The following is a 72,089-nucleotide window of genomic DNA, read 5'->3' as shown; positions in this document are numbered from 1 at the left end:
CACCTTCATGCCAGTTCCCCACCCCATAGTTCCTATCAACAAGCATTCACTGTTAGGAGGCTGTGTCTGCACTTCTGTCAGTGGCACTTGCCATGTGATTTGCTCTTCTGTGCTGCTAGACTACAGTAAGACACATCTTATCGGATCCCTACGGAAGGCGCCCCTCTCCCCTTACTTTTTTTGTGTGCATACAGTAGTAGCAGTCCTTCAAATTTTAGCTGACACTGCATTACATCCAAACGTGTTGTAGGTTAGCAACACAGGGATAGAAACCTTGAATACACGATTAGCTGATCTGTGTCAGTTGCTGATCACCAGAACCTAGTAACAATCTCCAACTCCTGTACCCACCCCTAAACCCCCCCTGGCTCTGTTTGTACATCCACCTCCTTTGTACAGCAGTTCACTGCATCCCAGCCAAGTCACTGCTATGGGAAACCCCATGCATATCTGCAACCATGCTTTCATACAACCATAAATACTGCATAGAACGCTGTATGATCCCAGACATAGAAATGAAACATGAGGCAGTCTAGTGATGCTGTGACGCGGTGGCTTGCTGTGTTTGTGTGATGTGTGGAGTGCCAATGTCCCTTATGGTTTTTGGCACAGCAGTACAACACATGTAATATTCGCCTCACACATGGCTTACATGTTAATTTTTTATTGCAGCTTTCACATTTGGAATATCTGATTGTTTCCAATTCATAATTGGATATGTGTACAGGCTATTGCTGGTATGGCATTGGGGATTCTCCCTGCGCGGAATTGGCTATGGTTGTATTGACTATGATGACATCGATGGGGAACATAAAATGGATGAGTCAAAAGCTGCTGAAAAACCTCTTTCCAAGAGCCATCATGCATTTGACAAAAACACACAGACATGTCAGATGCATGTATGACTAGCATTTGTAGTATGGCTATTCCATTGGGGATTGTTTTGCCCAAATCCTCTTTGATGTCCATGATGATAGACAGTCCAAATCTGTATGGCAGATATTGCTGCAAAAAATTCAGATTTCTTATGAGCACAGATTTTCGAAACTCTCTGCTGATTCAAGACATCTCCTGCACAATTTGAAATGTTTGGACAGATCCCGCTGATTTCCTCTCTGTAATTATGGAATGTCCGACTCTGCTAAAGTGTGGGTAATATTTCTGCAGATGCTCATAATGTTCTCCATAGGTTTCGACGGTCTCTGTCCATGAGTAGTGCAGCATTGTGACTGCTCAGTGCTGATTCCTCCCACATCTGGGGCAAGATTGACCTGTGTCTCAGGAGTATGTTACCCCCTGACCCCCACCCAACTCGTGATCCTTTTGGTGCCTTCGCAAACTCCCGGGGAATGCTTGCGTTGATGATAGTGTTGTTCACAGTTGTCACCATGAGCTGTGTGTGCCGAAGAGTCGATTGTCAATAATGTTGCCTCCTCTGTGGTGTAGGACGGCATGCATTTAGGCGGTGCCTTTCTTATAACCTTCATTCAAATCTGTCACTTTCTGCATCTGGATCAAGAAACATTTAGGGTAATGTCTTTTTCTTGCTTGGATAGTTTTCATTTTCTCTCAAATAAAGTTACATTAGAACAAATGTTTGTTCCTCACAAAATAGAGGTTCCTCTTGGAGGAAGCATCATGTGTATGCCTCAGCACCACACTCTAAGTAAAACAGTAGCTCTCTGGCTCACACATTCTAATGCAAGATAACCACATCACTGCTAATAGTCTGAACTGGGATGCTATATATCCATGATTGCATGACTTACTTTGAGACCAAAACCTGCTTTCAGGAGTGATAGCAGGGACATGGGAAGTGGTGTCGTCTTTTATCATGACAGATCTTTGCAAAAGGATTTTAACGCAGATCGTACAGCACGTTTTGTTTTTGCTTCTTTTAGTGTCATTGTTGTCCCAATGTGTGAAGTTCTTGGTTGGATTGTTTCCCCTAGTTTGGTTGTTGCTCAACCGAGTTTTGCTCCTTGGTGTCCGGGATTGGTTGTTCCCTGCTGTGTAGATTGTTGCCCTGCGTTCACGGTTGTCTGCTGCGCTTTGCTCCTTGGCACTGTATGGGTTGCTTGCGGTGGTTGAGTTTTGACCTAGTTCGGTTGTTGTTCCACTGTGTGTTGCTCCCTAGCATTCTAAATACATTGTTTGCACATGGTATGAAATGTGTGTCCAAAAGGAGCAAGCTCTTTCTTCATGTCCAAACACACTCTAAACAGACCAACTCTGCCTCTCGTGCACAGCAATTGACACACAAGCCTTCCCTACTCTACACCTCTGCTAACAACTTCCATATCAGTGCCCAAGCCATAGCACCCTAGGACCACGAAAACACGGACCTTCTATCCGGACATTAACGCCTCTATGCACTCAACACAGATCTCCAAGGAACGGACCCACACACAGTATCCGGTCACTCCAAACTGCATGCATGAATAAGACAGCAACGCTCTCTTGCATTGCCCCTCTCTGTACACTCCCCACTAACCCACACCACCCCCTCTCTTGCAGAACCGCCAAGGTGCCTGTAGATTATGCCAATGGTAGTGGTGTGCCAGTAACATGAAAGCCCGTGCAATGCATAGAGAGTGCATGTGGTGCCCGCCGTGCATGTGCTTTCAGCATGGGCATTGGGCAACAGAATGTTTTGCTGGCACCGAAATATACCGCACATGTGTGTCGTGCTTGTGTGGATATGCATTGCAAAAACCTATCCCGATTGTTATTCCCATGCTTAGTATGCCCGAGCACCAGATGGCCACTCTTTCTATTGCGCATGCGCAGTGCGTTTATTCACATGCAAAGGGAAAGAGCACGAGTTCCCTGTGGGCTGTGCCGCTCACAACACGCACTGTAACGAGAGGTTTTTTCGGCGAACCATGAGCAACTGTTTCAATTTCATGTGGCAACATAATTCTTCCAACTGAAAATCCAAATCAGAGAAGAGGCTATCAAAAAACAAACTGGCTTTAAAACCTTCTTGGTGGAAGAAGAGCTGGTGGAACATTTCGATAGCCCCTCCCGCCAGCAGCACCTGTACAGAACTGACCAAAGTGTTGAAATCTGTGAAGGCTTCCGCAGAGCATTGCCACCCATACCACCCTCCACCATCAAAGATCACAGATCTATGCAATTGCTCAAGATGAACAGGAAACAGACCACATGCTCCCAGCCCAGACAGAAAGGCCATAGTGCCCCGACCCCTGCCAAAAGAAAAAAAAACAAGTGCTGATCCCGTCAACAACCGTCCAATTTCCAAAATCCCACACGTAGCTTGATCCAGCCAACAACCGTATATTTTCCAAAATCGAGCAAGCAGCTTGATCCAGCCAACAACCGTCCAATTTCCAAAATCCCACACGTAGCTTGATCCAGCCAACAACCATCCAATTTTCAAAATCCCACACATAGCTTGATCCCACCAACAAGCGTCCAATTTCCAAAATCCCACATGTAACTTGATCCAGCCAACAACCGTCCAATTTCCAAAATCACATTTGTAGCTGAAATTCAGGATACAATGATCATAAAGCAAATAAAACAACTCCAGGACTACTCTGATGCGCTCTCTTCTTCATTGAAACCAATCGGAATTCCTGCCGGGAAAAAAAGCAACGGAACCCAACTGTACCAGGGAACCAATTCTGAAAAATGTAAACAAAATCACATACTCAAATCTGGTACTTCTTGAATCACCAGTGGCCGAGAGTATCGTGATCGCAACCCAACAGACTGTGATAGTAGAATGAAGTATCTTGAGAACTAGCCTTATCCCGGATAGACTATTGCACTAGTATTTACCTCGACCTGGGGTCTGAAACCTGCAGCTCTACATCCAAAGGTGTCAGACTACGACTCCCATGATGCTTCACCATTGATTATGCGGTCTAGGGCCGATGGGAGCCAAAGGTTGCAGACCCTGGAGTCCTTGAAGCATACAGTCACCGATTAGAAAATTCCATTGAGAATCCAGCCGATTCAATACACCATTGAGAGAAAGGATGTTGGCAAAGGTGATACATGCTACAACTGGAATCGTGATTAAAAAAGTGAATACAATGGTGGAAAAAGGGGGAAGGGTTTATAAGTGGAAAAAAGGGCACAAACATAATTTTCCAAAAAAGGAAAAGGAAAAGAAGAAAACATATATCCCATCCTCATTAAAGGGACCTTCTAACACATGCCATAACTGTGCTAGGCCTCCCAAAGAACTCAGTCTTCCAACTAAAATGGATCTAAAATAGAGTCTCTAGATCGAGATGACTCTAAAATAAGAGGCTTTATAAGATGTAGACTTAAGTCAGTGCACTGGTTACTGGCCCTGCACTGGTTACTGGTGCTGCACTGGTTAGTGGTGCGGCACTGCACTGGTTACTGGTGCTGCACTGGTTACGGGTGCTGCACTGGTAGCTGGTGCTGCACTGGTTACTGGCTCTGCACTGGTTACTGGTGCTGCAATGGTTACTGGTGCGGCACTGCACTGGTTACTGGTGCTGCACTGGTTACTGGCCCTACACCGGTTACTGGCCCTGCACTGGTTACTGGTCCTGCACTGGTTGCTGGTGCTGCACTGGTAGCTGGTGCTGCACTGGTTACTGGCCCTGCACTGGTTACTGGCCCTGCACTGGTTACTGGCCCTGCACTGGTAGCTGGTGCTGCACTGGTTACTGGCCCTGCACTGGTTGCTGGCGCTGCACTGGTAGCTGGTGCTGCACTGGTTACTGGCCCTGCACTGGTTGCTGGTGCTGCACTGGCTACTGGGGCTGCACTGGTTACTGGGGATCCACTGGTTACTGGTGCGGCACTGCACTGGTTACTGGTGCTGCACTGGTAACTGGTGCTGCACTGGTTACTGGCACTGCACTGGTTGCTGGCACTGCACTGGTTACTGTCCCTGCACTGGTTGCTGGCGCTGCACTGGTTACTGGGGCTGCACTGGTTACTGCCCTGCACTGGTTACGGGCGCTGCACTGGTTACTAGTGCGGCACTGCTCTGGTTATTGGCACTGTACTGGTTACTGGTGCTGCACTGGTTACTGGTGCGGCACTGCAATGGTTACTGGCGCTGCACTGGTTACTGGTGCTGCACTGGTTACTGGCCCTGCACTGGTTTCTGGCGCTGCACTGGTAGCTGGTGCTGCACTGGTTACTGGCGCTGCAATGGTTACTGGTGCAGCACTGCACTGGTTCCTGGCGCTGCACTGATTACTGGTGCTGCACTGGTTACTGCCACTGCACTGTTTACTAGCGCTGCACTGGTGCCGGGCGCTGCACTGCACTGGTTACTGGCGCTGCACTGGTTATCACCGCTGCATTGGTTAACAGCGCTGCAAAGGGTACTGGTAGAAAACAAAATGAGCTTCAAAACACTGCATCACTCAATAGAGTTTTGTGGGACATGGAATACAAGTACCAGGCCCAAGGACACGCGGAAAGAGTTTACCGTTCAATTTCAGGAAAACGTAAACACACCTCAAATTCAGGAATGCACTGAAGACTCAACTATTCTACAGAGGGGGTGCTGGACTTCATTATCCCCAAGAGCAGAAAGGTTCAGATTATCGGCGGAGGAGGCACGGGACCGGAAACGGAGCATTGCTACGTGAAATGGCTATGAACTATCCTTCCTATATAGCGCCCTTTACCATTTGCATGACAATATATAATACTCCTCCCATTTCCCTCAAACAATGCCCCGCCCCCTTTCTCAGTGTAGCACCTCCAATTGGCGAGCAGGTGGTATGCACTTAAAAAATCATACAATCAAATCTAATTAAAATACACAACAAGCACAGCAAATCACCACCCATCCACCCCCTCACACACACACTGTATGTGCAAACAAACTACCCACAGCAGCGGATGGATATCAGAGAGAAGTATATACTCATATGTGTGCATGCATACCACAAACACACACACACGTTCACACAAACCGACACTGCACCTACACAGGCATACCACCATCAGTGGTGCATGTGTGCCCAACCCCTCGCCCCCCACACACAGACACACACACGCAACCATAACCAAAGTAGACCTCATCAACCTACGTATAGATAACAATCACACACACCACAAACACGCGAATTCGCATAATCGACGCACATCACATCTGTGCATGGATAATAGAAATATGACGTTTCATCGAAATTGTGCTTCATCGGTAAACACCAGGCACCCTTCAAATTTGTGGAAGGTCCCAAGAACAGTATGGATGAGAGAGGAAAGGGATACATTAATGTAGTTGGTGTGACAAGGGCGATGTGGGGGAATCCCTCCATAAGGGATATGGGAAGAAAAAGGGAGTGGGGTGGAAATGCACGACGATTCAGTGAAATAACATGGATCACAAGCCATTCAAAGTTAGGCTGCAAAGAGGTGTTTCTGATTTCCAATGGGCGAGTCCAGCATGTATTCAAGTGCAATCCCTCACGCAGGCCAGGCTCCAGCAAAGGCAGCTCTCATTCCCCTCCCAATGACTCTTGCACTGAGGGGCGGAGGGGCCTCTTAACGTTACACGGATCTACGCTCGCGCAAAGAGGCCCTGAACTGCTCCCTGTATGAGAAGCGGGGGAGCAGGCTTAAAATATTCAGTGCAACCAGCGAAGAAGAATGGGGTGAACTCTGAGAAAAAAAAGCCTTTACGACGAGACTGCTGTCAAGATAATTAAAACACATTCAAAACAAATGGCAGATGTATAAACCGGTCTTTATCTGGAATTAACGGCTCTAAAAATAGCTCAGCAACAAAACAGCACAAACCGAGAGATGAACTCTGAATCTCGGTGTCAGCTGTAAGAAATCGTGATGATTTTTTGAAAAGAAAACATGTTTCGACATTGTCTCTCTTGAGGTTGGAAGAACAAATCCACAGAAAAGCACAGTGTTCATCAGAATACGGTAACGTACACTCACTGAGTGTGCACTCAATGTGTGTGATGTGGGTGCAGTCCAATACAGTGCATTGTTCTGGTTTGGGAGTACATGCACATGTGACTCTCACGACTGTAAAAGCCCCGTCCTGGAGACCGCTAGGGGGCGCAGACCGTAATGCTCGCATAAGATGCAGTTACTGCTTCCGCCTGAGTTACAGGAAGTTAGAGAGCAGTTCCACTCTGCCAGCGGCAAAAGAATATTCAGGGAGGATCAGAAGCTATGGAGTAGAGGACCAGAGGCTGTATACCCATGAGAAGATGCTGTGGCGACTCAGGCCCACTAGAGGAAAGGACCTAGTTGGAGCCAAGAACTGGAGTGAGGGACGTGACCCGGTTTACAGACTGGTATGCGGTTTCGCTGGAGTGAAAAAACGCCAATGCCAGGGCCATGGTCAGGAGCTGCTGCTGTGCATAGAACGGAGATACCGGGGTGCACCCCTACGGAGCAAGTTGAGCCCTGAAGTATGGGGATGGACACAGGGAGGGGCTAATTGGATACGGTGCCTCCTTCCAGAGCTCTTCATACAGGAGACCATGCAGCATTGCACCAAGGGTGCGGTGATTGGAGGTTTAGAATCGGCCAGTGGCACCAGTGAAGGGGACTTGAGAGATGGTTCTGCTGATGCCGTGTTGCTAGTTCCATGAAATAGGAAGGTGCTGCTTGGGAGGGGTCCAGACTGCTGGTGGGGGAGAGTCCATAGATCCACATTCCAGAAGGTGGGCAAAAGGAGTTAAGAACTGATTCATATTACAAAAGTACAGGACTCATTGTCTCCTGTGACTTGGCCTGGTCTTAGGCTGTGAGGTGAAAGGCATTCATACAGATCTGGAGGAATTAGAAGGAGGAAACGTGCGGGTACGGCGTCAAGTCATGGGAGTGCCATGGTAGCCCTCCAAAAGTATAGGAGAGGCCAAGGGATGGCAGAGGAAGGACCTCGTTGGTGCAGCCCAATCTGGCCACAAAGGATGACATAGCGGGTATTTGTCCCTGTGCAGTGACATCCAGTCCTCTCTAGCGGACCTACGCGGTAGAGTGCAGATTATAGAGAATAAAATGGAAGGGCTTGAAAATAATAAGCTGAATGCACACTTGGCCAAAATGTGACTTGAAGCCCGATTGGTGGTATTGAATCTATAGAGGAAGAAGTGTTCCTTAAGCTTGATGGCCTGGAAAACCGAGAACCCAGAAACAATATCAGGATCCCGGGAGAGAAGGAACGGAAAGCTTGATGGCCTGGAAAACCGAGAACACAGAAACAATATCAGGATCCCGGGAGAGAAGGAACGGAACAGAGAATCACCTCTTGAGGTGGAGAGAAAGGTACAGGACATTGTCAACCTGCTGTTTGAGTAAGAAGGTGGGAAAGTTGTGTGTATTGAATGGGCATATGGGGGAGGAACGGCTAATGGAAGTGGCCCTCATTCGATTATAGTGCAATTCCACCGATATAAGGAGAAGAGAGTGGTGGTGGCAAGGGCAAAGTTGGTGTCCGATATTGAAGGAGGACTGATTCAGATTTTCCAGGTCCTTTCTGGCCTTGCCTGATCCAGGAGACGTGATTGTTTCCCTGTGACACAATGGCTGTCCAATAAAGGAATCAGGTATTGTTCGGCCTACCCGTTTGCACTGCAGTTCAGATGTGGTAATGAAGGATACCGAATTACTATGACGGCAGAAGCTACACACGCAGTAAACCACCCATCAAATGTTACGACAGCTGATCAATGCCCCCCCTAGGAAGGAGGACGTAGGTCGGTGCTTGCCTGCCTCAATGGAAGAAAGAGACTGGCAGAAATACATTTATGAAGCTGGGGACTCAGTCCTCTGTAAAAAGACCATGAAGTTAGTGGCTTATTGAAAGGGAACCAGTGTTGCCTGGAGAGCTCACATGAAGTACAGTGAACAGAGTTGAACTAGATGTATTAGAGGGGGGAGTTTATCCCTTGTGGCCGTTTGACTTAAAGAGGGCGTCTCAGGGTAAATGTTAAAATTTGGGGGTAATTGTGTCACTAGAGGTAGGGGGAAGTGGGTGGCGTGTAGATGCAATAGGTTGTAAGTGGGGAAGGGTTTTTGTCAATGATCGGAGCGGAAGAGGCCAAGGCATTAGGAAATTCATGATGAGAGCTGCATAAATTGATGTTTGGGGGTAATGGCTAACAACACACAGGTGACATCTAGAGAGAGCCAGCTGTGCGTAGAACATTGAATGTTAACGGGTTAAACTCGCCTACGGGCATCTTTGGAAGTACCTGAGTTCCAGCAGGCTGTCTTGGACATCCTGTGCATACAGGAAATGTGGTTGAGGGATGGGGAAGAATGCCGGTTGGGGGGATCAAGGGTGGGTGGCATTTCCTAGGCATCAAGCACAGTGAAAAATGGTGGTTTTGGAATACTCCCCCAATAAACGATTGTGGTTGACACATATGAAGGTGTTGAAGTTGTTGAATGGACGGACATCTCTTAACAGTGGAAGGTTTGCTTGGGTGGGGGTTTCACATCATTCTCGCCTCGATATACAGTCCAGATCTGGGGCAATTGGCTCTTAGCTTGCAGGCACTGGATGAAGCATTCATAGTGAATGGTGAGATGTACCTGGTGGGAGGTGATTTTAATTCATGGCCAGAACATTTCTAGTGACACCTTCTGTAGGCCAGAGATGAGGCTTTCAGCGGGTAATGGAGAAGAGAGGGCTCACAGATATCTGGAGGGCTGTTCAACCTTAGAAAAGAGGCTGCACTTTTTATCCGGCCCATCATGAGACCTACACGAGGATTGACTATCTGCTGATAAATCGGCAATATAAGAACAGGGTGTATCACAGTGAGATCAGGCTGGTGGGATGGTCGGATCATGACATGGTGTGCATGGAAGTTGATATGGTGGAGGCTGGCAGTAGGGATTCTCTTGGAATTGTAATGACTCACTTTGGCGGGACCAGATGTTCACAGCCCAACAAGACCAAGAGATAAGGAAATGCTTTCAGATAAAAGACACATGAGAGATTGGAAATAATGTGATTTCGGAGGTAGGGAAAGCCACTTGGAGAAGCCTGTTGATACACAAGGGAGCTCGGAGAAAGCAGGAAAGGACTCTGGCAGAGACTTCCTTGCATAGGCATATAGGTGACTTGGAAGAGAGAATGAATGATAGCAGTTGCTATAAAGAAGAGGACTTGTTGGTCATCCATCAAAATTGCGTAGATTGGAAATTAATAGGGATGGGGAAGCAGCTTGAAAATTATGATTTCTGAAGCAGCCATATCATGAAAAAGGTGATAATTCAGATGCTTTTTTAGCCTCGCGACTTAGGTCACAGAGGACTGAGAGGTGGGATGAAAACGTGCCAGATGGCAAAGGAAAGGACCATGATACCCCCATTGCCATCGCAGAGTGCTTTACAAAGTTTTATGAACAATCGTACACCAGTGCAGGGGGTGGAATGGACAGAGAGGTAGACATGCAATTAGAAGACATTGCTATGTTGCTATGACAGGTCTGTCACGTAATGAGGCTTGTTTGGATGCCCGGATTACTGCAGAAGAGGTACAGAATGCTATTGATAGATTGCTGAGGGGAAAGGCAGCTGGTGATAATGGGTACACTCGTCAAGCTCTTCAATAATATCCTGGAGACGGGATGGCACCTTCCTGGATTGGCAAAGCACTGAAATCGGCAATACCAAAAGAGGGTAGAGACCCGGATAAGTGTCATTCATACTACCCAACATCTTTATGGAACGTAGATGTGAAGATGTACACTAGAACCCTAGCCTCGCGACTCGAGGCATTAATGCCCCGTTTAATGTACCCAGACAAGTAGGTTTTTATACAGGGACGGCAGGAAGCGGACACCTCATGGAAATGGCCAGAGAAGGTGGAGATGATATATTCTGTTAGCTTTGGATACAGAAAAAGCCTTTAAAAGAGTGAATTGTTCTTTTAAATTATTATTTGTGAGGCCTTCGTAAATTGCTCTAAGGTGAAGGGATTTGGAGAGCGATAAATGGTCTTCTGGTTGCTCAGGTCATGGTAAATGGGAAGAGTTCCCCTTTTTTCACCTGGGACGGGGGCCTCCCCATGTCACCATATTGTTTGCTCTTTCTATAGAGCCTTTGGCAATTAAAATTCAGCTAGATAGGGGAGTGGAAGAGTTCAGAGTGGGGGGTGGGGAAATTAAGATTGGGATGCATGCAGATGACTTTCTCCTCCATTTGCGTAACCCGAGAACATTGATTCTGTTGGCTCTCAGTGCCATAGCAGACTTTGGACTTCTGGCCAGTTTTAAGTTTAATGCACTCAAGTCAGTTCTCCTTCCATATGGAAGGGGCCGAAAACAACCAGTTGAGAACCTGAGGTCATTGAATGTGCCCATACAACGTGATGGTATGAAGTATTTGGGAGTGACAGTGACAAGGGACCTTTATGAAGCTAACTACCCTCTCCCGCACAGGTTCAACGCACCGTTTGGAGAAGTGGAGGTATGGTCCCAACTGACACTGTGGTGGATGGGACGATTGAATGCAGCAACAATGACTCTGTTGCCAAGCATTCTATACTTGTTCCAGATGCGTCCCATCAAGGTTTCAAAAGAGATGTTCATTGAGCTGAAACAAAGGATTGTATGGTTTTTATGGCCGGGGCGAAAGCATACGGTGGCATACACCACTCTGACTATTCCACGTGACAGAGGTGGAGAGGGTTTACCAGATATGCATAATTATTAGAGGGCTGCTCAGTTTACGGCAACTGTTCTGCACTTGTGAAGAGATGAGGGGAAACAATGGGTAACGCTGGAGAATCATTGGCTGTGCCCAGATACGGTGAGAGAGTGGCTATGAGCCCCAAAGAGAACTATTCTGATAAGAGTACATAGTCATAAAATAATGGATCCTTTATGGGAATTGTGGGGGAAGCAAAGGGAGATGCATGTTGTTACCACATGTACCTCTACTCAAGAGAGGGGGTGGTGTGGGTCCTTTTATTGGCGACAGGGGGTGGAGCAGCGTTCTAGAGAAAGGGATGGGAGTGGGACCTAGCATTTGAGCTTGAAGATCAGTGCTGAAGGAATTTGTGTTTAAATGCATATAAATCCTCTATTGCGTGCCTGTATAAATTACACAGAATTAAATTACTATGTAGATGGCAATATGATCCTGTGCGCCATTTGAAAAGGTTTCCAGGGGTAAACCTTGGTTGTGTACCAGGATTGTGGAGAGAGGGCTGTGCTTACTGTTCCAAATGTATAGACAGCTAGTGAGGAACCATGGATATTACACATTTTAAGGAAGACGGTTGCCGTGTCCTTTCACTGGATATATACCGCAACCCCCAGATTGCCTATGCAGAAGAAGACAGCAAGGTGCTCAGAGACGCATTTTGGGGACCCATTGAGTTGGTTTGTGTGTTGGTAAAATCTTCAAAGCTCAAGTGCAGGGATTCGGGTGAAGGTGGGTGCTGGGCAGAGTCTGTGGCAGGCACAGTGGGGGAGGAAGTTCTGGTTGGAGCAGGTTGAGAAGAGAGGGATGAGAAGGCTAGTGACGGTGAGAGTTCTGGGTGGATGTGGGTGTGGCTGAGATGGGTGAGCAAGTTAGAAAGGAGGTATGTGGTGGTGGCAGATCTGTGTGTAAGCAGGTGGCGCAGGAGTTTTGGGGAATTGCAGGTAGAGGTTAGACCTGTTGGTGAGGTTGTAGAGGACAGACTATTGGAGGGAGGCGGGTGTGGATGGGAGTTCTGATGAAGTTGGGTCGGTTGGGAATGATGGGGCAGGAGGCCTGTTGCATAGACTCACATAAACCATCAAATGATCCATGAGTTATCCTTCCCCATGGTTTTGCTCTTTCCTTGCTCCTTTTTTTAAATATCCAAGCAAGGTGTAGGGGGTAGCCTCTGGTGATATGCACATTTGAATTTCCAGTACACTGATTACAGCCCTATGCACAGATTTCATACACACAACACTGCAGCACATGGATCAAATTAAGAGGCTCTCTCGTCACATCTGGCAAGGACCCAGCCCATGTCATCACCTCCTTTCCAGTCAGACTAGAAGTTGCACCTCTGGGGGCCATTTAACTGAAAGAGACCCATCTGGGCAACTCTGAGGGGGTGGGCACTGGGCTGCAGTGCGAACATTCAACATAATCAGAGGAACCTGCATTTTGTCCATCACATGCCGGGCCTCTATGTCACCTATCGAACAAAATTGAAAGGCCTTAATAGAACTAACAATAACTTCAATCGTGTACACATCTGTTCACTAAACGCATTTATTTGTTTTTGTTAATGAGTGATTAATTCAATCATTAGCACAAATACATAATTGCAGTGGAAACCGACATTGACAGGTCATGGCTGAGTCCACTCGATCACACAATTGAGCCCTCTTTATTTTATTTTACTCCTTCCGCTTAGCTCATGCTTCCCCTGCATTTGCCAATAGCGTCCTGTTCGGTGGGTGATTTTTACATCTCTCTGTATCGTCTATTGTTGCCTTTTTTACTCTGCCCTTCGTTTTTTGTCCTCTCGATTGAAGCAATACACTCTTCGTCATCATCTTTGCTCGGGGCAGCCACGCGTCCTTGTTGTTCTTAGGTTTCGTGCTGACGGTGGGGGCGGGCACTCCTTCTCCACTATAGCTGCTTCCTTGTGGAGATTTCGCCCCCTTGATTTAAGATCTTCCTACGCTCTTGCTGTCTGTTCCCAGGCTTTTAGGAAATTGATCCACTGTTCTTGTGTGGTTCCGGTAGCATGGGCAATTTTGGTTGGTTCACTGTCAAGAAACCACATTCAGTCGTACATGCACTTTACAGAATCCTATGACATAACATAACATGGCTAAAATAACACGGTCAAATCTTCAAATAATAACATTTGGCACCAAGCACAAAATTCATGGAGATAGAAGATGTCCAGGTCATGAAGAAAAGTCCTGCCTATGAATGAGGTTTGCGGTAAAGACTCTGAATCACTCCTTCACCGTTTAATTTCTAGGAGGCTGAAATGGTCCACCTCTCTAGAGCTCATGTTGGTGCCAGGTAGTGTGGAACAGGGCAGCAATAACCCAGGGAAGGAGCCGGTGTCCATGACATGTTATGCCAACTCTTTGTGGCACTGCTCGGGATCTTGGAGGAATTCGATGGAGTGTGTTGCCTATCTAGTGCCTAGTTCCCTGCAAGTATGTGTTCTTGATGAATGGACATCTCTGGCACCTGTGCTGCCTAATGCTCTGAAAGAAGAGACATGATGCCCTTTTAATTTGGATGCCCAAGAATCAGGTTCCAATGTGACACCCAGCCTAGCATATGGTCTTGGTGGAGGTGACTCGTGGCCTCACGTCTACTCTCTAATATATATCATGCAAGGTTCCAATCGTCCTGATGAATTCATCTATCCAGGCCAGAGTGTGGTATGCACTATGCCAACACTCTAATGCATGCGTACATTAAACTACATTAGATCCAGCTCAGTGGTTAAAACCTCTGCGTTCCTCGAAAGCAGATGCTAGCTTTCGTTCAAAGGATTGTCTCATATTGACCCTAGGGGCATCAGTGCTTCTGGAAACAAGCCTGTCTGTGGACCAGTCTTTTCTCCCAAGGACGATTTAAGGGTCTTTGGTAGTGAAGACAGGTCCACAAACAGGCTTGTGTTGGGAAGCACCAATGCCCCTTGGTTACAGCACTCTCTGAAGGAGCATTTTCTTCAAAATTCAGATAGACTGCGAGCACCTGATGAGTGTTTTTTTTCTGACTGCACATTTTGGGCTGCGTTTAGTGAAGATGACGGGAGCCTGCATTTTCTGATGGGTACAAATGGTTGCCCATAGCAGTCAGTGTACTCCTGCTCAGCTAATGCCAACCAGCCTGGAATATGAGTCTGCTTGCCATGCTGTTGCTCATAGCTCTGCTGTCTTACCCCTAACATCACTACCACCTCGAGTTCTTCTGCTTCTCCCCCCTCCTGCCACCCGTTGTGGGTCTATTGTCCCCCCCCCCTAAATCTCTGCACCTTCGTTTCGGTCCCAGCCCCTATCCACACTTGTTCTGCTATCTCGTCTGCCACTCTGCATTCACCTTTTTCAGCTCATGTGCCCTCGCCAACCTCTAGTGGTTAAAGTGGTGTTTTCCAGGGTTCGGTTCCTTGAGATGTCAATGTTTTCTTCTGCTAAAACCCCTGGCTGTAACTCGATGCTGGCAATTCCTGGCCGTATGGACTTACTTCGATCTGTCAGTGTGGCACTTTTGACGCTTGTGTTGCCTGGTCTTGTTTCCTGGTTTTACAGCTGAGATTAGCTGACTTATTCTGTATCCTCGGAAGTCTGAAACGTTGTTTGTTAGAGGGGCCCACAGAGTAAGTTATAGAGTCAGTGGCTACCCCTTTCATAGACGCACAGGAGGTGCACCAGTACTACAGTGAGGATAGCTTAACTATATGCTAGCCCAAGCATCACAGGAGGGAAAAACTATGTCATAAAACAAAGTTAAATAGGTGACTGAACAATTTACAAATTAGGCAAATTGCCTAAACACCAAAAATATTATAGAATTACAGAGGAAACCAAGATGAAAAATGGTGGATTAGTAACAACCAAGTGCAATTTCATGTACTGCTTTATCAATAGCGGCACATATTCATTGACTCTATTCCTTACTCTGTTATTCCCCATCTCCCCTCCAGAGTCAGGCACCCATACACAAAAAAAGAGGGCCCCTGCCCCTTTATATACTCCAATTGTTAGAGAGGCCGCCATGGAGGTGCTTATATTAATCCTGTCTGATCAGGCCAAGCACCTGAAATGTCTAAGCAGTGGTTTTGTTGAAGTAAGCAGAGGACCATTTGGCGCGTGTTATACCGGTTAGACCGGTTGCCTACACCACTGGATCAGAGATCATTCACAAAGTTTGTTACCTTTTGTCACAGGGTGTGGGCATCTCCAAAAAATGAGGCCAACTGATAATGAGCTGTTTGAGTTACTGCAAGCAGAAGAACCTCTGTTTTGGATATGCTAAGCCATTGAAAGCTCTCTCTCATCTAGTGCGATTCATCTTCAAGACACATTTGATGTCAGACCTAAGTCCGTCTTCGTCTTCTGTTTCTATTTGAATAGGAGCCTGTGTGTCATCCGCACAGTTTGGAAGAAAGCCTGTGTAATTTAATTAGTTGTGACAGGGTACATATAAATGTGTTTATCCATCAATGGGGAGAGAGATGGGCTTTGAGGGACTCTGCATGTCTCTTTCCTGATACTGTACTTGGATGATTCTTGTTGTCTTCTTGGCCTCACTCCTTGAAAAAAAACACAGATTGAATCCAGGGCTTTACCTGAAATATGCAATTAATCAAGAAGGCGTGTGGGAATTATCTGGTGGTCCGTGCCAAGATAAGTAGCTGAGAGTTTCAAGAGAATAATAGTAGGGCTGTTGAGAAGTCCTTATCCATGGCATTCATGGATTTCTATGACAACTGTTCCTTTGCCTTTTAGGGGATGGAATCCTGGGTGTCAATGATGCAGAAAGATGTTGGTTCTCACACATTCTTAAAGTTGATGGGTTACTTTGCTCTCGTGTATCCTGCTAAGGCAGGAGAGATTCCAGATCGGTAAATAGCTGGAAAGCTCTTTGGGATCCGCAGTTGGTTACTTTAACACTGGCATTGTGAAGGCATGTTCAGGGTGCTTGAACTTGGCCTAGCAAAAGGGGGGAATTTAAGGTCTTCCCTAGGCCCGGCGGCAGAAATGGTAGGACACATATGATGCCAGTTTCTGCACATGGTGTTAATTTGAGGCTGGGGGCCTTCATCCTTGATGCTGTTCTTCAACAACAGTGTTAGATGCTTACGGGTGAAGGAAGGCAAGAAACTGTTCTTTGGGGATTCCATAGAATTAAATGTTGACTTCTCTGAGTTTGTAATTGATGTCTGTTTTTTTTAGATTTTAGTTGTGAAAAATGTGAGCAGGTTCAAGTTAAGGATTGTGGGGTGATGGGCATGCTCTTTTGAACTAGTCAATTGGATATCTTCTGAAGTATTTTGTGCAGGTCGGATGTAGGGTGTGTGGCTTTCATGACCCTGTCTGTGTGAATGGTTTTGACATGACATGACATGATTGGTTATTTATAACGAGCTTAACACCCAGAGGTTTCTAAGCGCAGACCTGGGGATCAAACCTGTGTTGCTCCATGTCGTCTCCAAGGTGAGCACGTTGCTGCTGAGTTATCTTCCCGAGACTCATTTGGTGGTTTGGTGCCATATCATTTGGATCTTGCATTGTATTTGAATTTGATCATTCTCCAAGTGTGGTGTATGTCTTATTCGCTACAAATTACAGCCCTTTCATAATGGGTCTGGCAGATGCTAATGAAATCATTTATTGTGTAGTTTGATAGCAGAATATGGCTTTTAAACCCTGTCGGGGAGGCGGAAATGGCCGGTAATGGCCCACCAGCCCGAACCATGGTAGACCTGAGTGAAGCGTTACTGCCCATGTCTGTCGTGCCCCATCTCCCCCCGCCTGGGCATGAAAGACATTCGCACTCTGGGGTTTATCCAGGGTGAAAATGTTTTCTTTTCCCCCTCAGGAGATTCGCACTGCTTGCTCAGCCAATCTCCCAAGGGGAAAAAAGAAACAAAGATAGCTGCCAGGATCTGAAGACAAGCTCCGGTCTTGCAGGTAACTTGGGAAGGGCCAGAGGATGGGGAAGGGGTTTGGTTGGTTTTGTGGGTGGGGAGGAGAGCGGGAGGCAACAGGGAGAGGCTCCTTGTTGCCACCCCAAATAAGAAAAATGTTTTAAGTTGCACCATCCAAGGAATGTAATAAATAACAGAGGGGTGCACTACTATTTGCAAAAATGCTCATATATCAATTATTTTATATATGTTCAGGTATTCACAAGAATTTCAGGTGCCCTGGATATGTCCCGGGCTACACGGACTAAAACTAAATGTACTGTGTTCATCGAATAATCAAAGAGATATCCAGTTACTTTTGTCAGGAATAATCCTTCAAATTGCATTATTAAATTCAAACATATCTAAAGAATATTGTTATATAATTTCTCTAAATTAAATAATACACTTCTATCAAGTTTTTGTTCAAAAAATATAATTTTACAAAAAGATATTCAAAATAAGCAATCTTAAATAATTAATGTTATATATCCAGTCCTAATACAAAGGGGATCACAATCTCACAGAGTATGTTGATCAAAATATCCAATTAGTTGTTTCTACAGACAATATTACATACAATGTACATACACATTTCAACATCTAACAAGATGGTTCTTCTTCGAATTGCTCGCATAACCACTAGGCGTGTGTCCCTTCATCAGGTGGAAATATTGTCTTTTTAAAGTCTGTCTTCTTAAACCAATCTAATAAACAGAAAGGAAACAACCCATTTAGAATGATATGCCAGTCAATAAAAAGAAGTAAGACAATATATGTGCAAATATACCTTTCCACTGACCTGCAACCTCATGGAATAACCATAAGGAACTAAAAGCAAAAGTAATTCAATCAGGTCAAGCGAACCTGTCAGCTAATGTCAAGAAATAATTAACACAGTTCTGCTATGCAGAAATGCCAATTAGCATTAACCCTCCTCTTCAATAAAAACTCAATGTGAAGAAGCTGAAAACAAATTCAGAAATCCTTACTAGTAAATCAGATTCCTATTGCTGTAACACATGATCTAGTATAGTACGGGATTTGCTCACCTACAAGTTCAGATGGCACTTACGTTAACATTGTCCCAATGACTGTTTAACACAATGCCACCGTTCTTCAATCCACCACAATAACTCTGACTATATCAGGGAAGGGCCTCGGGGGCTGGCAAAGATGGCAGAGAGTCTATATTCTTGACAGCTGTTCTAGTCACCTGATTGGCTAATGCCCCTTCCCTAGGGGCCTCTTGTGTTATTTTGATGCTAATAGCTCATCTCTATGGGCTCCTGTACAGTGTCTTAGCATTTAGTACACATGTTCTGAATAACTATTGTGCTAACTGTTTTAGAGGCCGTATTGGGACAAGCTTTAGGACCAGGACAGCTGTGATAAACCTAGGTTTGGCTCAGAAGAGTTGCTTCCTTACTCGCTCACTCCCATTTCAGTTGTGCGTGTATGATATGAGGTCGAGGGTGTGTGCTGCTTTCTGTGTGGGTAGAAAGACAAGTTTCCTAAAGCCCAATAAGGGCATATTATCACCATGTTCATAGCTGGCATGGGTGAGGTTGTATACGATGGATTACTAACTCTACAATGAGTATTTTCTATGCTGTGGTTTGAAGGTACTGCATCAGCTCATGACATTCATCGAGGACGGACACATGATATCCTGGTTTCTTTCAAATTACAGGCAAGACCAATACATGGCTGTTAATCTTGCAACGGAGGATTGTGTGCTCCACAGGGTTGAGACGGGAATGTGAAGGGCACTGCAGAGGAGTCTTTGCTACAGATTTTGGCCACTTTTCCTTTGCATGGCCCTCTAGTTGGTCTTTGTTATAGTGTCTCTTCCCTGCCCTGTATCCCTCTTCACTCTTCTGCCTTGACCCTATCTTGTACCTAGCTTTCTTTTTGTGCCACACCCTCACATTTCAAAAATGTTATGTAATCTCGCCACCATGCTCAATCCACATTTAGTCACCTGTATCACCCTCGCTCCACTTTTGTACATCTAAATCTCACTCTCCTTTCTGCGTTGTCTCGCCCCCACCCTTGTTGCGATGAACATAAAATGTTCCAACAGGGAGAAGCGGTTTATGCTACGGAAGTTGTATTGGTCTATGGTGTGGCTTGTTTAAATGCCATGCTGCAATCAAAATATGTTCGGCATGGTCAGTGGAATTGATATAAGTGTTACTATGTGTTTAGTTTTTGGATCCATTTTAGATTGCATTATGTAGCAACATCATAGGCGACAGTGTGAGCACAATATTATTGTGTGGAATGCAACTTTGTAACTTTGTAGTGCCTAAAGTCGGGTGGCGAGGAGCTATGTGCTTGTCAGAGAATTGGGTCTGACAAGAGAGAAAGAGATTGTAAGGGGGTGCAGTAATCCCATTTAGGGAACATGTGGGGACTTGACATGATTTAGGTAGAGACACTGTTAGAATATTAAGGTGTTATACATTTGACCATATACACATAAGAACTTTGCAGATTGCAGTCCTTGTAGGTATTGCCTATGTAGGCCATGGACTCGTTGGTTTGCAAAGGGTAACTTTCTTTAGCACTGGCAGTTTGGATGACCAGGTCAAGAAGTGGGAGAGGAAGTGAACCACATTGGGAAGATAATATTAGCAAGCAAATGGTCACTAGAGGCGAGGATGGCATAATGTATTATTAGATGGGGATCTTATGGCCAGTTGGGTATGTAGTTGTAAGGGGGCAATCGGCCTGAGAGTACGTAGTCCTGTTGTTGAATGACTAGGGGAGTCCGGTTAGATTGAGAGGGTTGAATTGTGGTTAGTCAATAAATACACAGAGGGGCTGTTTAAGTGCAGAGCTTGACCAGGGTTTTATGGTTCCATCTGGACTCTCAGGAAGAGTAGTAGGACAATGTGCTATATGATTTAAGATGGAAGTCGCAAAGAGGTGATGCGAAGGAATGTAGAGGGTGCAATTTGAGACACCTGCTTGTTTGGTGCGAAAAGGAGGTTCAAAAGAATGGTCACTGTTTTCTCTCCTCCCTCTAATTTAGGAAATCTTATTGAGGCTATGCACTTCACTTGCTGGGTTAAAGTTTCTCTGAAAAATGGGGTAAATCAACTGTTGAATTGTTCTAGTTAATAAAATAATCATGTTTCAGGATGTATTGACCGGTTAGAATGAGACCTTGTGGACAGAGGACTGTGCTTAGTAGATGTATCCATTGGGATTAGAGAATGTAGGGGATGATTAGATTTCTTGTATAGAGTTATCCAGTGGGCATTGTGAGATGACGTTGTAACTGGTATGTGCAATTATGAAAATTATCTAACTTTGTGTTTCCAAACTGTAACTTTGTTGATCACGTTTTCAGCTTCCCAAAGCTGACTAGCCCCTTCCGCCTGTTTCAATGTATTTAAACTTACTTTTCCGACAATGAGCATTCACTCTCTTTTTCGAGTTTTTTTTCATATCAGGTTTTGGGATTACCCTTCTACATCATCTATCCATTTGATGCTGTCCTGCACCCAACCTCATCCATCTTTGTTCTACATTACCCTCCTTAAATCAGACATCTCTTTATGCATTGGCTTTGCTTTGATGTCTCAGTTCTCAATGTGGATCCACCTATGTTATGCTGTCCTGCCTCCACCCTCGTCCATCTTTGCTCTACAGTACCCTCTGTTTATCAGACATCTTGTCATGTTCTGATTCAAATTCTCACTCCTCACTGTGTACTCATTTATGTTATGCTGTTCTGCCTCCACCCTCAAACATCTTTGTACTAGAGTACCCTGCTTCCATCAGACATCTTGTTACACTTTGCTCTGATGTCTCACCCCTCACTGTGCATACATCTTATTTCTGGTCTCCCTTGTCCTGCACCGTCCCTCCACCTTTGTTCTCATGTCTCACACCGCAGCCTCCATCCACACTGCCCTCAAAGCCCCCACATTTGAAGAACCCTTAGTTTGCAGTTTCATGCCTGTCCCAAAATTCAACTGTCAATCACTCAGAGCTGCACAAAGAAGGCATATTCTGTAACCTTTCATAGCCCCACCTCAAGTCGAATTGTTCATGAATTCTTTTTATTTTGTCTACCTTCTGCCGGTTACCTTTTTTGATCATGTATGCTACGCTCTGTAGCATGTGCAGCGCTCCTGTGGCCTTTGAAGCCCCACGTGCCGGGCCCCTGAGCACCGTACTGTTCCATAGAGTCTGCACCCATGGGTTTCGATATGCTAAGGGCATTTAACGGAAACTGTTTAGTATACCATTGCACTCATGGGCTTTGATATACCACATGCTGTGGTGTGATGCTCTTTGATGTACCAAGCGCAATGCTATTAAGACCTTTGATGTGCTGTGTGAAGTGAATTGAAGGGCTTTGGTGATGCATGTGCAAGGCTCTGCTTTATTTATTTATTGATATCATTATCGATGTTGAAAAAATGGAAGCAGGTATGCTGACAACTTCATTACCTTTAGATGTAGATGTAGGTGAATCTCAAAGGAGCTGGGGTGCAATTTCCATTAGGGGTTTTTTGAAGGCTAGCAAACGAAAAAGTGCTCCGATTTGCCACGTCCATTCCTTACAAAGGCTTTGGATTTTCATGTACTGAATTGACAGGTTAACAAGTGTCTTCCCTATACATGTATCGCAAATAGTTTAGCACGACTCTCTATGGAGGTGCAGGAAGGAGTAGTGACGGCCGGTGAATCTTTTAATTGGAGGGGCGTAAATATTTTGCAAATATGGTGTGAATATTTCACAAATATGCCAGAGCAACCGAGCCAACCAAGGGATGTTCGGGAAGGATTTTCCACACAGGAATTTTGTTTCCTCTTGGGTTAAAAGGATGCATTATATTGCACACTTTCTGTGAAAAACTGGGTAACGAGCCAGGCAGTTTGCAATTGGTTTTGTCGGGTAACTCCAATCCAAAAATGCATTAGATGCAGGTCACCAACAATGCACAGGAGCACTTACCAACGTATTTTCATGATGCCTTTGCCCACAATAAATTCCAGTATGAAAACATGTTCACGCCTGCTGTTCCCATACATTTCCATGCTGGATGCACCAATATGTGCCAGAATTCCTATATGAGAACTTACTCATGTTTGCTTTGCCCATAATGCCAGTAGTCATTCTATATAAAAACATGCCCCACTTTCTCTGCCAATACATGGCAGTATCCCCACATAAGGACATATTCCTGTTGGCTTTATCTTTAAAGATGCCATGCCACAAAGAGAAAACCTGTCTAAACTGGCTGCTCAATGTACTCTAAACAAACATACAACACTCTTTATGTTTGTTTTAGCCGTGATGCCAAGTACATAAAGGCATTGCAATGGCTAGACTGGCTACCCCAAAATGTCAGACTAGCCAAATATCATCTAACATTTGTGATCATAGATGCCCAGAATAAAATACCATGCCACAGTTAGAAAGGGCTAGACTAGCTGCTCAGTACAGCCAAGTGATAACACATATCATGCTTGACGTACCATATATGCCCAGTAAATGACAAATCATGCCACAGTAAAAAAGAGCTAGAATGGCTGCCCCCAAATCCCAGCCTAGCCAAGTATGACACACCCCATGCTTGGTTTATCATATATGACCAGAAAAGAAAAAACCCAGAGTTAGAAATGTGTAGACTGGATGCCCCCAAAATGCTAGTCCAGCCAAATAATAACACTTTATATCCTTGATCATAGATGCCCAAAATAAAACACCATGCCAAAGTAAGAAAGAAATAGATTGGCTGACCCAAAATGCCAGTCTAGTCACGTAATGCCACAGCATTGTTTTCTTATATTAACAGCAGGTTGATAAAAGAAAGAATTATTTTTTTTACTGGGCATCAATCTTAGATGCCCAATAAAACAAAAATGTATTGTTGCCGTGCCCCCACCCCAGCAAGGACAAATGCACAAGTGTGCACACATTCATACAGAATATTCACTCACTCATTCACACGTGCCCATACATCAGACATTCACAGATACATTTTACATAAAAATAAAAGTCTTCCCTGCACGCAGCCCAATACTCTGAAGCTCTGCAGCGGCCTCCAGGCAGCGCTCAAGCTCTTGCTCATGCAGGAACCAGGAAGCGGCAGCACTTTGTGGTTCCTGCTCATGTGGGAGCAGGACCCAGAGCACTGATGACACAACGCCCCAGTCTGCTTGTATATGCAGGGAGCTGCAAGAGCAGCGCCTTGCACATACAAACATGCAGTATCCAAGCCTACATCTCCAATGGGCCATGCAAGGCTGCAGAAGCAACATGCCCCAGCCTTGCATGGCCCATTGGACATGCACAGCTGGGGTACAAACTGTCTAGACAAAACTGTGGTTCCCCATGACAGTTCAAGCCAGCCCAGGAGTGCTCCCTCAGCTACAGCAAGCAAGTGAGGGAGTGCTCCTGGGCTAGTTTATGTTTATGTTTATTAATTTGCACCACGCTCCCAGTACCCAAAGGCTTAAGGGCGCAAACGAAGATCAAAACAAGACGAAAACATCACATAAGGTTGAGGTGGTCAGAGGTTGTGCTGGTGGGTGGTAAGCTTTAAGGATTTTAGCAGAACAGGTGAGTCTTCTGTTTCTTCTTGAACACCTCTGTGGCTAGTTCAACTCATCTATGATGGGCAAGGGTTTTGGTGGTTCGACGCCCCCTCGCCCATTATAGACGAGCTTCCCCTGGGAAGGAGCCTATCACAAATGCCCATTGATAGAAACAGGGGGTACTAGGCACACCATACTGGCCATTAAAGGTCACTAACTCAAACTTACTGTCATAAAAACGGGGTGTTTGCACAGACTTTGTGGAGGTCATTATAGAAAGTGGAGGGTGCGACCAACATGAGGACGGGGCCAGAATAGGGTGCTAGCGCAAGCCCCACTGGAGGCAAAGAAAGGGAGCTAACATATCTCCCTAGCCCTCAGGAGACCAGGAGGGGGTAGAAATCACCAAAGCATGGTAGAATGGGGCTACAGCATTGGCCCATACAGAAGCTAGCAAAGAGGACCACCACACACCTCAACCAGCAACCAACACGTGATTCATTTTAGAAACGTTACTAGGTGTTTCTACAGCCACCCAAGAAGAGAATGGGATAAACCATGTGTTCCCCACCTTTAAGGACATGTTCTTGCAGGACCCTCTGTATCCCACGATTGCGGGCAGGTGCCAAACCCCACTTCAAAAGTCATTTTCTTGTTGAAATGATTTACTGCACACTCACCAATGAAGTAGACTTGTCACCAGGGGTGGGAGCTTCTTACATAAAGATCAAAGCAGCAGGAAATCCTCACCTCTGCCTACTACACTCTATCGGGTGACCTCATGCTTAAGGCCACTAAATCCATGCCCTGCCCCAATAGCCACAGCCCACCCATCCACCTGCTGTGTGGTAAAATAGTACTGCCCTTGCACTGTATGGAGGGTCCGGGTGGCACTCCTGCCACAGACACCAGTGCTGTTTCTCAATGGTATCCGGTGATATTATCACTGAAAATAACATTATATTTTTTAATGGCACTATCTAACACTTACCCCAAATTTTCTAGGACTGCAGTTTGTTTATATAATTGCACCGGTCCTAAAATAGATTGGATGGGGGTGTTTAGTGCCTTTAAAACATATATGGAGACACCCCTGATGTTTTCTCCAGCGATAATATCACATATAACCTTTCCGAACGCATGAAATGCTGCAGCCCACCGTGTTACATACGCTGAAAGAAACGGGCCATTTCTCGCCAGGAGAGCCGGAACCTGTGGCAGCAGAGCACGGGCTGGCTAATGAGGCGAGGCTCTTCTGTCTCCCTCCTGTACAGGCACGTTGCATGTCACTGCCATTTGCCCCTGGACTAGAGCCATCATCAGGAGCACATCAAGCAGGCCATTCCCTGGAGCATTCATTTTCAAAAGAAATGCTAAAAAAATAACTATTCGAGTCTGGAGTATTCAGGTTACAAACAAATTTCCCAAGCACGCAAAAACATAACATACATTTTATAAGCAGCCATTTTTATTTTGTACACTCTTTTTTCAAAGTATCCCTTCATAAAGAGTTGCAATGCTATGTGACTTTATACTGACCATATGGTCGCGACAGCCCCAAAAACGTATGAACAAGTTCACTCATCGGCTGCCCTTTTAAAGCACTAGAGATGTTGCCTTCATGTGCACATATTGACACCATGTTTATCAATGCCAATTTTTATTTATTTATATATGCATTTATTTATTTATAAACAAGATGAACAAGGCTCTTTTGATCACAAAAGAACATACAAAAGATAAGAAATTAGATTTGCTGGGAAGCAGTGAGCTTCTTACAATGGGGTGAGTTTGAGCGAAATTCTGACCAGGTTGTGGAGGGGAGTAAATGGAACAGTCAGAGGGGACAATACATTAATGGGCATAGATTAAGGACAACTAACACTGCACATTTTTAAGTGCAGCTAGGTGGTACGGCCAGCTGTGCTTGAGATGTGACCATGATGGGTGAAGTGCGAGAGTGAAGGCAGAGCAAGTGAGGGACAGAGGCAGGTTAGAGGTGAGGGAAACATGTTAGCTAGCAGGCAGATGACGGGTAGGTTAATTCCAACTGTTATGGTATCACCATTGTTGATTGAAAGTATTCTGGAAGCACGAGTCAGTACAAGCTTTTCATATAAGGCTGTGAGGCACTGGCTGCAAGCTGTTTGTACTACCAGGCAATATTCTCTCACGTAGCCCTTTTGATACAAAGAGAAGGCATTAATTGTGCATCCCCGTCTTTCATCAAGGTACATATCTCATCATACCCTCATTGGAACAGGTGCACCATTCTTTGAATCATCCCCACCCTACCAACCAGAGAAATTACTCTGTAACAACAACCAAAACAATGGTGTGCCTTCCTAGCAATTCTTCACCAACCAAAGAAATTGACCATCAACATTAATGGCGAACAAACTGGTCAGAGTGCAACCACTTTCAAGTCAGGGTGTGCAGCCTATGTGTGAGTAGAGTGTCAAGGGAAGGCCACATTAAATGGTAAACCTGAGTTGTGTTCCACTTTTTCCAACAAGCATGAGTTAAGATTTGTTTTAAGGTAGGATTCTCTGGCAAATGTGCAGCACTCTACAATCCATGTTGGGAGCAAATGCCCAGCCTGAGCGAAATACGCACCCACATAGAGCAGCTGTTTATATATTATGTCAAAAAAAGAAAAGCTTAGTGTCTGCAGACATCGAACAAAACCACAGGGTGCAAATATTAAAGTTGCAAACAACTAGCCCACCAACAAACTGACTCACCTCCTCAATTCCATACATACACAAAGCACACCATTTCTTACTCGTCGAGAGTCAAACATCACCAGCCTGCAGCCAGTGGCAAATGCACATTGTGCACCCAGAAGACCTTGTCAATGGTGCTGCCGTTTCTAGAGAGCATCCGGGTGGGGACAATGTCGGGAGTTTACTGGAACTGCCTGCAATGGTTTCCAGGCAAACAACAGGCCAATCCCGGCACAGGGAGCAGAGGTATGCTGACGACACCCAACATTATACAGCGATCGTGCATGCTTCGGAGCATCTACACATATGCTTTGACTGAAGGTCCAGTGGACTGTAGTCTCATAGTGTTCATTGAATTCAATTCAAAGAGTTGGGTTTCTGGGAGGACCTATACCCGACGGGGAGGATAGCTCGGGGGACGTGTTTTGTCTTAGCAGCAAGCCAACACAGAGCAACACAGATTTAAAACCCAGTCCCGTGCTTAGAGACTAGTCTCCGGTATTAAGCACGTTATAAAAGATACATTAATCACCAATGTTTGCCTGGTGAAATACGCCTCACGCACGCTGAAAGGCCAATGATCCATGCTTAAAGATGAGCAGAGAAGCATTCTGGTGCCTTCGCCGTACCCATCAGTTAGTAGAGCAAACTCCAGACACAGTATTGGGCTACCAAGAAAAGACTGACAACAGTCGAGCTATGTCGGCAGTGCGTCGTGACTGGAGACAGCCAATATTCGTCCTATGTTCAGGTCTTACTGAATATATCTAACATAGCTTTCATCTGGAGCAAAGACCACTGGCTAGCCATGAATAGATGCAGGAACTGTGGGGATAGATAATGGCCATCAGGCTCCCTCTGGTAGCCTATTCACACGCCTTGTGGAGCATTATAGTTGTAAGATAGCTCAGCGGGTTGAGCGCTCACTGCTGCGACCTATGTGTGATCTGCAGGTCGCAGGTTTGAATCCCAGCGAGGCCAACTCAGCCTTTCATCCTTCCGAGGTCGATAAACGAGCACCAACTTCGGTTGGGATGATAAATGTATGTAAATATGTTCTCTGTAAAGTGCTTTGCCTTAAGGCGCTTCATGGATAACAAATCCTTATTGTCGTTATTGTAGGCTCTGAGAGATTCTGCAGAGTGCTATTGGTTCTTTCAATAACCACTTATTGGTGTGTAGCAAGCAAACACACAGCACCCTAAAAAGGCCATGCGGTCGTCAGGCCCTACAACATACCAGGAGCCACTCAGTGGGGACTTGCCATTTATCATATGTGCATTACTGATCACAAAATAATGAAACTAGACCAAGTATCACCTCTGGAACAGCAGCGTTGTAGCGTGTCCATAGGATCTGTGGCACTGTCATGCATTTTCCTTAGTCTCCTGCGCTCACATACTCTCCGACAACCTCACAGCACCCATTCACAAGCCAGCGCTACACGCGACGCTAGCAACGACACCTACCCACCTTTATATTAGCTAAAAGGCACACACGCATTCTAAACTGGACTGAGAAATCTTCCCATGTTTTGGATTTCGGTCCCCCGAGGGTGTTCACCCACAGCGCTTTGACGCCATAGCAATGGGAAAAGGAGCTATGCAAATGACAAATGACATTAGATTACATCAGTGTTCCCAAAACCTACAGGAGTTTTCTTCTTAGGGGAAGCCAGACAACACACAACACAGTCTATTGTCTGTCTCCTGGTGGTGTAGAAATTACCATCACAAAAGGGATTGTAATCCGGCAATTACTATAAAACTAATTGGCACTTCCTGCCGCATGTGCGTTTCATGCTGTCACTGTGGCAGTCATGGAAATGAATGCCACATTTCCGAGCAGAATGTCTGTGGGCTTGTTTACCACAATGGGAGCAACAACGTCTGCTTTATTGTGCACTGCTAAGCAGGGATAATTTAGGAAGCTTCCCGTTTGCAAGTAAATCCGCCTGGCAGACACGAGTGGAAAGCAGGAGCTGCGGGCTTGGGGGGGAGGGGGGAGAAAGCTGGGGGTGGTGGAGAAAGCAGGCAGGCTTTCCGGGTGAAGCTGCTGCGTCGTGGGTTCGTTGCCACGGCCCCGCTTTCCAGAGGCGGCGCTCGCCGAGCACTACACGGCGTCACTGTGTGGGCAAGGGGTGCAAAGCTCAAACCCGCACGACATTCACCTGAATACCCGCCTCGACTCAGCACCGCTACCAGTAGCCAGCCCGTCGGTTCTCTGTCACGATGACGAACTCCTGATTTTGGCAAATTCGACATAATGACGACTGCTTTTTCTGACAAGTTATTTTTTTTTTTTAATATATCTCTCCATTCCCCCTTTTCCAAAACCACCTCTCGTTTCCTTCCTATCCTACCATGTCTTCTTTTCCCTTCATGTTTCCCTTTGTTTTGCTGCCATTTGCTGACCTTTTCCTTGCCCTGTTTTATTGCAGGCATCACATTGTAATTAAAGGTCGTTTCTGCAAACATGTTTGCCATCCCCACTGGACGCTACCCTGACCAGTGGCCACACTGTCCCCTGGTACACAAGCCACGGGAACACTAGCCACCTTCAGGGGTGTGGTCAAGACGCTTGCACAATAGGTACCACCAGCCCACCTCCCCTCCCCCATGCCCTAAACTGGTTTACTTTCTCAGCACCACCAAAAGGCCATGCACACGCCATGCAGTGCACTCTCCAGAAAACAACAGCAAACCCTGACATGTCAGCAGCCAGTGTGAAGCAAGATTGCATACACTATACAGTAACCGAGTGGAGTGGGGTTGGGAGGGGGTGGGAGGTGGTCAGGAGTACAATCAAAAACCCCTTCCTTTCTCAGCTGTGGAAAACACGCCCATGTTTCGTTAAATGAGTATGGGCTCCAAATGACAAAAGGGTGCCAAACAGAATTCACTCACCGCAGAACAGCTGTTCACACCAGCATTTGGTGAGTTGCTGACCCACAACACTTATGGGGTAGTCACAGGGCAACAAATGTGTATATCGACAATAGATCAGTGATCCGAGATAGGTAATGTGGTAGACAGACTGGCTCATCAAAACAAAGAGATTGAGACAAGTAGACCTGGAGCCGGCAGTGGTGATGTTCAGGGAGTGGCGCTGAAACTGACAAGATGGATGGCTTCAAAGAGAAGCAGGGAGTGCGCCCACTCTTCATTACTGACACCACAAACCGTGGCTCCATGAAGCCCTGCAATAGGACAACATTAAACAAACCACCTTCTCGTGAGCGGTGGGGTCTTGGTTAACCTCAATTGACCAAAGTGGGCTTAACCACCGGAAGTCAATGAATCGAAGAAGGAAGTTCCACAAAAGGACAAGGAAAGTGCTGTCCCACTGACAAGGAGTCACCTGGCCAGCGGCCACCCTAAACATACCACACATTTCAGGTTTTTACTTAATATTCCCATAAGGGCTGAAGCAATATGGGCACTTTACACATCAAGACACTTGAGTTCAGTTTTATGTCAAACGAAGACCAGAGTTTACTCAATTTTGATTGGATGGGACAATTCTCCATGCAGCCCCCTCCCCCCCTCCAACTCCCGGTGTCACTTTTGTACCTTTCAGTAGTTTCTGCCCCTCCAAGATGTTCGGGGAGACCAGCGCTGTGTACCCCTCTTCTGAAAAACCCGGCTTGCAGTCACTTCTAGAAGTAGGGTCCCCATGGTAAACCTGCGGGCGGGAAGAGTGGTGAAAAATATAAGGTATTTCTCCTTTTAGGTGCAAGGGGCACCTTGACAATACATGCACTGTAGAGCACTGAAGACAAGGAACGTGCAGTGAGGACGGGGGGGAGGGTGAGGACATGTAACTATGTGTAAGGGTTATGCTGGTGTGTAGTGGGCATCTCTGCTTGACTCTCGTCGGGTACTAATAGCAATAATGGCCACGCCATATAATTAGTCAGAGGACGACGTGATCCCGTGTAAAATGCCCTCTGCGTAATACACGGAGCGTCAACGTCGGACCGGACGGACTGTGTCAGCGGGTAAGTAGGTGAGCTAAGTGAGGAGTATTGTGGCGGGTTTAGGAAGGTGGTTGAGTGAACAGGGGAATGGAATGTGCATGGGAGTAGGGAGAGGAAGGGTAAGAGGTGTTACAGCCTGCGAGTCTGTCCCCGGATAATGTAAGCATAGGGGGAGAGAATGGGTAGGCGTTACAGGGGTATCCCCGGAGAGGCAGCAGGGGGACAGGAGGAAGGTGAGGTCACAGGGGGCAAAGTTACATCATGTGTACAGCCTCAGTTGCACGAGGGTTTCACTGCAAAAGGAGTTGTGAAAACGAATTTTGAGAACGCCAAGTAGAATCACAATAATATGTTGTTTTCAGAAAGGGAGCCCTGGGATTACGTGTCTGCGTCCCCCCCACTCGCTGGGGTGATTTGGGTGCTGCACCTCCAGTGAGCGTGGCTGGTGACCAGAGTACCCCTTGCCCAGTATAAAAGGGGGCAGGGAAGGTTTGTGAGCAAGCGACAGTTAGATGATTAGGGGGAAGCTAAAAGGGTCATTGGCACGGTAAAGGAGGGGGGTAGCGCTGTTTGCACAGACAGGCTAGCCCGGGGGTACAAGACGGGTGAAGAGGTATGGAAGGAGTGATGTGGCCTTGGTGAAAAGATGGGGGAGAAAAAAGGAAGACGGGTGGGGTGAATTGGGGAGGAGGGGAGAGGGGATAGGAATTAATGAAGGATTTCATTAAGTCATTGTTTTGGTTAATTGTTAATGATCAGTTAGTAGTTTGTAAGGCGTATTTGTAAGCTGTGTCATGTCACTTTAAAGCAACCTTTTCCACTATACGCGAGTCTGGCGCTTCTCTGCAGTTTAGCCCAAAATACCGCCCGCCTGATTTCTCACGTTTCTAAGTGCTGCAATACTAGCTGTTATTATTATGGAATGGAAAGCTACTCATTTTATCAGCATCGGAAAGGATGAAAGGCCGAGTCAGACATGCTGGGATTCAGAATTGCCTAGTGCAGGCTGGCCCCATGTCAAAGGCAGGCGCTTCGCACATGAGCTAGCCACCCGGATAGTACAGTTATACGGAGCTCCCTCACACAGAAACAAGTCACTGGGCAGGGGGGTCGCTTTTGCTGCTTATCGTGATATGGCTCTTGCACAGGAGCTGGAGTTTGTGGCTGGCAAGTCATGCAAGAGATCCAAATGAACTCACGGGGGAGGGGGGTGAAAAAACGTTTAAAACTAATCAGTGTGGGAGGGAGGTCAGGGTAGAAGAGGCAGAGAGAGACAGGGCAGGCAGCCTAAGAAGGATGGGCATGTGAGTGAAACCGGCAGAAAGGAAGAGGGGCACTGTTGGCACAGAGAGGGCACATGGCATGGAAAGGTGGGTCAGGCAACTCCACTGAGCGGGGTACACAAAATGCAAAGAAAGGACGACACAGGGTAAGGGTGCGAATAGCGAAGAAGGCTAAAGGAGAGTAGCTTCACATGCAGACAGGAAGAATGGAAGGCGGGGGGCAAGGGTAGGGAGTCTGAGGGGGGCTCGGAGGCAGGAAGAATGGAAGGCCGGAACGTAGGGAGTGTGAGGGTGGGACACGCAGGCGGGAAGAAAGGAATGCTGGGGGGGTAGGTAGTGGGAGGGTGGGACATGCAGGCGGGAAGAATGGAAGGCGGGGGGAGGGGAGTGGGAGGGTAGGACACGCAGACAGGTCGATGGGTTGTACAGGGCAGAGTAGCAGACGGGTAGGAATGGGGTCAGGCAGAGGGAGGGCCACGCAAAGTCTGAAAGCAGAAAAGGAGTAAAAGAGAAAAGAAAGTGTTTGAGTTCCAGGCAGGGCATGGAGAGGGGCCGGCCAGATAGATTTGGGAGAAGAGGCAGGCAGGAGAAGAGGCAGGCAGGAGAAGAGGCAGACAGGGAGAAGAGGCAGGCAAGGAGAAGAGGCAGACAGGAGAAGAGGAAGGCAGGGAGAAGAGGCAGGCTGGGGAAGAGGAAGAGGCAGACAGGGAGAAGAGGCAGGCAGGGAGAAGAGGCAGGCAGGAGAAGAGGCAGGCAGAGCGAAGAGGTAGGCATGGAGAAGAGGCAGACAGGGAGAAGAGGCAGGCAGGGAGAAGAGGCAGGCAGGAGAAGAGGCAGCAGGGAGTAGAGGCTGGCAGGGAGAAGAGGCAGGCAGGAGAAGAGGAAGGCAGGGAGAAGAGGCAGGCCGGGGAAGAGGAAGAGGCAGACAGGGAGAAGAGGCAGGCAGGGAGAAAAAGCAGACAGGGAGAAGAGGCCTGCAGGAGAAGAAGCAGGCAGGAGAAGAGGCAGGCAGGGAGAGAGGCAGGCAGGAGAAGAGGCAGGCAAGGAGAAGAGGCAGGCAGGGAGAAGAGGCAGACAGGGAGAAGAGGCAGGCAGGAGAAGAGGCAGCACGGAGTAGAGGCAGGGAGAATGCATAGACAGGGCCCGAGAGGGAACACATGTCAAGGAGAAGGCGAAGACCTGACACAAGAGGGCACAGGGAGAGGAGGCCAGAGCAGTGTGGCAGAGGTGGGCTGCATCAACCGGCCATTGCTTTATATATTTCACTATTCAACCCTCAGCACCCATACTGGGATGTCGGGCAGCTTTCTATGTCCAGGGATTGCCAGCAGGAGCTGCTGATCCGTGCATCTGCTCGGATCTGATCTGCGCATGTGCCCGGCATGTGTTCGGAGTAACTATAGGTTCGTTCCTTGTAGATGCTGCTGGCAAACAATATACAGGCCTGGAATGGGTGTGGAATGTTTGGGGTACCAGGGTGGTCTAGCTGGTAGTGGGAGTGACATCACTTATTGGGGCAATGCATAGACTACAGATCGTTGAAGGGCTGGCACAGAGGTGACTTCACTTAACTGCTGATGTTTACCATTACTTCCACGATATGTCACGACATATCGTGCCATTTCGTGATATCCTGTGCCCTGTTATGTTTGTTTTGGCTTTTAAAACAAACGCAACAGGCGCTGAGGCGTATTTATAGGCCATGTTCAACAGGTGCCCCTACCAGCACAGGATGGGGTTGGGTGTAATATTGGGAGAGGCAGTGAATTTCTATGCGGTACACTGTCAGTTAATGTCATCGCGGGAGCATATGTTGGGGTGCTGTAAATCTGAGAGGTGGGGGAGGCTTGTCAATATCTTGAGGTGCTTTGCTACTTTTGGTGATGCTGGGTATTGCAACGTCAGGTGGGCTGGTGTTAGGCACGGACTGGCATATAGGGCAATGCCCGAACCAAAAACACAAAATGCTAGTGTGGGCCAGTTTTTAGGGTCAAAGTGGGCCAGTTTGATACGTTACTCACTGTGTGGCTAGTGGTTTTGACCAGTGCTATGGAATGAATATTTTTTTAATGCACAATTTGTATCACATTTTATCATAAACCTCCCCTTTGGGTACTACTCAAACAGTCTGCCACAAAAGGAATGAATTGCCAATTGCAAGTGTGGGCCACTTTTTCATTGGTGCCCGAGACATTGTTATGCCCCAGTCTGACCCTTGCTGGTGCCTATGGCACAGGTCGGCCAGTGATTGGTATGGAGGAGGAGGGGCGATATGGGCCGGGTGGTCCAGTCAGTTGTATAGCAAGCGACCTGGAAACTATGCCTATAGGGTGCTAAACGCTAGCATCCAAAGACACATGTAAAATGAACTAGGCTGTAACCCTTGCGAGACCGCTTTCTGTTATTGTGGTTTTTGTAATGAAACAAACCATATGTGGTGGGGCGCAGAGTGTAGGCTGCCGCTGAGGGAGAGGTGGTAACGGTAAGGACGAGTTTTCACCGATAGTCTGTGGCAGCATATGCTGTGGGTGGGGCCATCTCGGTTACACTAGGCTGCACGAGCAGTTAGTGTTATGGTTGGAGTGACCGGTGGCAGTGAGGATGATGCTACCGATTGGCGAGCGCACTGGGCGCGCTAGGGCCTTAGTGTATGATGTGAGTGGTAGAATGGGTTGCTCTGGCGTAGCATTGTCTTATGGTGGGGAGGTACTGCGCATGGATGCATGATCTTAGCTCGCCGAGTGGTACACGTGTAGCAGTGTGTCTGTGGTGGTGTAGGCTGAGGAACAGTGGCAGCATGTGGCAGAGCGACAGTGGGAGGTGGGTGGCAGTGGCCCTATATGTTGGGGGTACAGTATTAACATGCATCAGAATGGAAGACTGTGGATGAGGTAGAGGTAGAGTTGGGGCTGTAGACTTACACAGTGTGTGGTACATGTTAGGTAGTGCGCGATGAGGGAAGCGGTAGAGGACAACACGCAGGCAGTGCACAATGCTGGCTACTGGGATATGGTGTGAGGGCTGGGGCTGGGGGGTGATATGGTGATATATAGAGATGTATGAGGGATGGGTTGGCAGGTCCAGTGGTCATGCCTTAGAATCGAGAGTGAGCACATATGGCAGTTTGAGTGCTACGGTTCAAGCGGTAGGCTGTGATGGGTTGACTTAAAGGGTCGAGCAGTAGGGCACTGTGCTTAAAGTATTAGGGTGTTATAGAGGAGATAACTTGAATGGGTGGCGTAGGAGGCATGTTGGATAGAAGCAGAATGGTAGGGCACAGGGCAGCTGGTGCAATTGGATAGATTTGGATGAGAGTCGAAGGGCTTGATGCGTAGAGTGGTAAAGTGGGGCGTCTCATAGACTGGAGGGGTAGGTGCAGCGGCTAGAGGGAAAGTAGACGATACAGGAAATAGTAGGTGACAATGGGATGAGTGGCGGGGAATGACAGCCGAATGCAAGGGTACACTAGAGTACCAGGGCACTGTAACTGACAATGGAATCAGAGGGTATAACGGATAGCGTTGCTGGGGTATGATGGGCGTAAGTGTACGGTATAGTGCTTAGAGTATTCTGGGCGGAGTGGTAGCGCAATGAGTAGAGTGGTAAAGTCTGATATAAAGCAGTAGATGTCGGTATGTAGGCTATCACCACAATGAGAATTGTGTAGAGCGCACAGTCACCGCAGCGCAACAGGCAGATAACAGAATGGCGTTATTACCCGGCACAATGGGACTCCATTTCATCGATCTTATAACGATGAAGGCTTCGCCCGAACCTGTCACCATAAGTTCCAGCACTCATCCTTGACACGGATGAATTGCTCCACTGAAAAACATGCCTGGCCGTAGGGTGTAGTATGTAGAGCGAGAGGGCATAATGTCTACGCTGTACATAGGGAGGAGTGACATGGTACGATGATCACAGTGGGAGAGTACACGGTTAATATTATCATTATTATTATTAGTAGTAGTATTATTATCATTATTATCATTATTATTATTATCATTATTATTATTAATAATAATAATAATAATAATAATAATAATAATAATAATAATAATAATAATGATAATAATGCTACTACTAATAATAATGTATGTATAATGTGTTGACCTCCTCCAAGAGGCATCTTGTGTAGCGTGCGATGGTTAGAGTGCAAAAGAGTAGGGCGGGAAGAGTGAGGGGCTAGGGTGGTTAAAACAGAATGTTGGGGTGGCCAGAGTGGTAGGGTGTGACGAGCAAAGCGATTGGGTGCGATGCGTGGCGTTGGAATTGGGCACAATGAGAGGGTGGCAAGGGCGGGATGGGTAGAGCGAGATGGCACACTGAATAGGGTGGGAGCGGGCGATGAGCGGAGTGAGGGGTGGGCAATGTGGAAGAGAGCAATGGGTAAAGGGTTAGAGTACCATGAAGTTGCCTCTGGTACAATGGGTAGGGTGGGAGGGCAGAATGAAAAGAGAGAGGTGCTATGGTGTGGCGGGTGAGGGTGCAGGCTGGGGTGAGTGGGAGGGTACGACGCATAGGGAAAAGCGCACTAGCGAAAGTGGGAGGGTCTGGGCAACACGGCCACGGTGGCGGCTGCCAAGAGATGTACTCAATGCCGGTGCGGGCGGGTGGCAACATTCCCTCTGGAAGAACAAAAACAAGCAGACAGGTGGCAGGCGCAATGCTTGGCATGGGGATGCCAATCAAGATAGGGTTACAGGTCGCCCCTAAAGCAATAAGGAGGATATCAATCACCCCGAGGTGTACATAGGGCCCCATACTGGTGTGGGGATGTCAGTCCCGCTGGGGTGGGGGGCTGGGAGGGGTGACTGTTAGCCACGCCAGGTGATTATACTGGCTATCCGTCGCCATAGGGAGAGGCTCTTCTGTCTGAGCTGTGTCGGAAATACCCACCGCCCTGGGGTCTATGATTCCTTTAGATCAGAGGCGAGAGACAGCCCCCCCCCAGTACTCCCCCCCCCCACCATAACAAGACGTGAGATAGCAACGGGAGTGCTACTAGAGAAGGTGTGCAGGAAAAACCCACACCCAAGAAGCTTTGATGGAGGAAAGGGGAGGGTGGTGAGGCGAGGTTGCGTTTGTGATTACACATGTTTCAATCACAGCTGCCCGTCACTGGAGGGTCACACAGCCTGCATGTGACGGGCAGAGCGGTGGAGAGCGAGGGCACCTCGAGAAGCTGCCACTTCAGAGGCACAGGGCAAGTGAGGATTCCCTCTGTGAGGGCTACTGCTGACACCTGTCAATCACGGGGAAGGCGGCGCTGCTGTCAGTCACTGCAGGCGCAAAGTCCGCGTTGGCTGCTGGGTGGAATAAGTACGTGTGGGAGAGGGGAGTTACTGAAGGCTACCAGTCACCTCGGGCGGACAACACATGTGAAGGATGGCGTGTGTGTACGCCGTCAATGCGTAAGTGCAGTTCATCTCTTAAACGGTATGTGACGGCGCTCTGTTGACAGCTGCCAGTCACCTCAGGGGTAGAGCAAATACGCAAGAAAGCGTGTGCCCGAGGAGTCCAGTGACGGGTGTCAGTCACTTCTAGTGCGCAGTCCATGTGACGCAAGGCGTGTGTGTGAGGGTACTCTCCTGACAGCTGTCAGTCACTTTCTGGTGCAGGTACTATGGGATGGCGCGTTTATGAGGGGCAGTGCCGGCAGCTTCGGCCAATTCGGGTGCACAGAACCTATGGAGAATGACTTGCACATTGGAGCGGTCCTGTTGACAGATGTCAAACACTTAGGGTGCGCAATACGCGTGCTGAGCTGTGTATCACTGCAGGTCTGCATGTCAAGTGGAGGAAAGGGTGTGCGCGAGGGCTCCCACGGCAGCACCCCCCTTTCGTGTGCACTGTAAACACGAGAGATGGCGAGGTGAAGCATCGTGGCGGGAGTGGGGGGTGAGCTGGGGGGGGGGGCGGGTACCGATAAATGCAGGGGCTCAGAGCTGGAATGAGAGGGGAAGTTTCGCTGGTATATGGCGGCCGCGGCAGGTGCCCGGTGCTTCTGGAGGGTGGAGCGCGTGAGGGGGGTCTGTTGACTCAGTTCAGGTGCCCACGATGCATGTGGGCATACAGGCGTGCGTGTGGCGGAGCACTGCTGACAGCTGTCAGTCGCCTTAGGTTTACAGTGCTGGGCAAGAGGAGAGAGAGCGCACGTGTGTGCGGGGAGGCGATGGAGGAGCGCTTCTGTAAGGTGGGCGGGCGAAGGCATCTGCAGGTGATTGCGTGGGAGAACTTGGTGAAGGCAACGTACTTGTCGGGTGCTAAGTGTTTGGGAATTAGGAACAGTCTGCCAGAGTGGTGCGGGGGAGGGGGGGCAGTGCACACAGGATGTGGTGTGGGAGAGAGCAGGGGGCCTAAAAATGCTCACTGCCAAAGGGAGAGTGTTTGATGGAGTGGGTGTGTTTAGGGCACGGCGCGAGAGATGCCGTCGAAGTGGAAGTTGCGTGTGATGGTTGAGGCATGGGGGTCTTGGTTGGGAGTGAGGCAGAGGTGGGTGTTACTGAGATGGGGGAGTTAAATGCCCTCCAGCCCACACTCACCGTGCGCGCTCCACAGACCCCCAGCAGCAGGAGCAGGGTGAGCGGATGTGCCGGCATCCCGAGGGAGGGCTGCTTTCTCCGCCCTTTGCACGAACCCTGTAAGTGCGTACTCCAGGTGCCTCCTGCCAGTCCCGCCGCCAGTGCTTCCCCCACGTTTTTGCCAATGCCTGTTCCCGTCCTCTGCTGATGTCTGCTGCAGGTTCCTCCGCCAGTGCCTGCTCCTCCCTGCGCTGGTACCCCTCCGGCTGGTGCCTCCTTCTGCGGGTGCCCCCTCCTGTAAACCCCGGAGGCGTTCAGAGACCGAAGCTCCCTGCGCGCTCCCTGCCCCCCTGCGCAGCGCCCGATCTATGCCTCCGCTGCCAGCGCTCAACTGCAGGTGAGGAGCGGAGTGCGGCTCCCGCAAGCCACGCCCACCTAGCAGAGCAGGGACTCTCCGGGGCCACGCCTCCGACACTGGCCGTGCCCAGCTACACTGAGGAACTCTAGTCCAGAGAACGGAGACCGGACCCGCCCCTCGCTGGCCACGCCCACCGCCTGCTGCACTGACAGAAACACTTCCAAAACGTGTCCCTCAAATTGGCCACGCCCACACATAACGGTTCTCTCGTCGTGGACACGCCCACTTACTTTCCAGCCGCTCCCACCTCGAAAGCAGAGAAGAGTAAAACCATGTTAAAGGCCACGCCCACTCATCGCCCGTCCCCTCCCTCCCCGCACTCCTGGTATCACAGGAGACTTGCAGCAGGAGGCCACGCCCCTAGAGGCGGGCTGCAACGTTTCTCAGCGATGCTGAGGCCGCTCCCATCTTGGTGTCCGCTGCATGCAAGCAGCTGCCGGTGCGGCGATGTCCTCGCAGCACCCCTGGCGGCAATCGTGCCCTACTGCACCCCCTGCACAATCGGCGTCTATAAAGGAATAATTGAACGGAATGTCCACTGACAGTCGGAGGAAATCATTCAGTCGCAGCAAAAAGAGCAATTACACAATATCGTGTAGCGGAGTTCGTTGGCAGGGCGCATGGGAGAGAGGTTATCCGAATAGCGTTCTTGTAACAAGAGGCAGCAATACTAAAATGAGAGATAGCATGGGACAGGAAAATGTCAGTGACAAGGACATGAGTTCCCTCTGGTAGGGACAGTACAATCAGGGGGAAGCGGCTCAACTACTCCACTGCTAGAAAGGAGGGAAGTGCCACACCTTTCACACAGTCTAGCTCCCCACAGTCATGTATAGCTCCTAAAATCAATTTGCACAGTGTTTCACCTTTCACAGGTTTGCTCAGGGCTTTAAGTGGGCCAGGGCTAGCGGAGGCCAAGCCCCGGCAGGCTCGGACATCTCGTTCTGAGGCAGGGCCCTGCCGGGCTCACTAATCTCCCCTGGCAGCCCAGGCCGCTGCAGGACAAAGCTTTTTTTTTTCCTGAAGCCTGAAGCTCATGCTCATGAGCAAGAGCTTTAGGCTTCAGAAAAATAGGCCCTTAATCCATAATGATGGTGGCCCACCTGCGAGGCATCCCTTCAAGCAAGAGATTCCCGTGGACTGGCGCCACCATTATGAAAGAAAGGTGAGGCCGCTGGAAACAAAGGCCGTTTGCTTCTAAAGCCTGAAGCACCTGCACATCTGTAGGAGTTTCAAGCTTTAGGAAAAACGACCTTGGCTTTCAGCAGGCTCTCCTTTTCAGCCTTAATGGTAATACTGACCCCATGACACAAAAGGTCAGGCATTGCCCCCTGCCAGGCAATTCTTTTAGCAAATAAATGCAGAGACAGGCACCCTCTCCCCAGGTACTCTCTACAAAAGGCTGCCTGGCGTGGGTGCCTGTAGCCCATTGAGCCGGGGCTCGCTAAAGGGGCATGGCCTAACGAGCCAGAGAGGAACCCCCCGCAGTTAGCTACACTTCCTTGATGAGCCCCGGCTCATTTTCCAGTGCCACTTAAGGCACTGGGTTCACCTCGTGCCTCACAATTACATTATTTAAGTGTTTTCATACAGTATGGAGACCTTATAATGCGTGGGTTGAGTGAGTACAATGATCAACTTTTGAACATGGTATCACCCATCACAAAACTACAATGCATTCACAGCTACTGCAGAACCCGTCTAGCTTGCCATTGTATGGGGCATTATGTATACAAGAGTGAAACAAGGCAGTGCCATGCAAACATGAGGCCGGTGCAGTGGCTCAGCTACTTACAATAGAATTGATGGGAGGGCCTGGATTCTAAGCTTGATCACTTAAAATGATAGATTCCTTAAAATCATGTATCCATCTATCCCTCTGAATGGATATTCATGTATTTTTTTAATGAACGTTTTAATACATTTTCTTAAACAAAGAAATCATATCCAAACAACACTCAAAAAGCAGTATTTCATTTATCCTAGATCTGAATGTGAAACTATGATAAAGGCATATACCTCCCATACTATGCAACAATTTAGGCTAACAATTGCAGTTATCAGTTTTCAAACCCAAATAATATGTCTTAAATGTTATCCATTAACCGGATAATAAATATGATATGGGATAGTTAGCCATTTCTCGCCTTCAGCCTGCTTGTGTTATCCATATCTAGAATTCAGCCTGCTTGTGTTAGTTAGCCTCATCTCACATTTAGCCTGATTGGGTTAGTTAGCCATATCTCACATTTAGCCTGCTTGTGTTAGTTAGCCGCATCTCACATTTAGCCTGATTGGGTTAGTTAGCCACATCTCACATTTAGCCTTCTTTTGTTAGTTAGCCATATCTCACATTTAGCCTGCTTGTGTTAGTTGGCCATATCTCACATTTAGCCTGATTGGGTTAGTTAGCCATATCTCGCATGTAGCCTGATTGGGTTAGTTAGCCATATCTTGCATTCAGCCTACTTGTGTTAGTTAGCCATATCTCACATTCAGCCTGCCTGTGTTAGTTAGCAAATTATCACATGTAGCCTGATTATGTTTGTTAGCCATATCTTGTATTTAGCCTGATTGGGTTAGTTACCCATATCTCACATTTAGCTTGCTTGTGCTGGTTAGCAATATCTCACATGTAGCCTGATTGGGTTAGTTAGCCATGTATCACATTTAGCCTGCTTGTTTAGCCATATCTCACATTTAGCCTGCTTGTGTTAGTTAGCCATATCTCGCATTAGCATGCATCACATCGAGATTGAATTGTGGAGATTATCAGGTGTCACATCTAGATAGAATTGTGGAGATTAGCACACGTCACATCTAGATAGAATTATGAACATTAGCATGCGTCACATCTAGATAGAATTGTGAAGATTAGCATGCATCCCTTCTAGACTTAATTGTGAAGGCTGCCATGCATCAAATCTAGGTAGAAATGTGGAGATTAGCATGCATCACATCTAGATAGAATTGTGAAGATTATCATGTGTCACATCTAGACAGAATTGTGAAGAATATCATGTGTCACATCTAGACAGAATTGTGGAGTTTAACATCCACCACATCTAGACAGCATTGTGAAGATTCCATGCATCATGTCTAGATAGAATTGTGGAGATTAGCATGCGTCACATCGAGAAATAATTGTGCAGATTAGCATGCATCACATCTAGACAGCACTGTGGACATTAGCATGCATCACATCTAGATAGAACCAGTGCTTAAAGTGGGCTGGGGCCTGCCGGGGCCGGGCCCCGGCAGTCTCCAAAACGTGGGACTGAGCCGGGGCCCTGCTGGGGCCCCGTCCTACAGCAACATTGGCAGGATGCATTATCCCGTCGCGGCCGCAGCCGCGACGGGATGATGCGCCTGCAATGAAGTCAGGCAAGCTGACAGAAGTGGCAGCCAGCCACAGCGACACTGTGCCTGGCTGCCACTTCCGTCATTCATAGTAACTGCATCTGGTGACCCCTCGCGCGAGAGGTCACCAGAGGTAGTTACTGTCCCTTTGTTTCCCCAGGTCGCGGAGGCGTCTTTAACCCTCGGCGACCTGGGGATTCCTCGACATATTTCGAGGTTTATAAAAGATGGCTTTGAAAGTACACATTTCAAGCCATCTTTTATAAAGCTTTGCCGACGGACAATTTTGTCCGTAGTCAAAGCTTTATAAAAGATGGCTTGAATTGTGTACTTTCAAAGCCATCTTTTATAAACCTGAAATGTTTAAAAAAAGATGGCCTGAAAACTAGGCAAACCGTAGGGTATGCACACAAATATATATGCATGTTATATATTTGTGTGCGTACCTTACTATGGTTTGTGTACTTTGCAAGCCATCTTTTATAAACATAGAAATACGTTACATATTTCTATGTTTAGAAAAGATGGCTTGCATAGTACACAAACCATAGTAAGGTACGCACACAAATATATAACATGTATATGTATTTGTGTGTATACCCTACGATTTGCGTAGTTTTTAGGCCACGCCCCTCCCACAAGCCACGCCCCCAAATGACAGCCCCCCCTCGATTTCTTACCCCACTTAAAGCCCTGGATAGAACTGTGGAGATTAGCATGTGTCACATCTAGACATAACTGTGAAGATTGCCATGCATCAAATCTAGATAGAAATGTGGATATTAGCAACGTCACATCTAGTTAGAATTGTGAAGATTAGCATGTGCCGCATCTAGACAGAATTGTGGAGATTAGCATCTGTCACATCTAGACAGCATTGTGAAGATTGCCATGCATCACATCTAGACAACATTGTGCAGATTAGCATGTGTCACATCTAGACAGAACTGTGGACATTAGCATGCATCACATCTAGATAAAACTGTGGAGATTAGCATGTGTCACATCTAGACAGAACTGTGGAAGTTAACATACATTGAGATAGTGATGCCACTAACCAAGCCTACTAAAAAAACTCACCTCTCTGCATAAACATCTCAAGCTCTGAACTAAACACAAGCAACCTCTACAGCACAACACACCACACACACTTTACTACACAGCAACAACAAAACAAACCACACATAGCCTTGCACAACAGCACATGACGGCTATCAACCAAATACACACATAAAAGCTCAGCAAATGGTGTAAACCAAACTGAAGCTGCCAACAGCACATCAAAGCTCTCCTGCACTTTTTTCCCACTCAGTCCTACTAACTTACCTTACCCTCTTGTTTTTCAGATCCTCCTGAGTACCAAGGGACCACTTAGGTGGTGATAGTGCATAGTATAAATAATCTTTAACATTAACATTAACATATGAAATAAGAGTAATGAAACACATAGAAGAAAGTATACATAACACACCTAGTATGCATCTTTATGTACTAAAAACCATTATTTATTTATTTTAATTTGTTCATTGTGTTTGGTTATACGCCCAAACCCTCGGGTAGCACGGCGTAGGTTACAAGATTACTTAGGTACTTAGTTCATACATGTTTGCATATTGTAAGCATACAGTATTGTTACATGAATGAAATGCAGAAAGCTTGACATGAGGCAAAGTTTTGAATATTCACACAGTAATTCACAGAAATGTACAGCCTAGTAATAAGGCACAGTCATACATATTTACAATCTAACATTCTAATATTTACATTCACAGTTAGTTTGTGTGCAAGGGAGTATGTGGATAATTAGAATTTATTAAAGAGCCAAGTTTTGAGGATTTTCTTGAACTTAGGGAAGGACGTCTCATTGCAGATAATGTCTGGAAGTCAGTTCCATATTCTAGGGGCTGCTACTGGGAAACTAGAATTGCCCGTTTTTGCATTCTTGAAACGGGGGATGCAGAGAAGCGTGTCTGTGTTAGATCTGAGTGTTCTGGGTGTAGTTTTGCAGATGAGGCATTGGTTGAGGTAGCTTGGTGATGTGCCCGATATACATTTGTGAGCTATGATGAGGGTTTTATGAAGTACCCTTGCTTATATGGGCAGCCAATAGTCATCTCTCCTATGTTGTGAGATGTGAGCCCTCTTTTTTATGCGTACAGCTGCTCTAAGAGCTTTGTTCTGAAGTAGTTGCATTTTGTTTAGGTTGTTTTTTTAGGTTCCTAATAGTAGTATGTTGCGGTAGAGGATCTTAGCCAGGATGAGGGCTCTGGCAAGTGTGATGCAGTTTTGGGGTGTGAGAAGAGATCTGCTTAGGGCTTTAAGTTTAGTCGCATATGGTGTAGGTGAGAAGAGTGCACTAATGTGTTTGCACATGGTAAGGCTAGAATCTAAATAAACCCCTAAGATTTTGACTTGGTTGGAGATATTGATTGGTGTGCCGTCAATGACTATGGCTGAATATTGTGGGTGTAGTTTAGTTGATTGGTCTGGGGAGCCTACTATGAGGATCTCTGTTTTTTCTCCATTAAAGCAGAGGCTATTTGTCGCCATCCAGTTCTGGATGATGGAGTACATTTTGTTAATGGTGATGGTATCCTGATTGTGGTTACCTGAGATGGGGATTAGTATTTGTGTGTCATCCGCAAATTGGTATATATCACTCCCATAGCATCATGTGCTGCAAAGAGTAATTTTGTGTAAGCATTATAGAGCGTCAGTGAGAGGCAGGATCCTTGGGGGACTCCCAATACGACTGTGATTGGGTCTGCTGCAACACCTATTGCTACTCTAGAAGTGCGGTCTGCGAGGAATGACATAATCCACCCGGTGTCCTCCTTCGAGAAATGAAAGTTGTTTGCAAGTGAAAGACACAATTTCTTGTGGTCTACTAAATTGAAGGGAGCGAAGAGGTCAAGTAATAGTAGGATACATAGTTTCCCTGGATCCCTGATAGCATCCGTCTTTTTGTTTAGATCCAGTAATTCTGTCTCCGTTCTATGTCTGGGGCGGAAGCTTGAATGTCTTTCCCCTAGGAACTGGTTGTTTTCGAGGTGGAATTGGACTTGTGTATTTGCAATGTTGTCTATTATTTTGAGGAGGAAAGGGACTGTGGTGATGGGCCTATAGTTGGTGGGGGTGGTCGGAAATAAGGAGGGTTTTTTAAGAAGTGGGGTGACCCAAGCTTCTTTTATATTAGCTGGGATGGTATTAATCTTAAATGAAGCATTATCAAAGTTTGTGAGGATGGGTGCTAGTATGGGAAAGCAGTCCTTGACCAGTTTGGCAGGGAAGCTGTCTCCTTTGCAATTGGAGGGTTTGAGTGAGGCTATGGTTTTGACTACCAACTCAGTGTTCACTGGCGTGAAATGAAATTCAGGAGGGTTAGATGCAGCGAGTGCCGGTGCTAATGTGATTGGCTCAGTGGTAGGCGCTAAGAGTTTCCTTTGCGACTCTATTTTATTTTGGAGTATGTTTATCTTGGATGCTAGAGCATCCTGGATGGTGGTGCACCATCTATGCAGGGAGGGAGGATCAGAGTTTCTAATTCTCTAATGATGGAGAATAACCCTTTACTATTACAAGTGGTGTTGGTGATGCGAAAATGAAGGGCATTAGCTTTCTGGGTAAATACGTCTAGTTTGTAGGCTTTGGATTTAATCTGAAGTTCTCTTTTGGACTCTCTGGTAGGGTTTTTCCTGAAAAGGTGTTCAAATTCCCTTTTATTCCTTCTAAATTCAATGAGGTTATCATTGAACCAGGTGTTGCTGTGTTTAGGCCTAGGGAACTTGGGTTTGAGAGGGGCTATTTCGTCTGTGGCTGTTTTAAGGCAGGTGTGATAGTGTAGCGAGATGCTAGGGGATGAGCGTTGAGTAGCTTGTTTAGCAAAGGGGATAGGTTTTCAAGGGTGAATTTCCTTGAACTTCTCACTAATATGGGTACAGTCGGTGTGTTTGGAGGTGTGGGTTCCTTGGTTAGAATAATGTTGATCTGATAAGGAAGTTGTGTGTCCAGGAAATCTCTAGGATCTCTTCTTTGAGGACTGCGGTGTTCAGTGTAAGAATCCAGGCTACGATTCAACCTTTTGAGTGGGTTGGGGCATTGACAATTTGTGAGAATTGCATTTCTAAGAATGCATTATGGAAGGCGGAGGCTTTACAGTCGGATATGCCATTGTACCCTAGGTTAATGTCTCCTAGGAGAATGAATTTGGTGTTGGCCTTAAGCAGAGGGGAAATGAGGAGAGGTAGCTCGATATCTGGGTTGCTGGTTGAGCTGGGGCATCTGCCTACTGTTAGAAAGTTGATGTTGGTTTTGGGGTTGGTGGCTAGCTTGAGGGTTAGAAGTTTGTACCCCGGTAGTATTTCCGTTTTGCATTCTCTAAACTGGAGCGAGTATTTGGAGATGATGGCTACTCCTTCACCAGTAGTATTGTGGCGATCAGCTCCAAGTAGAGTGTAATTGGGAGATATGGCAATGGTGAGTAATGGGCCTGAGGCTGAGTGCAACCAAGTTTCCATCAGTACTTGGAAATCAAGTTCGTATTCTAGGATGAGGTCATGGATGTCGATGGCATGTGCTCCTAGCGATCTTACATTGATCAGTGCTCCTTTTAGGGCTGCTATATGCACGGTGGTTAGGGGTTTCTGAGTAGTGGGTAGTGGTGAGAGTATTGGTGGAGTAGGTGTGGTGGTGCAGTGAGTTTCATGTTGTTTGAGAATAGATTTTGTGGATGTCAGTGTGGTGGGGTTTAGGGTTTTGAGGGTGCGAGTAGCTTGGTGAGGGCCTGTGTTGTTTGAGACATGTGGGAAGCTATTGTTAACAGCAGTACGGGAGGAAAATATTACTTTTCTCGAGGTTCCTGGTATGGGTTTAGTTTATACAAGGAAGCTGTGTGTTCTGATGGGGAGCCTGACATGGCTAGATGTAGCTAATATAGGTGTGGTGATGGGTGGTGTAGGGGTGGTGATTGGTACGGTTGCAAAGGCTGGTGTGTTTGGCAAAAATGGGGTAGGGCTGGGGGTGGTGTCTAGAGCAGTATAGTAGCGCTAGGCCTGAGCCTATTTGGATGAAAGTGCCTCTAGAGCATTGGGTAATGTCAGAGTGGGGTTTTTGTTGGATGAAGTGAGTGTGCAGGAATACAATGCTGTAGTGGAATTGCTGGGAAGATGGGGTTGCTGTTGGGCGTTCATCATTAATAGTATCAGTATTGCCAGTACGCCTGGCGTTGCGCCTAATGGATTACAGAATCTGAGATGCATTTTCCAAGTATTGTATTTGGGCGTTGCTAGGTGATCTAAGGTGGAATCTAAAGTGAGTGATAGTTTTATCAGACTCTTTAGCAAGGGATATGCAGTATGAGCGAAATGCAAAGTATTGTGCCGTACACTTAGAACATATTGTAAGGCATAAGACAAAGCCGTGCATTTGGAACAAGATACTGTGTACTAAATTGTGGAGTTCTTACTGGGCAAGCACACTATGGACATGGTGCTAATGGAAAAGTTTGGCATGCTAACAGACACCTATCAGGAATAGGCAGTGTAACAGCGATGCAACAAATATGAGGTAGTTATCAATCCGATATTTGTCGGGTGCCCACAGATCAAGCAGAAAGGCATTATCCGCTGACATACTGTATAATGGAAGTTAAATATAGCTATAAACATTGAAAAAGAAGGCATTTGTAGCTATGGCAGAGCTGGTGCTGACAATGCTTAGGCCTGGTATCAGGATTATCGTGTTACCAGGGTGGGATGGCAAGCAAGACGGGCTCTGTTGACCAATGCGGAGTGTGGTCGATGCTGGTTCTTAGTACTGGCTAGATGGTTTTAAGTATTGCTATTGTCTAAAAGGAGGCATATATCTCGGGAGGATAGCTCAGGGCCGACATGCTCGTCTTTGAAGCAAGACGACATGGAGCAACACAGGTTCGATCCCCGGGTCCACACTTAGAAACCTCTGGGTACTAAGCGTGTTATAAATAACCTATCATATCATATCATATCTACTGCTTTAGTAAATAAAAAGAAGAGAACGATAGGGGACATTAGGAAAAAAGGGGGTAGGCAAAAAATAGCATCATTATTTTTATTTTAAAGTAACCATAAACAATAATAAAGAGACAGTAGCTAAATGGTGAGGTGGCACACTCGTCTAATGGGTATTATCCACCCCACAGGCATAACGTGCCCTGATAATCCACAAAGGAGTTGAGAAATAGGACATGCAGGTATGGCACTGACATGGGTGCCATGGCTAGAGCCTATTTTATGGATTAGAGTTCCTCACCGCACCTGTACAGTGAGTGTAAATGGTATGGCACTGACATGACTCCTCTGGTCCTATAGGTGGGCCGTCAGTGCTTACAGATTCAGAGCCCACCTCCCTGTTGGTTGCTCTAGCAGCAGAAGTCTTACCTGCCAGGAAACATGATTTGGGTGGAGAAAGAACAAACAATGGTGGCCTGGCCTATAGGGAATCTAGGGGAATTGCAGTTTTGCACTTTAAATTACAGAATGATGAATGTATGTATACATGGTGATTGTTCACTGTATATATTGAATGCTGCTGGGTTTTCGCACTTTATATGTTTTTTGCACTTTATATTGTTTTTACAAGTTGTAATGTTATGAAATGTTGTCAGGTCTCTGCACTTTAATGTATATTTTGCATTATGGCATGAGCTATTTATTTATTGTATGCTCCATACCCATTAATTTATGAATGTAATGTTGGGGATGTTAAAATGTATAATGTCATGTGTATGCACTTTAGTAGTCACTAACTATTTATGAAATGTGCTCTAGCATCTTGAAGTGTCTCTTGTGCTAGATGGAATTACCAATAAAGATCATAGACCAAATAACCGGACAGATTCAAAGAATGTGGGAAAGTACTACTTTATTGTCAATTTAATAAAGCAGGGCAAACTGGCAAACATTGGATTGATGCTTGCACACACACACACAAAGGTCTTATACCTCAATTTGCGTAATCTCTGATGTATTCTTATGTGGCAAACTGTAAAACCTATCGATGGGAGGAATTGGTTAAGATTTCATATCTACTTATAGAATAAATATGGGTTAGTACTTCATTGGCTGTCTGTTATCTGTAAGGCACACCTCAAACTACCTCTAAATACGTATAATACTGATTAAAGTGGACAAAATGGCAGCAGATTGGTCTATGCAACATTGTATAGCAGGCTACCCCATAGAACACTGATTGGTTGGCATTTCCACTCAACCATGGACTTGCAACTCAGCTAGCATGTTGCGGTTTATTACGTGTCACACCCAACTCAGAGAGTTCCTTTCCCCCACAATGCATGTGGCGCACAATAAAGCACTCTTATTTTATGTAAGGATCAACGTGGTAAGGCCTCAAACCCGTCTCGCACCCAAACCCAACAAGTACACAGTGCCACAATGGACTAAGAACCAGGCCAGTGTGTGGTGAGAATATATTAATTAATTTATTTAAACCAAATTTCACAAATAGATTAACATCAGCCATCAGTGCTGTGGCAACACAAGAACAAACTTGACTTCCATAAAGGCGCCAACACAGAGATGACACTGAGATATGCAGTCACAATTATTTCTTTTTAAATCACATCCTGCCCCAATACAGAAAATAACAATTCAAGACACACAGTGATTGTGGATTTCATACTTTTCTCCCAGAAACCCCCACCCTCCAAACATCAATTAGACTTGACTCCTCTGTATGGAAGGTAAGTGGCAGGGAGTGGGAACACAAGGGGAAAATAACTGTTTGGATATTAATTACCAAAGCAATATGGGAGACAAAAACACAATGGGGAAATTCGTTTGCCACACCTAAGAAGAACAGGCAGGGCTTTGGGGTTTTGGTCAGAGCACAATGTGTACAAAGGGGCAATTTCGTTTTGCACCTTGCAAATTCAAAGGCACTAGCAGGCTTCACATTCTGATTTAATATGAAGGGAATCTATGGGGAATTTTGTTTTGCACCCTGCACACTTCACGTGGAAACAGGGATTTGGGATTAATTATTTTGGTAAATCTTTATGTCTATACTGGCTCAAAACACAATGGGAAAAGATTGCTGGTTTCAAATGCCAACAATACCCATCCCATGAGCACTATAGGGGGATTAATTGATTTACTTTGATAAATATGCTAGGAATCTACACAGAGAAGCAGGATATTTTTCTATGGGGAAATAACTACAGCAATTCTTGAAAATTGCAGGGCCGACACAAGCTATGACTTTGGGGTAGTTTTACTTTAAAAAAGGCCTTGAAGTGGGATTCAGGGAACGGCAGGGCGACGCAGGGACAGCCCAGGGGTCAGACAAGGATCTCCTTTGAATCCTCTAAGGAGTCCTAGTCAGCTACTCTCCTAGTTACTGTCTCCAATGCAAGAATTAGGCCTCTCTGCTGGGATGTTTCTCGCCAGATTTCAGCAGCAGATTGCCTCTCGGAATAAGTGGGAAAAAAAAGTCCAGCCCTAATACAAACTGATTTACTTATAGGGCAAATGACATCACAAACTTGTCATGATTCTCGTGAAAGGGATTGGTTGATTTTCATTACCCAACACCCACCTGTGTGCCAATAGGACAATAGGATGTGGGAGTGATTTGGGACAGCTGTGGGAGGAGAAAGCTTCACCATCCCACTTTCACAGGTCGGCTCGGCATGCTCTCAACATAGCAAGTAACCTACATTTTTTCAAATCTTTACATGTATGAATACATTTTTGAGAACTACATTTTAATGTGAATGAGATAAGGCCAGTCTGAAGTCAGCACACCTTTCTTTCTCAGAGATGCAGTTTTTCTTCATTTACTCAGGAGCCATTTCAGTGAAAAATATGCCATTTCACAGTTTTCATGTTACTTATCTACCTCACGCTCATAACAACTTTCACATCTATTTTTCTCATTAATCAAACTGCAATTCCCCAGGCCTCTTTCACTCCAGTCCCCACCTTTTTTAAAGTTTCATTTCCTCTTAGACATATGACTAGGCAGAGCCTGGCTCGGGTTTATGTTATCTTACTCCTTCAAGGCCTGTGAGGCCTTGATAGCAACTCTTAATGGTCTTTTTTATGGGACTTGTGACATCAAGGTCATGTAACGCTCACCTGGTTCCCGCGGAGGCGCGGGTCTTGGCTGGGTGGTGAAACCGTCTTCAATGTTAGGCGTAGGGTTCGTTTGGCTCCCTGGTTTGGCCCCCTTCTCACCGAAAGCTTGACTTGGAGGGTGAGATGTCTTAAATAGGTGAATGCCGGGCTCTCCATCCTGCGTCTTGTGCAGGGGCTCTGGGTCCAGTTACTTCACTGGATTTGGGATCAGCCTCTTGATTGCAGAGGGTAAGTAGAGAGCGATGCCGCCGTTAATTGCACGAGCGTATTTTGCATATATCAAAGTCCTTAATGTCTCTTTTAACGTCCCTTTTCTGCAGGGTTCACTGAGAAGAAATGATGGCGAAAGAATGCCAAAGTTCGTGGAGGCACGTAAGTAGAATGAATGCCACAGTACTTTAATGCGCAACTTAATGTCTTTTCCTTTCAGATGGAGAATGATGAAGGCGCCGGAGATGATGCCCAGGTTTGTGCCGAAGAGTGAACAAGATGATGGAGCATATGAAGTCACGTAAGTAGAAAGTCTGTTCTAGGCCTTTAAACGCACCTTAATGTCTCTCTTTTGCCTTGCAGGTGGCGGAGTGCGGTGCGAGCTGACTTTGGAGCGTACGTCGCACAGGTAAGCCGTTCAGAAACAGAACGTTACTAACCAATGTTCTTTTGTCTTTGCAGGGCTCGATGGCGGAGAAAGAATGCGGCAAATACCTTAAACACTCCGGTGAATCGGGTAAGTTGAAGCGCTGACCTTGACTTTGCTAATCTGTGTTTTTGTTGTTTTGCAGATGCTGCTGAAGACTGAAGATTGGATTCTCATCAGGTAAATCCGGAGATTTCGCGTTCACAGGAGCCGGAATGGAAGATTCCCTGGAGCTGACACGGTGAGCGTCCTGCTGCTGATGCAGAATAACACGAAGCACGTTGCACCAATCGGGTGTGGTTTAAATAGTGCACAGGAGTGCTTAGGCGTCTTCTTCCACAGCCTCGCCCAGGTAAGAAAAAGAGTTCCAGTTTCTAGAAGAGTTCCAGTTCTAGGGAGTGGTGCCAGCCCCACCCAGAGGAAAAGTAGTTCCTGCCAGAAGAGGATGAAGACATCATCTTGTCGGTAAGGAAGCAGCATGGTCTGCTGCAGGTAGGTACACCCAAGCACTTCTGTATTTGCTATGAGCCCGGCGCTTCTTGTGCCGGGACCAGTCCCCACAATGAGCCTGGCACCACCGGTGCCAGGGCAAGGCCCAAAAGGTCCCTAAAGGGACTTGCTGGCGTCTGCAATGAATGTTGTGAGCCTGCTTCCAAGGGCGTTGGGCTGCTCCTGACTCCTTGGAAGCAGTGGTCATGACAGCACCCCCCCTCAAGGCCCCTCTGAAGTTCGTCTTCTCCGTGGGTCTTGGTTTGTCGGGAAAAGTTCGATGAAACTTCTTGACCAGACGGGATGCATGCACATGTTCCGATGGTTCCCAAGACCGTTCCTGGGGGCCATAACCTTTCCAGTCAATCAGATAGTATAGCTTTGATTTGGAAATCTTGGAGTCTAGGATGTTCTGAATTTCGAACTCCAGTTCTCCATCCACTAGGATAGGGTCTGGAGATTTTGTCAAACGGGTTCCAGGTTGCATGGGTTTTAGTAAGGAAACGTGGAAGACGGGATGAACTTTCATATGAGTAGGTAGGCCCAATTTAACTGCCACTGGATTTATTATGGCAGTGATTGGGTAAGGTCCCAGGTATCGTGGATTGAAAGTACGTGGTCCTTTTAAGGGTAAATGTTTGGTGGACAGCCAGACTTGATCTCCCACTTGATATTGAGGAGCTTCCTTTCGATGTTGGTCTGCACCCTTCTTGTAATGTTCCTTGGCTTGCTGAAGATGAGAAGTGGCTTCCTTAAAGGCTTGAGTGATTGTAGAGTGCAGGTGATCTACAGCAGTTGTTCCAAGTGTCTGAGGTGGATCGAGATTTGAGGTGCGAGGGTGGATTCCATACAAGAGGAGAAAAGGGTTTTTTCCAGTTCCAGAATGGACTGAATTATTATAAGCGTACTCCGCAATCCAGAGGATTTCTTTCCAAGTGCCTTCTGCTTGCTGCAACATGCAGCGTAGATATTGTTCCAGAGTTTGGTTGGTCCTTTCGGTCTGCCCGTCGGTCTGGGGATGATGGCTGGTTGAAAGCCTTACGTCAATTTGGGCTAAGTGACAGCAACTCCGCCAGAAGTGGGAAATAAACTGACTTCCTCTATCCGAGATCAGAACTGAAGGAAAGCCGTGCAACCGAACGATGTTCTCAAGGAATTCCGGGGCTAGAATTGAAGCTGTGGGTAACCCCTTCAATGGAATAAAATGAGCCATTTTAGAAAATAGGTCCACAATTACTAAGATCGTATTATATCTGGAGCATGGTGGTAAATCCGTGATGAAATCCATGGAGAGAGTATGCCACGGGTGAGGAGGAATGTCTATTGGATGTAAGAGGCCTGATGGTTTCTCCTTCTGACTTTTGTTTTGAGCGCACACACCACACGAGATTACAAAATCTTTGATGTCCTTCCTCCAAGATGGCCACCAGAAATGTCTTTTTACTTTTTCAGACGTTTTAGCAATGCCGGGATGCCCTTCCATTATGGAGTCAGGGTAACATGAGATGACCTGTGATTGTAAATCCGTACATGGCAGATATAATCTACCTTGAAAGTATGGTAAGTCTTTTTCCGTTGTAAAATCTTTCCCCTTGAGTTTCCAATCTTTTATTTCTGCTGGAGTTATAAGTTTTTTAACTTTCGCTTCAATATCTTCAAGGGATTGTGTGTTAATTAAACCCAGGATTCTTTGTTCCGGAATTATTTGTACGGGTTCAGGACTAGTCGTGAGTTCATCTGCTCCCACTCGGGAGAGGGCATCTGCTTTTCCATTCTTGTTGCCTGGTCGGTAAGTAATTACAAAGTCGAATTCGGCGAAAAATAAAGCCCAACGGAGTTGTCTAGAGGATTGAGCTTTGGCTGATTTCAAGTATTGTAAATTGCGATGATCCGTAATGACGGTGACTGTGTGTCGGGCTCCCAGGAGATAGTGCCGCCAGGCCTTAAAGGCGGACTTAATAGCTAAAAGTTCTTTATCGGTAATGGTATAGTTGATTTCGGGAGCCGAAAATTTGCGGGACCAAAAGGCCACAGGGTGCAACTGGTTTGTTTCTGGGTCCCTCTGCGAAAGCACTGCTCCCATCGCGAGACTGGAGGCATCGGTCTCAACAACATAGGGAAGTTCCGGGCGGGGATGTTTTAAAACCGGAGCTGAGATGAATTTAGTTTTCAGTTCTTGAAAGGTTTGTTCGGCCTCCGTAGACCATTCGAAACGTTTGTTTTTTCTGAGAAGGGCTGTAATGGGTTGAACTATTCGAGAGAAGTCTGGAAAAAACCTACGATAAAAGTTGGCGAAGCCCAACATGCTTTGGACTCCTTTTACTGAGGTTGGTGAGGGCCACTTAAGAATAGCGTCCACTTTTCTTGAGTCCATGTGAACTCCGTTAGGTGACAAAATGAATCCCAAAAATTCGACCTCAGTAACGTGAAAAACGCATTTCTCCAGCTTGGCAAAAAGTCTGTGTTGACGGAGCCTCTCCAGTACCGCTGTGACGTGTTTTCGATGATCAGCCTCAGAGGCCGAGTAGACCAGAATATCATCAATATAGACAACTACACACACATCAATGAGTTCTCTGAGGACGTCATTCATAAAGTACTGAAAAGCGGCCGGTGCATTGCATAATCCAAAGGGCATTACTTGATACTCGAATAATCCATACTTAGTACGGAAGGCCGTCTTCCATTCATCGCCCTCTTTTATTCGTACCAAATGGTAAGCTCCTCTGAGGTCCAACTTAGTATAAATACAGGCACTTTTAACTTGGTCTAGTAGTTCTGGGATCAATGGTAACGGATATCTGTTCTTGATTGTTATCTGATTCAGGGCACGGTAATCTATACATGTTCTCAGGTCTCCCTCCTTTTTTGGAACGAAGAACAGAGCTGAAGAGGCTGGGGACTTTGAAGGACGGGTAAATCCATTAGCCAGGTATTGGTCCAAATATTGCCTTAGGTGAAGATTTTCTGGTTCGGTAAGGGCATAAATTCGACTCCACGGAGGAGTGGATCCCGGAATCAGGTACATCGGACAGTCGTATGACCTGTGAGGAGGCAGGGTGTTAGCTTGATCTTTCCGAAAGACATCATGATATTCCCGATATTCAGGAGGCAATTGTGGAGTCTCAGAGGAGGTTGCTGCCAGCTTGTTGGGAGGCTGAGGATAACAGGTGGGAGCGCATTCTGGAAACCGAATTGTCTTTGCTCGCCAGTCGATTTGAGGATTGTGCTTCTCCAACCAAGGGATTCCCAGAATAACCTGAAACTGCGGGGCCTTGATCACGTCAAACACGATCTTCTCTTGATGTCCATCTTGGCCTACCAACGTCACTTCCAAGGTGGTGTGAGTTACTGGTCCGGAAGCTATTTCCGTACCATCCACGGTGGTAATGACGTCTCTCACCATCTTAAGACAAAGAGGTAGATTCATCCTGGCGGCCATTTCACAATCCACGTAATTGCCGATCGCGCCACTATCAATGTATGCTTTTATGGCATGCATACGATTAGGCTGCTCTGGATTCACGAGGACCATAGGCATGACGAAATGCGAGGTCAAAGAACTGGTTTTAACGCTCGGCAAGCGGACCTCTACACTTGTCGGGCGAGGTCGTTTTCCGACTCAGAACCTTCGGCACCTTTATCGGATGCTCCTACCATCTTCTTCTTTGGTTTCACCGGGCAATCTCGAAGAAAGTGTCCTGAATTTCCGCAATAGAGGCATAATTGCAATTGTCTTCTCCTTTCCCGTTCCTTTTGGGTTAGGGGTCCTTTCACGACTCCAATTTGCATGGGTTCCACGGAATCTTTTCCTTTAGCGGAGCTCTGTGGTCTTGAAAAAACACGAGATTCAAATCTGGAACGATCGGCCTTTCGATTCTGTAGCCTGTGATCTAATTGAACCACCAGATCGATATATTCAGAACAGTCTTGTGGCGGATTTACCACCTGGGCCAGAACGTCTTTAAGTTCCCCTCGCAGGCCTCTGTAGAAAAGCGTGATTCTCTTATCTTCGGCCATCCGGTTTCCACCACTAGTCTGTTAAATGACGCAATGTAAGCCAAGAGGTCTTGATTACCCTGTCGTAGTGAAAGAAGTTCATTTTCCAAGGCCTGACCCTGGGAGTGTCGTGCGAACAATCTCTCCATACTAGCTTGAAAGTCTTGGAAGTTATGAAGAACAGGGTCATCCTGAGTCACTAAAGGTATAGACCAATCTGCAGCACTGCCACTAAGATATGAGAGCACGAAGGCCACCTTGGCCTGGTCCGTTGGGAATGCGGCGGGTCTACACAAAAAGTGCAAGCGACACTGATTGAAGAATGCAGTGAATCTCTTCGGATCACCAGAAAAACGCTCGGGCGGGGCCAAAGGTACATTTCCTGGTAGATTAATCTGCACCGGGTTAGTGGAAGTCGTTGGAGCATGGCTCCCTCCCGCGGTGGGCAGAGGAGTTTGTCCCGCTTGGGCTTGTAACAACTGTCTGGCAAGATCATCAGTTCGCTCCTTAGAAACAACTAACTCTCTCCTTAAGGCATTCATTTCCTGGCGTGCTGCGTGTACTTCTGCCCTCAACTCCCCAAGCAACTGGGCCAATTGGTCTGTGTCTGAGGTTTCCATTGCGCCTGGGCGGGAAATATGCGGTAAGGCTTCGCGTTCTGTAACGCTCACCTGGTTCCCTCGGAGGCGCGGGTCTTGGCTGGGCGGTGAAACCGTCTTCAATGTTAGGCGTAGGGTTCGTTTGGCTCCCTGGTTTGGCCCCCTTCTCACCGAAAGCTTGACTTGGAGGGTGAGATGTCTTAAATAGGTGAATGCCGGGCTCTCCATCCTGCGTCTTGTGCAGGGGCTCTGGGTCCAGTTACTTCACTGGATTTGGGATCAGCCTCTTGATTGCAGAGGGTAAGTAGAGAGCGATGCCGCCGTTAATTGCACGAGCGTATTTTGCATATATCAAAGTCCTTAATGTCTCTTTTAACGTCCCTTTTCTGCAGGGTTCACTGAGGAGAAATGATGGCGAAAGAATGCCAAAGTTCGTGGAGGCACGTAAGTAGAATGAATGCCACAGTACTTTAATGCGCACCTTAATGTCTTTTCCTTTCAGATGGAGAATGATGAAGGCGCCGGAGATGATGCCCAGGTTTGTGCCGAAGAGTGAACAAGATGATGGAGCATATGAAGGCACGTAAGTAGAAAGTCTGTTCTAGGCCTTTAAACGCACCTTAATGTCTCTCTTTTGCCTTGCAGGTGGCGGAGTGCGGTGCGAGCTGACTTTGGAGCGTACGTCGCACAGGTAAGCCGTTCAGAAACAGAACGTTACTAACCAATGTTCTTTTGTCGTTGCAGGGCTCGATGGCGGAGAAAGAATGCGGCAAATACCTTAAACACTCCGGTGAATCGGGTAAGTTGAAGCGCTGACCTTGACTTTGCTAATCTGTGTTTTTGTTGTTTTGCAGATGCTGCTGAAGACTGAAGATTGGATTCTCATCAGGTAAATCCGGAGATTTCGCGTTCACAGGAGCCGGAATTGAAGATTCCCTGGAGCTGACACAGTGAGCGTCCTGCTGCTGATGCAGAATAACGCGAAGCACGTTGCACCAATCGGGTGTGGTTTAAATAGTGCACAGGAGTGCTTAGGCGTCTTCTTCCACAGCCTCGCCCAGGTAAGAAAAAGAGTTCCAGTTTCTAGAAGAGTTCCAGTTCTAGGGAGTGGTGCCAGCCCCACCCAGAGGAAAAGTAGTTCCTGCCAGAAGAGGATGAAGACATCATCTTGTCGGTAAGAAAGCAGCATGGTCTGCTGCAGGTAGGTCCACCCAAGCACTTCTGTATTTGCTATGAGCCCGGCGCTTCTTGTGCCGGGACCAGTCCCCACAATGAGCCTGGCACCACCGGTGCCAGGACAAGGCCCAAAAGGTCCCTAAAGGGACTTGCTGGCGTCTGCAATGAATGTTGAGAGCCTGCTTCCAAGGGCGTTGGGCTGCTCCTGACTCCTTGGAAGCAGTGGTCATGACAGGTCACTCCTGCTACAAGAACAGACATGGATTGTCAGTTTTTCAATGCGTTTTCGATCTAAGAAGAGTTTTTCTTTCTTCTATTGTTAAGTAATGGCCCTGATTTTTTAAGACAACCAGGCCTGTCTTCAGGACAGCAGCGGGGAGGTCCTGGAACTTAGTTTCATGTTGGGAGAAATTACTGTTCATGCACCCTGCAGACAAATAGCCTTTTAAACTCACACAATTGCAATTTTACATAGCATCTTATATTGCACATAGTTTCAAAATACATGCACATCGCTTCTGAATTGTGCATATGTATAAGGCTGTTATTTGAGAACACCATGTCCACACTTTGAAAGTCTGGTGAGCATTTCACTTAGCATACTGTCAATTTGGATAAGGGAAAAATTAAAAATGACGTTCTTTTATTTATTTTACATGAACTGAGCTCTGTTTCACTTTAGCTGCTTGGGGCACAATCTGGTATTGCATTGAATATACTGTATGCACTGCTGATTTTTAATACAAGTGCAGCTCCACATGGATTGTCAGCCACATGTCTTTCTTTTCCTTGCTGAGATGCATTGCGCATATTTTCACATTTTGATTTTAAAGCCCACTTTTTTCCTTGGTGATTTAGGTTCAAGAGACCTTATGTCTGACATCATCATTTCTGTGCTGGCCTTAGATACAATATGCATTGCAAATCACTCTGCCCTCTTTATTTTTGGCTTTCCAGCGGCTAAATGTCACCCGACAAGCAGCACGTAAGCAAAACGAAGCCCACATGCTTTAGTCACGTCAGATTACTCCCCACTATCCCCATTTTCCCAATTAATCCATCATCTCTCATCACTTTGATCATGAGCCAAAGATTTGTAGTTGACCTTGCAGCTCACTCTATGTTCTGGAACATGCAAGGGAGTATAAGCACATCACTATCTTCACTCACAGATTAATAAATAGCCCTTTTTTAAACTACTGAATCACGTGTGAAGAGACCACATATGTGTCCATTTCGACCTCCTATTTAATGCTATTTTGTGGAATCAGAAAAAATCCAATATTACGGCTGTTACACCAAACAAAGGAAAATACACCGACACTGGCTTGTAAAGATTCCCAGAATCTTTATTACAAAACTGAGCAGTATTCAACAAGGTACACAAATAGCTATTTGGCCATCAATACATCACAGAGACCACCAGCAGGGTTCAATGTGAGCAGTGAACAGAGTTTCCTAGCTGGACATCGACACATTTATACAATTTGTAAAATGATGTCCAGCCCTCTTACAGGTTAATCATACACTGGGCTAGGGTCGCGCCAGGTTCACTCTCCTAATTTACATATCTTGTGCGTGCGGTTTACTTTTGAATACATTTACTTACACACTCCATTATTCTTTAATTTAACATTTACACTCTTTACATGCTGGTTTAATACAGACCAAACAAATGTTTCACCTATTATATTTGGATAGCATTACTGTTCTTTGATACTTGTAGTTTAACATTGCTAATTCAAGTAATCCCCTGCTCCCAAGGTCAACAAAGGACAAGGTCTACATGACCCTAACATGTTGCCTGAAGGCAGGTTGGACATTAACTCTCCTACAGAGGTTGCAGTGGTTAAGGCAAGAACAAGGGCACACGAGACGGCCATTTTAGAATACAGGGTGGCTTTGTACAAAAACCCCAAAATGGCGGTTCTAACCCAAAATGGAGGCTTAATTCAAGATGGCGGCTTACATCAATTTCTAAGGTCAAGACCTTGCCGTAGAGAGTTATTTGCGTACAATTTTAAGCAACTTGGCGTAGGCCAATATAAATACATATCGTTATAATAGGAGGCATAATTTAATATCCGGTTTGACAAACCCTCCTTTTGGCCTATGCCAAGTGCTACCACTACTTCTGATCTGCTTACAAGTAACTCCATACATCATCGTCCATACACCCCGAATCATTGTCGGACATATCTGTTGCCATTAGATCTGACACCAGAGTTTCTTTCAACACATACTCTTTGGAAACCTCCTTTGGGGCGTATATTTTATGCCCTAGTACACTTGTTGCTTGTGTGCAACATCCCCCTAATACTGAGCATATACCAGGGAGACACTGTATACAACAGCAGAGAAACAGAAAACATCCCAAGATAATCAGCAGGGCCGAGAACAACTTCCATCCCCTTGACCGTAGGAGGTCCCAAAACCATGTACCAAGTTCCCAGTTTCCCTCAGGAACATGTACTTCTGAACTAAGAACATGTGGATTTTGGATAGCCCTAAAGATCGTTGGAGAGGAGTCTGGTGCCCAAACGCAGCAAGCGGACCCCACTAATTTACATACGCCTCCTCCTTCTGCCAGGATGACATCTAATGCCATCCGGTTCTGAAGAGCCACTAATCTTATCGCTCTCTGCTCTAACGTCATATTATAGAGTATGTCAGTGGTCCGATTGATGGTTCTCTCCAATACTCTCGCTAGTCCCCTGATATCTTCTGAATTCGTAATTTGCACAATAAATGGCACAAAGGATTTCATAATATCTCCTAGAGTTTGCGCTGGAGTATCCCCTTTTACACCTCGTCGTGGACGAGTCTTTGAAATTTCTATAGTACTGGCAATAAATACCCCAGGTAATAGAATCCCTAAATAACAAGTTCCTTGCCAATCCTTGGGCAACCATGGAAATGTCATATTACCGCAAACAAAGTAGACAGGTTCGCCTACGTACATAGGTCTGTTTTCACTAATCAAATTTGCAACGTTGGAGCACTTTCTAAAATTACCCATTGACCGTGTTCCATTCCTCTTTATGCAGAAGGATACTGAATCGGAGCTATGATTAACAGAATAAAATGGAGGCGTGGCATCCTTATTGCCTATAGGAGCCATTTTAAAAGAGATTCAAGATTGAAAGGGACGAGACAATCTATCAGAGGGCCTAACAGAAGCAACGTTTGGCTTACTTCTATTTGCAAAGAGCGAGCATCCCAGGGGCATCAAAACATTCTTTTCAAAACTATTTAAATTTGTACCATCAAAATTCCCTGAGATGCTGTCATTCCATCGTCCAAAAAATAGTGCTCTAAGAGAAGCGTAACAGGCAGTTGCCAAAGGTAAATATACCAACCTAGCCCCTTATCCCCATGTTGCGATAGATGTGTACAGATCCAGCAATTGGTCTTATTAAAAATTGCATGAGTGGCATTCATTATTAACAAAAGGGTATTATTCTGATAGTTCCGTCTATGCAAAGAATCCCTAGGCGACAAAGTATGCAATTGCACAGAAGGAGTGGGAATAACAGATACATTTTCAATAAGTAAAAAGTCCTCTAACGGATATGCTTCTTCCAGATACCATGACCCAAACCCAACAGTTACTAAAAATCCAGTAATTATCATGAAAAGGCAACAATACACTTTGGGGGTCCCCTTACATGCTTGATCATTGTCTCTGCTAGTCACATATTTATCTAAAAGTTCGGTACGAGGGTAGCGGGTGCAGGCATTGTAGTCTTCAACCGAAAAAACACCAATTGTTCATTTGCTGGCGACTCCAGTCGCGCGTCTTCTTAATGTCTTTCCCACAACCCTTAGCCGACAGAATCTTCCTGCACAGTCGGGCCAAAAAGGCAAGCCCTCAAATGATTTTCTCAATCGCACAGTCAGACCATTCTGTACGTTTACTTCCTTGGGCGCAAATTATATTTTGCAGTTTGTGGTGAGAACAAAGTGTCGTCACTTCCTCCTGGAAGTGGCGAACGGACGGAAATGGGATCAAGAAAGGATTGATCCAGAAGTTCCACTGTTGGGGGTGCGGAGACAAGATGGCCGTTTTGTCCGGCCTTGCGGATTCTGAAGCGGTCTCCGATTCTCCCTTGTTGGTTGTTGCTGTTTCAGGCATGCTAGTTACAGCAGTGGGAAGGGACTCTGTGTCTTCTGTATCATATGGCACGGGCTGTGGGATCTGTTTGGTGTGCGTCGCATGGATCTAGTGTTTGTGACCCGCTACCCGCACGGCAGTCTGGGTGACTAGCAGGACTTGGTAGGGACCCCTCCACCGAGGTGCAAGGCAAGACCACCTCTCAAAAACCTTCATGAGGATCCAGTCCCCCGGTCGTAGACTGTGACCAGGACCCTCGTAGTGCACAGGTAATGCCTCTCGCATCTGGTGATAAATTGAAAACAGATTTTTAGTCAACTGGTTACAGTAATCTGAAAGAAGCACATTTTCTATATCCCGTAATGAGCAACTTTTTGGCATACCCCAAATATTAGCAGGTCTCCCCATTACCACCTCAAAGGGAGAGAGCCCAGTCTTAGTTTGAGGGGTTTTTCTCATCGATAGTAACACGATCGGTAAGGCGTCCGTCCATTTTAGCTTGGTGCCAGCACACGTTTTAGCGAGTTTGTTCTTTATAATGCCGTTGTGCCTTTCCACTAATCCGGCACTTTGGGCATGTCTAGATGAATGGAACCGCTTGTCAATCTGTAATCCTTTGCAAATTTGTAGGATTACAGTGGCAATAAAATGTGGCCCATTATCTGACCAGATGACTCTCGGCAGCCCGAACCTAGGAAAAAACTCTTTCAACAGAGTTTTTGCCGTGGTTATGGCCGTTGCATCTCTAACCGGGAAGGCCTCAACCCACTTACTAAAGGCACAAGTAACAACCAATACATATTTAAGATTGTTACACCGTTCCATTTCAATAAAATCAAAGTGAATAACCTCAAACGTGACAGAAGGTGGAGCGAAACTTCCTCTAGGAGTCGAGGTACCTTTTCCTACATTGTGCTGCAAGCAAACCATGCAGCTCTGGACAAAACGCTCCGCAGTTTTGAAAATCTTATCATTGGCCCATGAACTGTGTAGCATTTTTGTCAATTTTCACGCACAAACATGTGTCGGACCATGAGCCATAATGACCATCATTGTAATGTAGGTGTCAGGGAGTAACCATTTCCCTTCAATATTGTCTACCCAACACCCATCGTCATCCAATCTCCCTGCACCCTCGATCCATCTCTTAGTTTCCTCTATGGTAGCATCTGCTTGAATATCTTTTACAGCATCGATACTTTCACCCAAAGTGCAAACATTTACAATTTCTTTTACAGCGTACATTTCTGAACTGAAATCATTGGCAGTCTGTTTAGCTATCTGATCGGCGAAAGCATTCCCTTTTCCTACATCATCTGTAACCTTTTGATGTGCTGAACATTTTATGATAGCTAACTGAACAGGGAGTGTAAGTGCTGAAAGTAATCGCACTATTAAAGTGTTGTGCTGGATTTTCGTTCCGTGCAAGGTCAAGAAAACTCGTTCTTTCCAAAGTCTACCAAAATTGTGGGCCACCCCAAAGGCATACTGACTATCAGTATATATATTCACTGTAAGCCCTTCAGAAAGTTCAAAAGCTTGAGTTAACGCTATAATTTCTGCGGCCTGCGCAGAGTTATGCATAATTCTTTTAGTTTCCACAACCGTGCTTAGAGTAGTAACAGCATAAGCAGCCGTGGATGTACCGTCTGGAAGTTTAAAACAAGAGCCATCACAAAATAGCTCTCCTTGTGGGCTATTCAAAGGCGTGTCTTTCAGATCGATTCTGCCTTTAGTCTCTTGTTCTGTCATATAAAGGCAATCGTGTGACATATCGTCACCATCAACAGTATCTTGCGAGACAGGTAAAAGTTCAGCCGGATTTAATACACAACACCTCAGAATTTGAATGTGGGGGGAAAACAAGATCAGTTCATATCTTGTCATTCGTGCAGAAGTGAGGTGTTGCGTTTGAGTTCTATTCAATAGAATATCTACAGAGTGAGGTACCATTAGGGTTAACGCATGACCCAGGACCATTCCCTCACTCTGTTTTACAGACGTAGCAGCGACAGCGCGCAAACATCTTGGCAAAGCGCATGCAACAGGATCAAGGGCGGAAGAGTAGTAACCGCATGGCCTATTCTTCCCGCCATGTTCCTGCGTTAATACAGCCAAAGCACATCCATCACATTCATGCACAAACAACACAAAGGCCTTCTCATAGTTCGGTGTGCCCAAAACTGGCGACGAACATAATGCAGTCTTGAGCTACTCGAATGAATGTTGATGTTCCGTATTCCATGGCAATGGCGAAGAAATACCCTTCTTCGTCAAGGCCAACATCGGTTTTATCACTAGTGAGAAGTTTGGGATCCATAACCTACAGTAAGAAGCCATACCTATCAAGGCTCTAACTTCCTTTTGTGTATTTGGGACAGACATGCCAGAAATGTGTTTTATTCTTTCAGGTGTCAATCTTCTTCCCTCCTTTGACAGGAGATAGCCTAAATAGGCGACCTCCTGGCAACAATATTGAAACTTTTTGAGCGAAGCTTTGTGACCATGCTTAGCTAGATGGATGAGCAACAACACAGTGCCCTCTTTACAAGAGCTCTCAGAGTCAGCGGCTAAAAGCAAATCATCAACATATTGAAGCAACGTACAAGTAGGGGGCAATCCAAGGGTATCAAGCTGCTCTTTCAAAGCCCTACTATAAATACTAGGACTCTCAGTATAACCTTGAGGTGCACGAGTAAATGTGAATGAGCGTCCCCCTAAGGTGAACGCGAACAAGTATCTACTATCCTCATGTATAGGAATACTGAAGAAAGCATTCTTTAGGTCCACAACACTGAAGTGAGTAGCCGTAGCTGGAATCATGGTTAATATTGTCGTCACATCAGGCACAATTGGAAATTGCGGAGCGACGACTTTATTAATGGCACGTAAATCAATTATAAAACGAAATGGAATTGCATTATCACCTTTTTTGTACACGGGCAAAATCAGACTATTGCACAAACTTCCTGCAATCTCCTCAATCACCCCACGATGCACAAAATCGGAAACAATGCTCTTCAAAGCTCGCTCGCCTTCAACTGAGATCTTATACTGTGGAATACGGGGCAGCTTAATTCCATGTTTCAAAACTATTTTAACAGGCTCAATCTGCAAAACACCGACATCATTGTCATCAACTGCCCACAAACACTCTGGTACATTACTGAATTCTAGCAGCAAAGGTCTAGTCAAAAATTGCGAAACAGAACATTGCTGTGGTGAAATCGTCAAACGCATTCCATCAGAAGAACAATTAATTACCACATTTAATTCCTTCAACAGATTCAACCCCAGCAAATCCACAATTCGAAGTCAAGAGAAATGGACAGTGGTCCGTAAAGGGACCCAAAGAAATAGGTACAAACAACTGATGTGCCAGAAAACCCTACAGAAACATTGGTTTGCCCTGACAGTGGAATGTTTGGAACCCGAGAATGATCAATGGAGCACTTCTGTGCTCCAGTGTCTATCAAAAATTGATGTTTCCTATTTCCCACTACCATTTCAATGTAGGGACCTTTCTGATTAACGGGAATAGGTGTAGGTTCCAAACCCTGCTTCGGGCAATACTAACGAAACAAAATATCATCAAAAGGAAGCTCTTCAGATAGATATGCAGCAGAAGGATGATCAAATATGTTTCTAGTATCCACACTTGAAGTCTGATTATCCTGTGAAAAAGGTTGTTGGGGATCCTGCGAAAACTGCCCTCTACCAGGGCCCCCTACACCCGGGCGACCTCTGGATCGTCTACCCATATTTCCAAATGTGTTATTCGACCTCTGTCGAAGGACGGGGCATTGTGCACGCCAATGACCCTCCTGGCGACAATGGGCACACTGGTTAATATTCACAGGACCCAAGGGCACGTTCCCTTGTGGAACATACTGACCTCTAATCTGCGAACTACCCCCTATGGGGCCTCTAACAATTTGCTGTAACAATACTTTAGTCTTCAAATCACCTTTTCTCTTCTCGACTCTATGTTTTTCATTATTGACACGGTTCTCGTAGTACTGAGCCATGTGCAGTACTTCTGATTGGGATTTCGCCTGCCAAGCGCTCTCAGAAGACATAATTTGTGACTGGATGTCAGGCAGCAATCCACGTACAAATTTGTCCACAAATAATCTTTTCCCAGACTCTGTGCCTAAGTCTTGACCACTGAAATCCGAGAATACCTGTTCAAACCAATTAAAGAACTCGGTAGCACCCTCAGATTTTCCTTGGACACAGGCCGTAAACTTGTCCCAAATAATTCTCTTTTCGGGGATTATAGTTTTCAGTTTTGCAATGATTCTGTCAGGCAAAGTTAGTATCACCTGAGGTGGTCTCTCACCAGCTGGCCTTTCCCCATCAAGCCTAACTATGTTAGCCCATGTATCTCCCAACCCTGGTACATCGTCTATAGTTCTAACTTGCTTCCACAAATCTACAGGCAGGGGTACAGGGAATAACAAATCAATGTTGCCTAGGGTAAACACTGAGGACTGCAAAACGGACTCTATCTCTTTATAGAACCCTGTCGGATTTTTCCTAATGTCAGAAATAGTTTGTCTAATAGTATTCACTTCCTGTCGTGAAAACGGGATGTGAACAAACTGCGATACATAATGTGCAGGAATGTCCACAGCAGGTGTACCTGCTGCAGCATTAGCAGGAATCTCAACCTTTGGGACAAATGTCGGAGGAACCTCTCTCATAGGCAACTGAGATGTAGGCAACTCCCAACACTTACTAAGCAACAGAGCTAAGTCGAGCGCTAAAGCAGTTGAAGAAGTGTCAAGTGAAAAAGCTCTTTTATAAATGCTCAATAACTCTGTGGGACAACTAACCTTTCTCTTTAAACATTCATCCTGCAGGTACTCTACCATTACCTGCATCACTTTCCTCTGCATTTCTAGCGTATATTGACTGTATGTGTCATATACCTCAACTGGAGTTTTCGATATGTCTGAAATCCATCTAATTGCATCTTTTGTACAAATTAGCGCCTCCTCAGATGTCGATTTACGACACGGAAGAAATCGTTTCTGTACATACATACTTTTTTCTTCGTCATCCTCATTCCGTAACCTTTCCAACTCCTTTCTATACTCAAATATCCTCTCAACATGCTCATGTACCTTCTCCACAGTGTCTCTTGAAAACGCTAAAGTATTCAGGTCCCTGAACCCTTGTGGGAGGTCTGCATTATTTAATTTACCCCACATTACACATAAATGAATCCCTAAACCTTCAATGAAAACATTTTTCTCAGGAAAATTATCCATTTTAGAAAGTGTGGCAAGAACATTAGTTCGATCATCTCTCTCCATACAATGCTTAGCCCATGCAAACAAATCCTGTTTCTTTTCTGTAGGAACAGTATTACGAGAAACAATCCTCGACCCCGCACCCTGATCAACTACAAGCGGTACAGAACTACTTGGTAGTGAGGGTGCAGGCAAATTCAATGGATGTACTATTACTGGTGCAATGGGAAGAGGCAGAGGAGCAGGTGGAGGAACAACAACCGGAGAAATAGGAACAACAGGCTGAGCAGGAAGAGCAGGAATAACAGCAGGAAGAGGTACAGCAGGAGGAAGAGGAACATACGGAGGTGGTGCAGAGGCACTAGGCCTTCGTTCATTTAACAATTTGTCGATAAACGCATCAGAAACATGAAGATCTTTAGAAGGATAGATTTTCTGAATACCGAGTGAGAAAGCCCTGTCCATATTCCTAACCGACTCAGACTGTTTGTCCTGATCATATAACAACGCCTTTTCAGCATTTGTTTTATGACGGCGCACATGTTTTTCCCTACTTTTAAGCTGCTGCAACGCTTCTATCGACCCTCAGTACAACACAGCGAACTCCGGCGTGGTTCGGTGTGCTCAGTGAGTGCAAATATTCATTGAAACAGTCAGGCTTTTAAACATTTCTCCAGCCTGTTGTCCAGCCTTTCTGCAGGTTAACCATTCCATAAATAAGTTACTGCTCTAGGGTCCCTTGCCAGGTCAAATCTAGTTCATCTTAGGTTTATACATTAACAAGAAGAAATGGTAATAATGTATGCTCTAGGCCTAACATTACAATGCAGGACTTAGTTTATACAATGTAGTTAAGCAGGTGTTCTCATTCAATTATAGATCAGTTTCGGTGATACAGGTAATCCATTGCACACAGGTCAGCAGAAGGACAAGGTCTCAGCTCATGACCCCAACAAGTGGCCTGCAGGCAAGTTATACATTAGCTGTACAGAGGCCATGACAATCAAGTTCTGTTCTGAATAACATAGGCTACCATTTTAGCTCACATGGTGACTTTATAGAGCAAGAAAACCTAAAATGGCGGCTTGACCCAAAATGACAGTTTACATGGTTTCTAAGGTCAGGACCTTGCAATGCGAGTTTATTCACATGTAGTTTATAAGCAGCTTGTTAGCAGCTTGGCGTAGGCCAATATACATATATTCATAGCAATAGGAGGCACGATATAATTTCTAGTTTGACAAAAGGAGAGGGGCAACTTTACCATGGGAGAACGCCAAACCATTAAGAAATTGCTTGACAATAATAAGATCATTTTTAAACCAGCAGACAAGGGTGGAGCCCTTGTCCTTATGGACAAAGTGAAATATATCGCTGAAATTGAGAGACAACTGATGGATCGAGAAACATATCAAGAGATTGATTATAATCCCACCGAACAATTGAGGGAACTGATCAGGGAAACACTTGATGAAGCAGAAGAAAGAGAGGTGATCTCCGAGAAGACACGTAGATTCCTAGAGAAGACACATCCTTTCACACCAGTGATATACATCCTGCTGAAAATTCACAAAAGACTTACTGATCCTCCAGGCCGTCCCATTATAGCAGCAACTGAGAGCATACTGGAGCCACTAGCCAAATACTTGGACAAAGTCCTACAACCGCTTATACAGGATACTCCAACCTACATCAAGGACACCACCCACTTCCTAACAAAATTGAAGGAAGTTGAATTTGTGAACAAGAGGGACACCCTTTTTACGATGGATGTGACCTCCCTGTACACTAACATTGTACATGAGGCTGGACTGGAAGCTGTGTAATGGCTACTGTTAAGGAATGACAACTGTCAAGGAGATAGACTGTTTGTATTGACTTTACTTAAATACTTAAACTGGTATTGATGAACAACTTTTTCCGTTTTCAAGATAAATTCTACCTTCAAGTGTCAGGGACCAGCATGGGGGCCGCTATGGCCCCAGCATACACCAATACATACATGTATTACCTTGAAGAAGAGCATATCCAGACCTCTGCAAGGTGGTTACGGCATTTGACCATCTATGTAAGGTATATTGATGATGTGTTCTGCATCTGGTCAGGTCCAGATGACGAATTGAATGAATTCTTTACGATGATGAACTCAATGCATCCAAGGATTAAGTTCACCACCCAGACGAGCAAAACTCTTATCAACTTTTTGGATGTTGAACTCTATGTCAAAGAGAACAGTCTGGAGACAAGAATCTTCACCAAAACCACCGATAGAAACAGTCTTCTATTGGCAACAAGTTTCCACCCTCGGAGGACGATTGACAGCGTTCCGCTAACATTTCTTACAACACTTCAGACCCGTTGGGTCTGTTCATTTTACTTACAATTACTTTAAACTACTATCAGTAGTGCCTCCCACCCTCTCTGCTTTACACAGTATTACGAGTCACAACCCTTGGTCTTGCTCCCTGGTCTACTACAAGCGATGCAGAATCACTTGGAAGAGGAAGAGTGGGCACATTCTGAATAACAACAGGTGAATGCAAGGGGGCAGGCAAAGGGGCGATGGCTGGAAGAACAACAGGAAGAACAGCAGGGAGGACAGGAGGAACTATAGGAGGGGGAACTACAACAGGAAGGGGCATAGCGCCAGGAGGAGGGACGTATGGAGGTGGTGCGGAGGCATCGGGCCTTCTTTCATGCAAAAGTTTATTAATCAATTCATCTGACGTATGGAAATCTTTTGAAGGGTAGATTGTCTGACTGCCTAATTGAAATGCCCTGTCCATGTTCCTAACTGACTCCAATTGTTTATTTTGATCATATAACCGTGCCTTTTCGACACTTGTCATATGTCTACGCATGTGTTTCTCTCTACTCTTTTGTTGCTGCAAAGCTTCTGTTTTCCAACTGTGCAACACGTCAAATGTTGCAGGTCTAGCCTTTTTCTTTACTAATACAGACTCTAAGGGGCCAATTCATAGAATTCGGCGCACAAGTGGCGCACGCGGCTGGCGCACAGTGTGCGCGTGCGGTAGTCTGCGCCAGCCGCGTGCGCCGAAACACATTCAGGCGCACAGCGTATTCATGGATTCCAACATCCACAACCAGCCGTGGCGCAGAGTGGCGCAGCGACCCTGCAGCAGCGTCAGTTACGCCCCCAAGAACGCCCCTTGCGCAGGGAAAAGCCATCAAAATCCCCAATCCAGCGCAAAGGGCAGCAGCAAACGCAGAGCGGGGAGCGTGTATTTCAGGGGTGTGCGAGAAATTCTACACGCGATTGGCCTGGGTACGTGGATTTCAGGGGTGCGCGAGAAATCCTACACGCGATTGGGCTGGGTACGTGGATTTCAGGGGTGCGCGAGAAATTCTACACGCGATTGGCCTGGGTACGTGTATTACAGGGGTGCGCGAGAAATTCTACACGCGATTGGCCTGGGTACGTGGATTTCAGGGGTGCGCGAGAAATTCTACACGCGATTGGGCTGGGTACGTGGATTTCAGGGGTGCGCGAGAAATTCTACACGCGATTGGCCTGGGTACGTGAATTACAGGGGTGCGCGAGAAATTCTACACGCGATTGGGCTGGGTACGTGGATTTCAGGGGTGCGCGAGAAATTCTACACGCGATTGGCCTGGGTACGTGGATTTCAGGGGTGCGCGAGAAATCCTACACGCGATTGGGCTGGGTACGTGGATTTCAGGGGTGCGCGAGAAATCCTACACGCGATTGGCCTGGGTACGTGTATTACAGGGGTGCGCGAGAAATTCTACACGCGATTGGGCTGGGTACGTGGATTTCAGGGGTGCGCGAGAAATTCTACACGCGATTGGCCTGGGTACGTGGATTTCAGGGGTGCGCGAGAAAATCTACACGCGATTGGCCTGGGTACGTGGATTTCAGGGGTGCGCGAGAAATTCTACACGCGATTGGCCTGGGTACGTGGATTTCAGGGGTGCGCGAGAAATCCTACACGCGATTGGCCTGGGTACATGGATTTCAGGGGTGCGCGAGAAATCCTACACGCGATTGGCCTGGGTACGTGTATTACAGGGGTGCGCGAGAAATTCTACACGCGATTGGCCTGGGTACGTGGATTTCAGGGGTGCGCGAGAAATCCTACACGCGATTGGGCCTGTGCGAGTGGGGCAGTGTATTACGTAGGTGTGCGGGAAGTTGAAGAGGTGAATTGCCAGTGTGGGTCCTCCCAGGTCTCCCCTCTACCCCCT

General features: G+C 46.3%; 1 long non-coding RNA gene across 1 annotated transcript; it reads right to left on the bottom strand.

Annotated features, from left to right (window-relative positions):
• Positions 1–14,916: 14,916 nt before the first annotated feature.
• On the bottom strand, positions 14,917–39,162 carry LOC138580294 (uncharacterized). The gene is made up of 3 exons (XR_011304225.1): positions 38,700–39,162; positions 30,465–30,576; positions 14,917–18,309 (listed from the first exon to the last, which is right to left on the bottom strand). It is a non-coding gene; the product is annotated as an uncharacterized lncRNA (long non-coding RNA).
• Between the last annotated feature and the right edge of the window lie 32,927 nt (positions 39,163–72,089).

Source organism: Ambystoma mexicanum, chromosome 3p, assembly GCF_040938575.1.
Source record: "Ambystoma mexicanum isolate Mex_15411 chromosome 3p, UKY_AmexF1_1, whole genome shotgun sequence".
NCBI lineage: Eukaryota > Metazoa > Chordata > Amphibia > Caudata > Ambystomatidae > Ambystoma > Ambystoma mexicanum.
The sequence above is the reverse complement of the archived record's forward strand: the minus strand, read 5'-3'. Positions and strand labels throughout refer to the sequence as shown.